Source organism: Sinohyriopsis cumingii, chromosome 4 (genome assembly GCF_028554795.1).
Source record: "Sinohyriopsis cumingii isolate HCF-2022 chromosome 4, ASM2855479v2, whole genome shotgun sequence".
NCBI lineage: Eukaryota > Metazoa > Mollusca > Bivalvia > Unionida > Unionidae > Sinohyriopsis > Sinohyriopsis cumingii.
In genome coordinates this window covers 41904207-41976295 of record NC_142964.1, presented here as the reverse complement: position 1 = coordinate 41976295, position 72089 = coordinate 41904207, and the positions used below count along the sequence as shown (strand labels likewise).

At 34.8% G+C, this 72089-nt stretch overlaps 1 long non-coding RNA gene across 1 annotated transcript; it reads right to left on the bottom strand.

Moving 5' to 3' along the window:
- Window positions 1-26916: 26916 nt before the first annotated feature.
- LOC149801050 (uncharacterized) lies at window positions 26917-59540 on the bottom strand. Its single transcript, XR_016420438.1, has 3 exons — window positions 59267-59540; window positions 53369-53566; window positions 26917-27048 (listed from the first exon to the last, which is right to left on the bottom strand). It is a non-coding gene; the product is annotated as an uncharacterized LOC149801050 (long non-coding RNA).
- Window positions 59541-72089: the final 12549 nt, after the last annotated feature.

Sequence of the window (72089 nt, the reverse complement as noted above, 5' to 3'; positions counted from 1 at the left end):
TCACAACAACGCCTGTATCTACGACAACCAGACCTAGGACTACGACATTCAAACATTATCAGAGATGCAAGGAGGGAGAAACTCGTCCACACCCTCAAGACTGCACATCGTATTATGTTTGCTCCTACAACGTGTGGAATCCCAAAGTATGTCCCAAAAATAATGTGTACAGCAAGACTATTGAAAAATGCGTAGCGTTGTACTCACCATATGACTACTGTTCGAAAACAACATATAAGATGATAACCACAACATCAGTATATACGATTACCAGACAAAGGACTACGACACGACAATATTATCCGAGATGCAAAGAGGGAGAAACTCGTCCGCACCCCCAAGACTGCAAATCGTACTATGTTTGTTCCTACAACGTGTGGATTCCCAAAGTATGCCCCCAAAATAATGTTTACAGCAAGACTGTTGGAAAATGCGTGCTGTACTATCCGCCATACGACCACTGTTCGAAAACAACATATAAGAGGATGACCACAACAACGCCAGTATATACGACAACCAGGCCTAGGACTATAACACACAAATATTATCCAAAATGCATGGAGGGAGAAACTCGCCCGCACCCCGAAGACTGCAAATCGTACTATATTTGTTCCTACAACGTGTGGAGTCCCACACTTTGTCCTAAAAATAATGTGTACAGCAAGACTATTGGAAAATGCGTGCTGTCATATTTACCACACGACCACTGTTCGAAAACAACATACAAGAGGATGACCACAACAACGACAGAACACCCTGAATACATTGAACAAACAACTCCGACAGAAAGCTGTACGTCGGGAGAAACCTATCCTGTTCTGAACAACTGTTACAGATACTACTATTGTAGTAATGGGATATTGCAGCAGAGAAGTTGTCTCTTCGATTTTGTATATAGCAGGAGTATAAAACGTTGTGTGTCACAACATAGCAAATCTGCCGATTGCAAAGCATAGTGGACCCACAAGATGAAGGACAGTATACTGGGAAACACGGATTGTGGAAATGTTGAAGAATTCTCGATAAAACGGTTTAAACAAGTTGCTATTCTTTTTCCGGGCTATTTATACTGCTGTTAATAAAACCTGACTCTTGAAAAAACAAGTAAACTGATTCAGCTTGCAATTTCCAGACCGTGAATAAAATAGCACCACCGTAGTAGGAACAGCAATAGAAAAAGGAAAAAGGAGAAAAATGTATATTTGTTTGCAAAATGTTTCTTGCTGAATTAGCAAGGCCGGAACTGTGTATAAAATATTAAATATTAAGTTATGCATCATATATAATGATGCTAGCATATTTTAATAGCAAACGAGTAATTCTTTACTTGCAAATTTTAAGTTACTTGAATATTGATGTTGTGATCATATTGGTCTTTCAAACATCGTTGCTGATGCCTCTTTGTACATGTCAAATTCATATGCCATAATTTTGCTAAATAGCTGTACAAAACCGCATATCTAGATAGAAGAAACAGATCGGATTCCTGGAATTTAATTTCGGCCAGTAGAACTTTGGTTTTTTCATAAAATTCATTAATTCGTGTTGTTTGGATGCCTTACTCTTTCCTGCGAAATTCTGCTATTGTTATTTCATAGGATATTGTGATCTCTTTAAACGGTAATGATTTATTTTAGTTTTATTTATAATTCCATCAATGTATTATCATTCACTTTGATTACGTGTTTTACGAATTCCTGACGTTTGAAATGTGGCCGACTGTTAGCAGTGTTTACGGAAGTAATGTAAGTATAATTGTATATTTATCGAATGCATCATTCATTGAAATATTTGTGTGAGTTCATTTAAATTAAATAAAATACTAAAACGTAACGTTTTCGTTATTTTTCTTTGTGGAACTTGTAGATTGTTACTAACACTTCGATTAACTTTTATTGACGTCGTATATTTCAGTAGTGCAACATTATTGCATCAAACATGTTGAAAATATTTATTGTTGTTCTAGTTGTTCTAGGGTTTAAGGCCATGTTTCAGCACAAGATAGGCTATACATGGCGGCCAGTATAACTGGTGGCGGAAGAACCCTGGAAAACCCAGGGAAGAACCACCGACACACGAGAAACTACTGGCAGGCTTTCCCACGTACCCACGCTAGCCGAGCCTTGGACTCGAACCCACGCAGACAGAGGTGAGATGACAGTGATCTGGAACGGTGAGCGCTTTAGACCACTCGGCCACTCGGGGCCCCAACCCAAAAAAATATTTATCAACAAATCTTAATACTTTGATCTTTATGAAATATTTAATGCAAGGTTCCGTACAATTCACAGATAGGTCACTTCTACCAGCTCAGGTCGCCTAAGTGGTTGGAGCGTCCGCTTTTGAATGCGGGCGGTCGTGGGTTCGAGCCCCAGCCGATTCATACCAAAGGCTTAAAAAAACGGTAGGCGCTCAGCATTAAAAGGTTAGTGTTTGGACTGGTCGGCCTCATGTCAAGATAATGTAACGGGTGGGACATATCCGCAGCATCATGCCCAAGTGATATACATCACTAGAAACTGCTACGTTGCAGACTTGATTCACTTGATATATAACGGAGAGCGATGTACACATACATACATACATACATACATACATACATACATATATACATACATACATGCATACATACACGCACTCACAAACACAGACGCAGACACACACAACTATATTTATAAAAGTAATTGAAAATTATTTAAAAGATTATTTCACAATATGGGCAAAATCTATCAGCTATAAAAATTATATTTCATTTTTCTTAAGATTGAAACACAAGCTATACTTTTCTAGACTTAAGTGGAAGTTCTATAGATACAAAATTCTTCATGAGATTACATATATTAAAACTATGTGTAACTATATCATGTTGAACCGATCTTTTGCCATTTTGTATAAAAAATCTTTGACGCCTGTTGAAACATCATGGTCAGTAAGAATATATTTCAAACATTTGCTATATTTATACCAAATTAAACCCATATTAATACCGTATTCTGTACATATATTACCCACGAAATACGATCATTGTTTTTAAGACTCTTCAGTATCAAATCCCAATTATACCAATTATAGGAACACCTGTTTAGATCCATGCGAATTAAACGTAGCCAAAACGTAATGCATCATCACGTTATCCAGCTGCATATACGTAGCATTGGTTGAGAATGAGACATTAAGGTACCATTTAGAAAACTTAATGAACATTTTACTTCTTATTAATCATAACCCAAACTTCTGAACTAATGCACAAACTCGGTATGACCATGATTTTAAAAAGTTTAAAATATTTCAGAACTGCCTAACCATCCAAAGTCACTTTGATAACTAAATGAACATTCAATTAATTACTGAGCCGGAAAAACTTAGCTTCGAGGTGAAAATTAACCCATATCTTCATACAAGGCAACGCCTTAAATGGAATGACCTCTCTCTCTCTCTCTCTAAATTTTGTAAAAATAATTAAATTGATCCTTTTTGTATCAGTTTTCATACCTGTATTTCACAGAGAGAAAAAAAAAACCCTGAAGTTAAAATGTTCCTTTGTTTCATTAACATTGCTTCTGTTGCAGTCAGCTCTCTACATCATGACATACAGATTACAAATTAAACTATATTTTCATTTGTAATAAATGCAATTGGGACAATGCTCCGTTTTATGTCGGGAGTCTTAGCATAATATTTCAAACTAGCAATGGTCAATTTACGTAAATACATAATAGTTTTCGTGACAATGGGAACCATGGTTCGGCTTTTCGTGACAATGAGAATGATGATTCGGCAACAGATGTGGTATTTAGCGTTTTAGAAAAACGGACTAAAAATATTAATTCTTTTGCGCTTCTTTGAAAAATACGTTTGCAAAACTGATTCTAAAACAAACTATGTTGCATACCATTGGATATTTTGTGGCAAGATAGATATATTTTGTGCCGCTCTTAGAAATAAGATCATATATAATGTTGTAAATAGCATGAGATATGTTGCACCGTCCTTAGAACTAAGATAGTATATAATGCTGTAAATATGCTAATATGTGTCGTGTAAATATTTTCTTTTAAAACAAATATATTATATAATGAATTTCGAAAATATTAATGCTATTATTTATGAAATTAAATAATCACATTGCTATGGTATAGAAGATTCTGATCCTGAGGAAATTATTTTTTAATTTGAATCATTTCAACAACCAAAATTTGAAAATAGATCTACACTGCCAGCAGAATACAGATTCATTAAGCTGATTCAACAATCTTCGTTACAAACTTGGCGACAGTCAAAGATACAGAAGTTGAACAATTCGTATCTCTCGCACGCGCAATTGCAAAAATTAGATCCGAATTATCTCTCGAACACAAAATAAATTAGATTATTAATACACGTGCAAGACAATTAAGGAGGATTATATCTGCATTAAACTATGTTTCTGACAAAAGTGAAAATGAAAGTGGTGTCACCAGTGACCGTAGTGTTTGTGAAAGTGAAACTAGTGATAACATCACTAAAGGTGATTGCGAAATTGAAAGTGTTAACACCAATTAAAAACACATTTAATATTTATTTATTCAGATTTTTGTTGTAAAATTATTATTTATCATGAAATTTTCTGTTTCTATTTGGAGTTTCATTATTTTGAGTATTGTTTGCCCCATCAAATTATAAAATCTGACTGATTTTTACAATTTTGAGTTTCATTTACCCCGAAAAACTGTAAAATTAGTCCATTAATTATTACCTAGAGTACCATTTAGCCCATCAAGTTATAAAATCTGACATTCACCATTTTGAGTACCATTCACACCATCAAATTCGATAATCAGTGAATAATAAGTTTATAACATTTATTCAGATTATAAGATGCTTTCAGATTATAATATTTATTTTGATCATAATATTTATCATGATTATAATATTTATTCTGACTACAATAATTGTTAAGATTAACATTTATTTAGATCATAATTTTTTTTATTCTGATAATAACATTTGTTATGTCATTTCCTTTATTGAGTAGGATTTTCACAATTTTGAGCAATATTATAAATCCTGATTGATTTTTACATTTTTGAGTAGCATTTACCCCAACAAATTATCAAATCTGACTAATTTATATATTTTTTTTAGCATCATTTACCTTAAATCTGGAAAACAAATTATGTTGTAATATATTTATTTGTTCCTCGACAAATTCAAGAGTGAAATTATTAGTATTATGTAGTTTTTGAATTTTTCTTTTCTCAATGTGTTTTATTATTTTGAGAGTAATTTGATGAAATTGTTTGATAATAAAATTAATTTGGGTAATATACCCGTCAATTTGATGATATTGTTTTATAATCTGATTTAATTTGGGTAGTATACCCGTCAAATCTGTGAAATTAACCATTAATCTGATATGATATTAAGAACGATATAATCATTTTATAATCCATGATAAAATCATTGAATATGAGATTGTTAATGAATTGGACTAATATTCTGATTTAATTTGGGTAATATTCTAATAATTTGGCGCAATTGTTTGATAATCTGAAAAAGTATGGGTAATATAGCCATCAAATTATAAAGTCTAACTAATTTGCGTCATTTTGATTATAACTTACCCCATCAAATTATATGATTTAACTCATTTTCGGTGGTTTGAGTATCATTTACCTGAAATCTCAAGTCAAGAAGGTGTCCGGTCTGGTCAGTAAGTTTGAAATTAATCCTTGAAAATAGCCGATTAAGACATCGCAGATAAACCGGATTAATGGGTTCTTGTACGATCAAATATCCAGGAGGTTCTTGAGGTGTAAATGTATATACAATATATCCCTGCTGGGCCTGACTGGATTGGTCAAGATCTCCTCGCTAGATGCCATCAGCTGCATCACATCCAAGATTGACTGCAATCGTTGATGTTATATTTACAATCCCTGTGAAATATGACGACCTCCACCGTATGGATCATTGTTATGTTTGCGAATACTGCCGGTGGATTTATTTTGCTCCATGCGGCAACGAATTTGGGTAGTTTTCAAAGACGATATCGCTGACTTTGTCAGGATCTCCATAAACTTTGAAGTATGGTAAATCAACCTTAGATACTGCCATTTTCTTTAAAAACTCGTGTTTGTTTTCTTTTAAAGCAATAACAGACTGTATAGGTTTATTATTGGAACATTTAAGATCACCTTCGATTTTATTCATATGCGGTATCTGCGAAATAATTTCTTCACGAAGTCTTGTGCAATTTATGTATACTCATATTATAAAAGAAATTAGTTTTATTAAAACTATCTTTAATCATATCGAAATTATATGTTTTGATCAAATTGAACATTCCAGATTTTATCCTTTATCTTTATATAAGCATTTACTCGAGCTCGAAAATGTATGTCAACATCTGATTGTCTAAACAAATATAAATGTTCCAGCGAGTAGTAGTAGATCTGATGCAACGTTGATAAATCCCGATGAGATATTTGCAAACCAAAATCCACATTTTGACCACGCCCCATAAATGTCATCAAATGATGATAAGCACATGCAACGTGATTATTTCCGACATCTAGTACCATTTCTACAGACGGTTCTTGGTGTCGATTTATCCTTAAAGAATTTTCACTAACCCCAGGTGGGTCAAACACCATATGATTTTGTATTTGAGAACCCCGTCGTTGGGTATCATGAAATGCTATAAATAAATGTCGTAGTGTCCATAAAAAGAGTGAGCTGTTGTTCTTTAGCGAGTGATGGTGACACTACTGGCATCCACATCGAAAGTTTTATTAGTGTCACATTCCATGAAGTGCCACGCTTGCAGCTGGATCAAGCCCTTCAGCGTATCAGATAGCCTCGTCGTCGGTGGTTTTTCGAACGAAAATAATTGTATGTTTTGCCCCGAAGATAACCGTTCTAACATTTCAGCAGAAACCAAAGATATGTGACAATGGTATTGCACAACTAAATCTTCCCTAAGCATTATTTTAATTTTTACGTGCTAAGAATCCCAGATTCCAATTTGCATTTACAAGGTATAAATCTTCAACGTCGATGTCGGCAGCTGCAGCGTGAATTTTGGTCTCCGAAAAGTATAAGGTCTGCCCCCAGCGCGATCAACGGTATCTTTTGCAAGCACCTTTGACGGACCGGAAGACCGTGAATAATCAACGCTGTATCGGGATAACCCCAATATCGTCGTAGCAACATCAACATCAATACGGGCAAGCCTAAATTTCACGAACCATCAATAATATATCGTGTACTATTAAATAATGCCGTAATTCCGTTATTCACAAACCCACCGTGCATATCACCATAAGGACTACCATCTGTTTTTAGAAGTCTACCCTGAACTTCAATAAATGCTTCAGCGGGTAAGAAATATCTGCTTGTATCCTGAACTTTAGTTCGATTCGTCCGCACTGATTTAGTTCTCGTGCTTCATAAGAATAATATTGATAATCGCGCATATATTCATCTCTGAGAACTGGCGCATCCATGTCAAACGCTGAATCAGATTAAACATTTTATTATAATTGTTATCGTCTACCACGAACACCACTTCCTGCCATCAGGCTAGCAGTTATATTTTTTTCTTTTTCTGATTGTAGTATACCAATTAACTCTGATAATTTTTGATTTGCAGCTTGATTTATTTTACTAACATTTGCAGGCATATTTTCGGTACTTGGTATTTTTACTGGCTGATGTTTTCTTCGTATTATTTGTGATAGTCTATCCTTGATTGAAGAGAATTCTTTACTAGCAGCTTCACCAACAGCCCAATTGCTTTCGCTGGTAATTGTTTTGCAATTGGTATTGCGATTGGGGCTATCCTTCTAAATAGACCGTAAACAGCATTACCGAGTCCATCACCGTAGATCGCTTTATAGGCTGGTAATCGTGAATATATCATCCAGACCATACAGGTCCACGTTGAGCATTATGTATAATCATCTTTTCTATTGTCACTGATTTAATGACATACCCTTGATCACTGTGATAATTTTTCAACGATTTCATCGCTGAGAGACTGATAAACATTAATGTTCATGATACCGCCTGTAAATAATCGTTGTCAAATATCAGCTGCTTCATTAGTGATTTCTGGGGAATTATTACTGGCTCGTTTTCCGCTAATGAAAATTTCTAGTTGATTAACATCGTCAAGAACATTATTGGGGCACGAAGATATAATACCGCTTCCAGGAGTAACAAGGCCATTTCCGATTGTTTCTTTATCTTCTTTTTTGCTTGGTGAAGAACGTAATTTCCTCCATCGTCTAATTTCTTCAAATTCATGGATTCCTTGTCTTTCTGATTTTGCGTTTTCAAGTTGCAACTTCGTTTCTTCTTCTTTCTGTCTCCTTTCCAGAATTGATCGTCTAATACGCTCATCTACTGTCTGGTTAAAAATGATAAAATTATTAACATATTCGTCAGATCTGATCTGCTGAGTATCAGTAGAGATGTGATATACATCCCTCATGCAAATCGGCAGATCTCATAGTTTTCCTATAATCGGGTTTTACATAATTATCTCATTAAAGATATCCATACGCGGGAATATCATTTACTTGGTTTGGGTCGTTGATAGCGGTAATACCTTTAGGCGTAAATTTATCAATAATTTTAGTTAGTTTTGACACCTGGCAGAGGTTGTGGTTGAGGAGGTTGTGGCTGAGGAAGTTGCTGTGGTGAGGTTTAGCTGCTTGAAGACGTCCAGTAATATATACAGGTAATGCCTCAAAAGCTTTTTGAGTCGCCTCAGTTGCTGTAACAATTTTTTTCCTGGTTAGACAATTGGTTTAAATAATTGTTCTTCACCTTTTGCGAATTCCACCTAAGACTCCTGACGCGCTTGTAACTTTTGTCTGACAGAATCACGGACTGGAATATATTGATTAATTGCCCTTAATAGCTCTCGAGCTATTCTAGCTGTGCGAGATTCCATAGCTGGCGTACAATTACTCATTATTATTTTATATTATTAATGATTTAATAGTGCACACACTACAGCAGTAGGGAGGGTGCCACCAAAAATGAGTGTCCGAAAGGTAAGCAAAACACACATATAAATTTGAAAACACAATCAGCAAAGATAGAGTAACAAAATGAGCTAACCCAATTAGAAAAAATCTCGGTCGGTTAAAGGTTGCGGTTTGGCGTTGTTGACCGTGTATTTTCATTTTCATCGGATGAAGCGTTTTGTTCTAAGAAGACTTGCACCAAAATTGGTCTGCTCACCCTAAATGATGTTCGATGATACTGATGTACACGCTCAAAATAAAAATAAAATACATGAAAAAATGAGTATTTCAATAGAAAATGGTCCCTGTCTTTAGAGAGGTATCCCGCTCAAGAAGAATTGTTAGTATCATTCCATTACCACATCCACGCTGTTGTACAATATGGTCATTGGCTTCATTTATTCCATTAACACATCCCCTATGTCGTACCGTCTGGTCATTGGCTTCTTTAATTCCATTAACACATACATTCTGTTGTACAATCTGGTCATTGTCTTCTTTTATTCCTTTAGAACATCCACTCTGTTGTACGATCTGGTCACTGGCTTCTTTACAGATGTAAGGGTGCTACAAATTTGTAGATGCTCTCGTACCACATTTTGACGTGGTCAGCATGACATGTAACATTTAAGTGTGATGTATGGGCTAGGCCCGCAATAAATTACTGCCATCGTAAGATGGGATATGTTCTGGTTGAGGGCATATATGGATTTTAATTAGGACATGCTTTCATAACGGTTAGAAATATAGAAGAGGAGATAACAACATAGGGTTAAATAGAGGAAAACGACAAAATAGAGACTGTCCAGAGACAGTTAGCTACATTTGGAAATAAGTGTCACAAAGTAAAAAAAAAATTCAAAAACAGGTATTAACGAAGGCGGACAAGAAAGAATTATTCTAACTTCGACGAGCGTATAAAACTTTGGCTGTTGGAGAACGTTAATCCTGACTGGCTAAGCTAAATGGGGGGGGGGGGGTCCCAGGCAAAATTCAAGGTTATAAGTAATTTCCATCGCGAAATAAGTCAGTCTAAGTTTCTTTAGGAAGCCAAGAAGTTGAGTCTGTGATCAGTAAATTACGTTTTTCGCATTAAATTTTCTAAGGGATGGGTGTCTGAAAGTCGGAGAGAAAAAATAGGTACATATGTGTACCACGCAATGGGAAAAGAGTGCAAACAGCCATGTTACGGATGATAATCAGGAAGAGTGCAGAGAGAGAGAGAGAGAGAGAGAGAGAGAGAGAGAGAGAGAGAGAGAGAGAGAGAGAGAGAGAAGGAAGCAGCCAGGTAGGTTATACGTGCATACTGAACAAAATAAGTTTGACTGATTTTGCGATGACATTCGTTTGATCAGTATTATCAGTATAACCCGGCTAATTGCATTTGTATACATTTTGTAATTATATTCTAAGAGAAAGTGGAACATTCAAATGTCATATTTAATTTAATATTTTATGCATTTTATCAAATTGTTCGCACACGTAGATTCGTGTTATTCTATTCGATATCTTTGCTCCGATCCCTGTTATTCCATCTATTAATTCCTTTTTTTATGTTCTTAAATACTCTATTTCGGCAATAACAACGTGATCGATCATCTTGCAGATAACGATAACCAAATGCGCCAACACAAGTGTGATAGCCTAACAACAGTAAAAGTGTGAATAAACCTTGATATATATCATCAGGTCGGAGACTACCAATTTTATGGGTATGCAGTGGAAAGGGAAGTTTGGCGTATTTTCAAAGAAAATTTGACATAACTGCCCTAATTTAGATGTTGTTGTTCTTTAAATTAGACTTAGATAATTCATTTATATCTTACAGCTTTCCCAAACTTCTCATGTTATTGAAATTATTCCCTGTGTTCAAGAGTAAATATATTATAGACGTAGAAAGTCCATTACACCATGAAGTTAATCCAGTAGTTTCCCACTGTCTGGATTTTTCGAAATGACCCTTGTTTCTTCTTCTCCAGACCTCTACTGCTGTTATGCTGGATAATCAGACACGTCATTCAGCACTTAAGGGAACTGCTGTTATGCTGGATAATCAGACACGTCATTCGGCACTTAAGGGAACTGCTGTTATGATGGATAATCAGACACGTCATTCGGCACTTAAGGGAACTGCTGTTATGCTGGATCATCAGACGCGTCATTTGGCACTTAAGGTGGCGCTCTACAGTTTCATATTTTGCATAGTGTTAGGATTTTAAAGAAAAAGAATTTCCCCGGCTTTCCTCACTGGTTATACTGGCTATTTAAAAAAGACCTTGTATATCTTAGGTATAATGCAAAGAACCTTTAATTCCCTTTTTTTTGGTGTATGATTGATGGGTGTACTATGGGTTATAGAGTATACAGCTTGGCCTTACTTCAAATGTGTACCTTTCAAAAAAGTGCTAGCTCTACTTGGTTATTTTCACTTCCTTAACTTCAGAGGTAAATTGTATAAAAAGGAGCCGATAACTTTTTTTTACATTTTATATATTTGGTAATTCATTCATTGCACTTTCAGAAGCTGGTATTGTCTAGTCTGGCAAAATTCATTTTCCCTATTTTAATATCTGCTATGTATAGTGTACTTTAGACTAATTCAGACTGATTTTTTAACACAAGGGAGCAGTCATTTTAGTTAGCAGTGTGCTTAAATCATGTAAAATTTCCAAAAGTACAATATCCAAAAGAAATATCATCCACATTACATTAATGTAGCATAGAGGTATGCAAACATTCTCTCCACTGTGCATGTTTTAAATGCGAACTACTTCACCTTACATACGTCACTCTCTCAAAAGTACATATTATCTGGTGAGCGCCACCATGAAGAAGATGTAGGTATTATTTTTTTATGATTTAATTATGTTTATATGGCTGAAACATTTAAGTCGCAAGCATCAAAACAATCCTTATGAATAATTCTCCTGCCTTTTTCCCCACAGGAACAGTATTTATGAGTGTCAGAGTCTCTAACAAGTCCAGCCTACCCCCCCCCCATGATAAAAGTGGGCTATTTTAAGGAAATACCTTCTAACGCTTATGATTAAAATTGTCCATCATCTTTCAAATATAATGCTTCTATGCAGTTCATCTTTCATATCTACAAGATTAACGTGTAATTGTACTAATTAATCGACAAGGTCTGTTGCCAGTGCATGATGTCAAATATAGGTTTCTTGCAGACTAATGATATACAACAACGAATCATTGCGTCCCTACTTAACGATACTTGGACTAAAATAGACGGACACACAGGTATATATATATATATATAGCGAGTGAGCGAGAGAAAATCAATGGATGCACAGAAATATGAGTGGATGACTAAGCACACGTACTGCCAAAGAGACCAGATAGACCGACAGACAGACAGACATATAGATAGATAGATAAATAAATAAATAAATATATATATATATATATATATATATATATATATATATATATATATATATATATATATATATATATATATATATATATATATATATATATATATATATATATAGATAGATAGATAGATAGATAGATAGATAGATAGATAGACAGACAGACAGTTAGACGGACAGATAGATAGATATGATCGATTTTTATTTAATCCATCCCGTGAAACAGAACCTTTCTTTTATTGAAACTTGGCCAAAAACATTTCAGAATAGCTACATGTAAGGGACGACAGTTAAAACAAATGGAAAATAAGTAAACAATACACTTGTGCAGTATTATCTGCTTTTTATCTCGTCGATATCCACGACTTCTACATCTTTAAGAGAATGTTTTTCATTCGTGTTGGCATGTTTTAAGGCTGCATGGTCATTGCTATACATACTTCTGTTTTCCTAAAATGGATTGGAAATCTTCTTTACAAGAACTTTGGCGCTGATTTCCAGGTTTTTACACTGGCTCTCAAGATACAACCATTATACTGCTCGGATATATTTTGCACACGGTGCTTGATTTCTCCCTCGATGGATACCTTTAAATTGTTAATGACTGAATTCGTCAACTTCGAATGTTTATCATTCACAATTTCCTGCCGTTTTGCTTGTGTAGATTAGAAGAGAACCTTGGATGAAAGATTCTCATGGCGCGCTTTCGCTTGACCTAGCCCGTCCATTTTTGGGACGTATTAAGCTTATTTTTTTGTAGGACACAGGTACTAATTGTATCGAAAAATGGTAACCAGTCTGGAAATGGTTGAAGATAAAATAGAGTATATATGGGTTTTGCTGGCCATGATTGGTGATAATGAAAGTTAGATATTAGGAAAAAGAATCTTTTGAGAGCTTATTCTATCTGTAACTGAAGCAAATTAGAGACATTGTTTTATTGATGGAATTTCAGTCCTTTAACAGTCTTGAGTTTGGAACACTCATTACTGACTCTTTGGTGCGGAATTGAAAGCAGAACATGCCGCGGCTCATATCCTTTTCTCTACACAGAAGTTGTCATCCAGGTTTCATCTATTCCGAATATAGGTTTGTAATAATAATAATAATAAACTATCTTTAACGAGGATAACACATTTGGTCATGACTGACCCATCTGCCATGTGGTCCTAAGTTTTTGAAATAAAATAATAAAAATAGAAGTTCATGCACATAACCATATATCGTCGTACACTCATTCGTACATAATTGACATGAATGACTATGTGTGACTATACTGGGAAACATACAAATATATATCAATTATGGATATGATTTTAAAGTTTTCTATTCAGAGCTTTTAATATATCATTCCTGCTGGTCTAGATAGAATTTCTTTAATGATAATTTAAAAGAAGCAAAGGATGTTGAATTACGTATCTTCATTGGTAAGGAATTCCATACAGTAGGTGCTGATACAGAAAATGAGCTTTTGTAATGATTGGTTTTCGACCAAGGAATCTGGAGATCGTTGTTTGTCGTCGATCGGAGATTACGCTCAGTATTTGATGATCTTAGTTCAGTTATGTTAGAGATATAATCTGGAGAAAGACAGTTTAAAGTTTGATCGTGAGCACTCAGAAATTTAAAGTTATTGAATTTTTAATATCATGGTGTTTGCATATGTTTTTTTATTTTGGAACTGAATTGGCATCGCGTGTCATGCAGACTCATTATATCCTTGTTCCAACTTAATGTTCTGCAATATAACGTTTGGTCTACTATGCCTACTGCGTACATTTGCGAGAGTACATGGAGATATATGCAATAGTGCATACATTATATATTCTCATTTTGAAAACCGAAGTTAATATGCATCTTCAAAAATTCGGCCGATTTAACAAATCATATACAGCACTACATTATCTCCTTGCTAAGTTTGTACAACTATTCCATTACATTTGTCTTCCTGTCTCGACTAACACGTCTTGGGGCTTCGGGTAGTCGACTGGTCTAAGACGTTCGCCTTTACAGATCACTGGCATCTCACTTCTGTCCGTGTGGTTTCGAGTCTCGGACTCGGCCACCGTGGGTAGGTGCGAAATCTTGCCAGTAGCATCCTGTGGGTCAGTGATATTTCAAGGGGTTTTTGCGGGTTCTGGCTTCTTCCACTACCAGATATACTGGCTGCCATGTATAACCTATTATGTGCTGAAAAAATTGCGTTTAATCAAAAACAAAAAGCAACACGTCTTAAGCGAAGAAAACCATGACCGGAATATATCGCTAAGGCCTTTATACCTAGATTTCCGCTGAGGACATGTATATTTTACATAGATTGCCAAGGCAAAAAGAAAAAAAACAACAGCTACAGAAGAACCAAATTACGTTGTCGGAAAATCAGGAAGCAGAGTTATGAGAGCCACGATGATAAAGAAGAAAACGACAACGAAGAACTGGAATCAGAAGACGAAGATAACAGAGGGTTTATCTTACGGGAACATTCAACTGTTGGGTTAATTGTAGAAGCAAAACAACAGCGAGGTGACATGGTCGTTTAATAGCGGAATTTATGGCAGAACAAAACTCCGTGTTGGAAATAATGAATTTTTATTGATGTTGAGGACGACATAGTTGACATAGTTGAGAGAGAGAGAGAGAGAGAGAGAGAGAGAGAGAAAGAGTAATCGATCAGAATTTCACTTTAATTAATGTACTAACTTATATAATCAAATCCTAAGCAATTATGTGTTCACATCATAGGGCGTGCCTGTATGTTAGAACCATTCTGAAGTTTGATTCGATTATATTGTCTTTTTAGCACGCAGAGATTTCATGCATTTGCGAAAAAGGATACCTAATGATTCTGCTTGGTATACATGTTTTGCATGTCTATAATCACCATCCACCCCTCTGTATGCATGTCTATAATCACCACCCACCCCTCTGTATGCATGTCTATAATCACCACCCACCCTTCTGTATGCATGTCTATAATCACCACCCACCCCTCTGTATGCATGTCTATAATCACCACACCACCCCTCTGTATGCATGTCTATAATCACCACCCACCCCTCTGTATGCATGTCTATAATCACCACACCACCCCTATGTATCTCTGTTCAGTGTCTATTGAGTCCATGCTTTTTGGTTGACATCAAAATACTAAAGACTGTGTTCAAGTAAAGAAAGAACGATAGTACATTTTTTTGGGGTACAATTATACACTAATTCACCCCTCTGTCTCCATTGTGTATAACTATAATGAGACGTTTTTGTTTGTTGTTCGATTTAGACTATAAAATGGCATAGAGTATATAGAGCCACATATAAATCGTAATTCTGTCATTTCACTGTCCCTATCTCCTTTCCTTTAGCGACTTTTCTTTTCTCCTTTCCTATTACAAATTAATTTTAGGTCACTCTTGTGAAACATGACTGTAGGGCAGCCCGTCTATATAGGCGAACTAGGTGGTTATAGTACAAGAAAAGATTGAAATATCACTTATAAACGTTTACGGCCAACTAGTTAATGATGACCATCGTTTTAGACATACTTTGAAAGACTATCTAGGGGAAATATTGCCGAAATACATATGATTATTGGGGATTTTAACCCAGTAATCGTTCCTACTGCGGATACGAGTGCGGGGGGGGGGGGGGGGGGGGGGGGGCATGATTTTAGTATAAAATCTCAGATATATTTAAAGTAAATTTACAAAAAAAATTTAGTCTCCAATAATGTTACACCTATATTAGTTAGTCTTTCTTACTTTTTACTCTCCGACAGGCTGATAACAGTATTTTCGAAAGCAGTATTACACCGTCTTTCTTTTCAAATCACTCAGCAAATATATTTGACTTATAAATTCTTGTACAGATAAAAGCGTCCGGAGATTTTAAATTGAATAATCGTCTTCTGTTGCGAAGGCAGTTATAAAATATAAACACGGAACCTGATCAAGATGTAAAAGGGATAGAGTAAAGGTGTTGTCAGGAACGAAACTATCAAATTTGCTCCTAGATAAAAACGAAAACTTTGATGAGAAAGGGAACAAAAATGGAGAGAGAAAGCGAAATTTTAAAAATTAGGGTATGAAATTAGGGTATGAAAATAACCCAAGTAACAGGGAAAATAAAATGACGTAAGATAAAATAATTGAGGAACTGGGAGAAAAATATATGACGACCAAATTATAGGGGTTATCCTTAGATCGAGATGTATATGTGGGCGAGACAAACCCGGTAAATACTTCGCTAGCAAAGAAACGAAATTTTGAAAGTAAAAGTCATATGATAATTGAAAATTGAAGGAAAAATATTTGATGAAAAAATTAATTTTGAGACAAAAAGGAGTACTTCGAATCAACACCGCAATAAACCAATATGTCCAACATTAATCTGCTAAAACAAACTCGCTGCGGACGAAATAGCGTCGTGCGAAGGTCTAATATCAACGAATACATTACAGCATTACAAAATATGCATACCAATAAAGGCCCTGACGGCATTGCGTGTGAATTTTTCAAAATATGTTGGCATTGCTTGAAAAATTATTTTATAGATGCCTTAACTTCAGTTTCCAAAAGTGGAAGAATTTACAGTTTACACAATCTCGGTGTAATATCTTTATTCGCAAAACATGAAAAGGATTTGACTGGCTGATCTAATTCGGTACCAGTCTGTTTACAAAATATACATTATACAGTTGCCAGTAAAGTGATTGCGATACGAATAAAGAACATTCTTCCCAACAAGTCAGACAGATTTTGCAAACATTAAAATATTCGGATTCTTTTGAATGTTATTAAACATGCAGAAAAGACAAATTCTCCTGCTTTCCTTTCTTATGCTGATTTTGAAAAAGCCGTTGACAGAGTGGATCATTCTTTCATGCAAACAAATCCTTAAATGTTTTCACTCTGGGACACAATCTCCTCATCCAGATTCGTCTTTTCACAGTAATGCTAAAAGCGGTGCATCAAAAGTATTTCCTTTATCGACAATTTTCCCTTGGAACGTTAGATAGGACAAGTTTGCCCACCATCCTTTTCTTTATTTATGTTATCAATCAAACTTGTGTATAATGCGATTAGAACACAGGCAGACATTAAAGGTTATAATCTTCATGAAAGAGAGGCCAAACAGACGATATTTACTGACGATGCTACAATAATACTTGATGACTCAGAATTAAAATTTAATACAGTATTAAATACTTTAATTAGATCAGAAACAAATTATGATATAAATTAAGCTTCACAAAAAATATATCGCATTAAGAAAAGACTCTTTACGAAGAGACAAGCATTTCAACTATTAATTTAGTGAACCTATTAACAAACGTCGGAGAGCGCCAAAACCAGAGGGACAACTTTCCAAACAAACATTGCTTGAATTAAATTTATTTCAAAGCTAAGAGAAACGAAAATTAAGAAGATAAAGGAAATAAAATCAAATAAGCTTATGTCTACAAAAACTAAAATAAACAGATATTTTATGGTTAGCTTACAATTATATATATATATATATATATATATATATATATATATATATATATATATATATATATATATATATATATATATATATATATATTGAGAGGTTACATTCACCTTAATACATGAATAAACTTCCTGCTGGTGAAACAACTTTTAATATTATGACCATCCTTTAATGTTCAAATTGTTATATTATACAAGCATGTAATATTATTTGAACATGCAATACCTAATCATTAGCATTACCTTTCTTCACATGGTTTTTATTTATTTAATAATTTATTCTTTTATTTGTTTTGTTTTTTGTTTGTTTTTTCTTATGTTTGTTTTTATTATATCCAAGAAAATTTCTTGATTACTTTCAGCGGCATATAAAACACATCAACTGAAGTTAATTGACGCACGTGCATCAGACTAGATATCTTAGACGAAAATTATATATCAGAGAGAGAGCGAAAGAGAGAGAGAGATGATTCTCACTATATTACAGGGACTCAAACAGCTTCATTCTCAATACATTTCGTTTCTCGTATTTCCATTCTTTCCACGGCATCGACTTGATGGACAATGGAGCAGTTGACAGCAATTGTCTTAGAAATTCCTCATTTCTTGTGGAAATTGCTGTTAAAACTGGAGAAATATGATTTCCGTATTGCCATGCCACAAGTGCAATGCACCAATTGTTTCTGGGATAGAATTACTAACCTAAATTTAATGAAAATGGCCACATTCCTATTTAAAGGCCAGCAGAGGCAATATTCGTGGACTTACAATACATTTGGCACTGTCGAATGTTGAAGCCGTTCACAATCACATTATTCATAAAATCGCATATAATGGGCAAAGATGTTAACATTTAGAGATTCGAAATTCAAACGAACTCGAAACACTGGACGGAACTGTCCACATCTGTCATGGCAAAACGGGTGATGTCTTGGACGTAGAGGTGACCTAGTCTGACCAATTAAGAAAAGTTGACTTTCAAGCGTCATGCATAATGCAGAATAAGATGTATCTTTAGAATACGGACATAAGTTTAATGGATGGTCAAGTTAAAACGAAATAGACTGTCGAACTATTCAGAGTAAATTAAAGGTATCATTGTTTCTCAAATCGATGCAAAGCATGACCAAGCAATTTAGAAATTACGTCATATCAACCGACCAAACCCAGATTAACTCCAATACGAAGCCAATGGGTCCATGGAATGTGCACGTGCATACTAATGCGAAATATCACCAAGGAGACGGGACAACTATCTTTACTGGCAGACATGCGAACATTTGATTAATCAAGCACATTGTACAACAGTCTCCGTATCATGTTTTGACTGAATCATAATAGAATCACGTGTTTTACAATTTTTGGAGCAAAATTAATGAAAACTGGTATATTGGTTACATGATGAGACGATATAGCTATTGTGACCGAATAGTATCACAATCATATTACATTTGCTAGACAAACATTAAACTAAAATTTGAGTGCATACAGTACAATACTCCAACTCGTACCCCGTACATTTCCAAAGAGTTTGGCGTGCTACAGGAAGTCGATACCTGGTGGAGATAATGTCACTTAGAACTATTACAATGTAGTTTTCAGGTCGACATTGAATACGTCACAACAACAATGACGTACAGCTGTAGCTGAACAATTGCTTTTTATGGCATAAATCCGATTTCTTGAAGCATTCAAAATGTTCCTGATGCTGCTGGTATCTAGCCTGATTATAACTACCGCAGGGTCTGAATGGATTCCAGGGATTCAAAAGCATAAATATGTATCGAATGTGTGAGGTGAAATTTAAAACGCTAACCAATCAGAACTTCTTCTAATTGTCATGAAGAACTTATGCATACATACATACATATATATATATATATATATATATATATATATATATATATATATATATATATATATATATATATATATATATATATATATATATATATATTTATATATACACATATAGACATATATATACATGTATATGTATGTGTGTTTGTTTGTTATATATGTATGTATGTATGTATGTATGTATGTGTGTGTGTGAACAGAACAGACAGGGAATTCTCTGAGGAAACGAGAATTTCAGGCTAGTGAACGCACAAAGGAAACAATAGCTCCATAGTTGTACGGCACACAATAGAAAAGATCATAGTCTACCATCAAAACTCTATTTCTAAGAGAAAGTGAATCATTCAAATGTGATGTTCGATTACATTTTGATTATGTAATTGATTATATTTTATAATTTACATAGGGGTGGGTGTTTCATGTTATTCTATTCCATATCTCTGCTGAGATCTTTGTTATTCCATCTTTTAATTTAATATTTTATTGTATTGTTCGCTCGATCCGGGCAACACAAACGTGTTTTTTTTTTCTTCTCCTTTAGAGCGATAATCAGAAAAGCCACATGTAGTAGGGGAGATAACACATCTCCATCACCTTCTGACAAGCAGATATGCAAATAAAATGCTCCATAAGAAAAGTAATACGTTAAAAAACCCCGGATCCTTGAGATAAAGGAAAGCAGAGACAGGGACAGGGAGGTGACTGTGCAGTTTCGGTGAAATTTTGCTTTTGTTTCACGAAAGTATATCGCCTACCCGTATGTTACTTGACACCATCCGGTTACGCGTGTTTAAAAAAAAAACACAACTCCATTGCCATGTTTTATAAAGTAACTGGAAAATACGCATAAATCTGTTGAGTTCAACAAATATCAACCATACTACCCGACATATATGTAGATTTTGCTGATACCTTTTCTTGCAGTTAAAATTAAATATCGTAAACATCCGAATAAAGCAATATCCAACATTTCTGTGCATGAAAAACATCCCTTCTTGTCCGCAATGATCAAGTGTCCGTCATACAGTAAGATTTTCAACAATAATGGGTGACCATTGTGTATTGTTCATTTCAAATAGTCCACCAGAAGAATGTACCATTTCTCCTATCTCCTGGTGTATATCCATTTTCGCATAAAATTTAATGGTCAGTTTATAATATTATTAATACACATTTAGTCTAATTCGGTACATCTGCACACATGAGTCACGTTGTGCAGCTCCTTGATGTTCGGAGTTTTAGTCCATTACATAGGATGTACAACTTTTAATGTCAAGCGAGGAATACCATCCTCAAAGATCACCGATATAACATGGTTCCCTGACTTTGAAAGATTGTGCCTAATACCTCATCACCTGCCACTCCTACAGCTACCTTAGAAATGACAGGTATGTGCCCTTATGATCAACATCTTGAGATATCCCTCGTCGTAAGCATATGGATGTTTTGGATGAGCGTCATAGGCAAACATTTCATCAACTGTGCTGATTTTTGTACCATATCTGTAAATTAGTAACTTTTCAGGCTATCGTCATTAAATGTAACTGAAAGTATCTAATTTGTTTCACATGAAGTATTTAAAACGAAGTAGGCATTTTTAGCTGCATTTAATGACACTGATATGAAAATTTACTGGGTTACAGATAGGATATAGTTCGTGATGCTGTGTGGAACTAACTATCAGTAGACTTTATTATACCAAATTATCGGCACAACATAACTTGCATCTTTCTACCTCTTTTCACTTCAAGTCATTACCAGGCAAACCCAGAATGTTATTGAATCAAAGAAAATATATAAAAGGCTGTTTATCATCTCGAAGTAGGGTTATGTTTGGCAATGGTATTTCTGCTGCTGGACAGTAATTGGCACATCATTGGATGCATATCTTTTGGATAATAGTTAAAACATGGCAAATGAAGTAAATTCTTGGAATGAACCAAAAGGTGAAACCTGAAAATTTCTTAAGAACACGCATTTAAAAATGGAATTGCATTTTCAGATAATTCTTCCAACGAAACAGTTAGTTTTTAAAAGATTGAACTCATGAAAAGAATTTTGCCTGTAATCAAAATATTTAGAGAAAGAAAAAGAAAAAAAAAAACATGGTGGGCTGTACTAAAATGGTCAAATATTTCGAAAGGACTAATTGCTGTTACAGCGATTATGACCCAAGGGAAACAACTCGTACATTACGATTCAAGTACTTAATTAAGTAAGAAAAATCCTATACAGAACATACAGGCACGTAGGTTGGTAGGTAATATTGGACGGATGAGTGCATCTGTGGAAACGCATGATTAAACGATTTTCATGTCATCATGCATGCATGTTTGACAGAGAAGGCAAGTGTTATGATGTATGCAAATCTTGAACACTTTGTTGAAATATCATGATCAACAAACGTATACTCCAGCATTTGGCTTAATCCGTATCAAACTAACCCCAAATGAATGCGGAGATTTTCAAAATGCGTTAACCACTGAATACGATTATTGTTATCAAGCCCATTTTAAACAATGTCAATAAAACGCGACCATAATTTAATACATGACGTATAGAGTATGTGAATGTAGGACAGAAAGTTGCAGGACAAAAGTCACAATTTGTACCTTCATGACCATGAGAAACAAATAGGAGAAAATGTTACAAGACATTAAGTCACACTTTGAATGTTGAAGTTTTATATTTAACACAACTGAATTAATTGCAACTAATTCATTGATATATTATACAAAAACAACCAAAGTATCAGCCGTATGATTCAAAACAAAATATGTTTATTGTATTTAATAACAGTTTGAAACAAAAACACTATAAGATTATTCATGTTACTAAATAAATAAATGCATTGGTGTTACTCACTTGTAATGCTGAACGTTCAATAATTATTTAATTTAAATGATTAATAAAGTCTTTAAAGATGTTTAATTTTTTACGTGCTCTTTTAAATGGTAATTAGACATTGAAACCAAAATTTTACTTGTGCGTAAAATATACCTCAGTGATATCAATGTTATATGTTTATTTTACAACGTTCTCTTAAGAATTCATTCGCGAAATAATATCCCTTTTCTTTAAAGCCATCAGTGTATTGGAATCTTTATTTGTAATAACTATAGAATGTGACTTTATGTTTTGAGAAATTTTGTCCTACATGTCGTCCATTACAGTGATAATTAAATGTGTGACTTTTAATCCTGTCACTTTTTGTCTTATGTGTATTTATGACTTTTTGACTGAGACATTTTTCTTGTGACGTTCTGTCCGTTACCACAATAGGTAACACACACAGGGTCTCTGACACATTCTCTGTCTGCACGTGCGTTATTAGTTGAGATGAGACATTAAGGGAAAGTTTGCAAAACTTATGTTGAACAATTTACTTCTGAATAGTCACACCCTAGAACTGTGAACCAATGCACACATTTAGCATGAGCATGTTGTCAAAAGTTTACAAATACATTATACAATAAGATGCAAGTGTTAAAAACATTTTGCCTGTTCCCTCGGCCCATATTTATCTAATGAAAGACGTTGAATTAAATGGCGTCTATAAGGCAGATAATACAAAAATTATTCTTTCTGTATCATTCATTCTGCAAATAATTAATGTTGTTTTTTTCTGGGTTAATTTTCATACCTGTTTTTGAGACGATCAAATAATTAATGAACTTTATTTATATAATAGAATTACCTTTGCAGCTAGTTCGCAACATCACTGGCATAAAAATTTACAATTATACCATCTATATGTTCATTTATAAAGGTACTAAAGATATGTACCCGTTAAAAATCCCGAGTCTTAGCACATGAATCAATACTAGCATGCACTAATTAAGGTGTTTACATGCATTTACCCTTTATGCATTTTGCCGATAATAAACACTAACATTTGGCATGAGAGATGGTATTTACATGCTCTAAAACAATAGACAAGGAAATATTTAACATGGTAGTGTTTCTTTGACAGATACATTTTTTTAACTGATTGTCCAATAAATATTTTGCATGTCATTGGATATTTTTGGGCCAAATGTTGTGTGTGATTAGTCAAAATTATTATTATTATTATTATTATTATTATTATTAAACCAAGTATTTAGTCTGGTAGTCAGTACTGCTTGAACAAACTGAACACAATAAATCTATTAACGAAATGCATCCGTGATTGTTTTGTCCGGTATTTGGCATTTCTAACCTAAGTGACACATTTAAATTAATCCCATTCTTCAGCAAATATATCAGATCACAACAAGAGGAACATGGTTATGAACGAGATTAGGAAGTCGAAATGTAATTAGTACAACACTCTGATGGAAAGAATCCGGTATTCACATATAAACCCAAAAAAGACTGGTGGAAACTAATTAGAGAAATTCAAGGAAGTCAAACACGAAATCATGCGAATATATTTGATCGTGAATGATAAGGTTATAAGTGAACACGAAGAAAAGGCAAAAGTTTTCAATGACTTTTTGAGTGAGAAAACACCAAACAAACGGAAAACTTATCACAAATTCGCAAGTTAGCTGTACGAGATTTAACATATATCCCACTTGAATAGATAAAAATAACTGAGGATGTTGTTTATACTGTCTTAGTAGGTATACATCCGTTGAAAACATGTGGCTTTGACTTACTACACCCTACATTGCTGCCAAAAATTGCACAGTCACTTAAATATCCATTTTGCCGTTTATTTCATATCTCCTTGCAAATTTCAGTTTTTCCACATTACTGGAAACTAGTAAACGTAGTGCCAATGTATAAGAAAGGTTCTAACACCGTCGAGTCAAACTATCTTCCTATATCTTTATTATGTACTTTATCTAAAGTTTTGGAGAAGTGTTTGTATAAAAACTTTAACAATTCTATTACTCAACACAAAATATTCTCACATAATCAATTAGCTATTTCACAGGGTGATTCGACAACACGTCAGCTAAGAGACAATTACTATACAATTTGTTCTGCGCTAGACCAAGGAAAGAAGGTTAGGACCGTTTTCTTCCATATTAGCAACGCTTTTTGCAAAGTTTGGCACAAATGCTTTCTCTCAAAATTAAAGTTTTGATATTCATGGAAATCTGTTATTATGGCTTGAAAGCAATGTACTGTCAAGAAAACAACGAGTTATTGTACATTCCTAATCCTCAGATGTTCGATGCATTAATGATGGAGTCCCCCAGGGGTCTATTTTGGGACCACTATTATTTGTTAATCATTATCAATGATATTATTGAAAATATAGAATCATCAATCAGATTATTTGCTGACGATACAGCATTATATATAATAGCAGATAACCAGATCACAGATGGCGAAATTGTAAACATTGATATTGAAAAGATACATGACTGGTCGAGACGTTGGTTAGTTCCATTTAATCCATACAAGAAAGAATCAATGTTAATAACACGAAAAAAGAACTAAAACCATCATCTTATATTATGCATGGCCGAAACAAACCTACAAGAGGTTTATCAGCTCAAATATCTTGGCATTGTATTATCCAGTGATGCCACTTGGCACGCATACATTAAATACATGTACGGTAAAGATTGGGAGAAATTAAACTAGATCCATTATTCTTTGAAAACAATGTACAATTCTGATATTATTCTACTTCTTGACTACGTTGACAGCATTTAGGACAATTGTACAATGCATAATAGAGACCTCCATGGAAACAAAATGTTGAGGCGATGAAAATTATAACAGGTGCAACCAAAAGTGCATCTCCTTTATAAGTGTATTATGAAATTAGCTGGGAAAGCCTAAACTCTCGCTGTTATAAATATAAACTGCTTCAGTTATTTTCAATCTGCAACGGACTAGCTCTCGCATGTCTTCAAGACTTGATTCGACCGTAATTTACGGAACAGAAGACCTAATCCATTCGATCCTCGAACGATCTTCGATACCCCATGTGCATAACTATTCTGTTCCACAATTCATATACCAACTACGATTAAGACCATGGAACATTTTACCCACTGAAGTGAGAAAAAAACCTTCAATACATACTTTTAAAGCATACCTGAATCGCGATAAAGAAATTACTCCATGTTACTACTACATTGGTGATAGAATGTCACATATCTTGCATGCTAGGCTAAGAACAAATTACAGTATTTTAGATTATGATTTAAATACAAATCGTGTATCTAATAATATATATTGCTCTTGCAGTGAAATTGAAAATGCAAAACAATCTTTTTTATAGTTTGTTCCACATATTCAATTCTCATGTATCAAATAATATACACGCTCCCTTTCGCTCTTACGACTCAAACAGTAGTATTTGGCAACCGTATGCAAACTGCAGACAACACATACATATTTCTAGCTGAGCAAAATTATATTAGGATAACCAAGAGATTTAATTAACTGACTGAACTAACTACTATTTGAATTGCATTTAATTAGTTTATATTCATTGTTATGCTGTATGTGAAAGTGTATGCTTATTTGCTGTAAAACCATTGGGACCGTCGTCGATATTTTCTTTCTTGTTGGTTAGACAGTGCTAATAAACTTGTGCTTTCTACTGAATCCCCAAATCATGTGTTTGTAATTGCATTTGACGAAGTTTTCAAATAAATATTGTTTAAACTAAACATTGAGCTGAACAGAATTAGTATGAAGGTTGGAATGTGTGCGCAAGTCTCTTTGAACTATGTTCAACGAGTCAGGTTCGCTAGAGTTTCTCCGAAGAAATATGTTTGGTACGATGTACAATTTCGTCATTAGTAACTGTTTCGTTCACATTGTCAGAACTATTTTGATTCATTTAAATCTATTTAAACATTTTGAATTCCCTTCGAAATTTTTAGATAGTAAATTGATAATAATAATAATAATAATAATAATAACAATAATAATATAACCACGAATGTAACTTTCAATCTCGCCCTCATTCTTACTATCGTAAAGTATGACTTCCTATTTACACTTATTTCAATAATTTATCTTCCTGAGGATTTTATTTAATTCTTCATTTTTACGTTCTTTGAATTTTATCTTTGGCACCAACGTAGCCATTGTGATATTGAGGTGATGAAATAGCTACTGCATACGGCCGCATCCTATAACACTCATGCATGGATTCACACATAATATTAGTGGAGTAAATAAGAATTGAATAAAACAACTCTGTTTGCAAGGTTATGGTTTAATGAACATATTTAATATCAAACATCAGTTTCAAATCTTCAGTGGCACCGTGAATGGTTCTAATACCCAAGCATCAGTTTCCGACCTTCGTTGGCACCATAGGAGTACCATCATCTGAAATGGAAAGCAGTGAAACATCAAATGGTGATGATAAAATGCTGATCAATGACAAAAATGATGATAGTGAGATAAATTAGAACAAAAGCAGCAGCATCAACCCAAGAACCTTTGAAAAATATATAGCTAGATATATGCAGTGAAGAATTACTTCTTCTCTCCTCCTTTCACGGCCAACATGTGTGTGTGTGTGTGTGTGTGTGTGTGTGTGTGGTGTTGGATTTTTTACGTAGCTTTAACACTTTTTCAGTCATATTGCTATCGTCATAATTTCATTGTAGCAGTTTATAGTGATGTCTAGCACTGGGGCATCATACCGCAGACATGTAGCATCATGTCCAACCCAGTCACATTATCTTGAAACCAGGCTGTCTAGTCATAACACTAATCTTTAATGCTGAGCGCCTAGCGAGGCAGCTGTTAGTACATTTTTAGAAGTCTTTGGTATGACTCGGACGAGGTTCGAACCCTCAACCTTCCGCATACCAGTCACGGCCAACATAGCATCACATATTCTCCAAAAAGAGGCGTCCTATCACTATTTTGATGAATTTCGAGCCTATTTATCTATTTCATGACATCTCTAGCGTACACACACCCTAATTCTGCTTGGATTATCCTTGAGTACAAAGAACTGAACACACCTCCCCTGCTATGTAACCTCTACTGGCCACCCGTTCAAATCAAACACAAAATATGTTCATTATGCTACATTTCATGGACTGGCATCAGTCCAATATACCAATTTGACTTCACCCCATGCGTATAATCCATTTACAAAATTACGCTCCCCTTCGACGCTTGTATTTTCATAGTTTCTACTGTTAAAACGAAATCATACGGCAAACGTTCTTTAGGGTAGCTACGTGAAATAAACTGCCTATTGATCTTAGATCAAGAACACTGTGATCTTATTAAAGTGTGTTATTTAAAATGCGTCTATATCGACTACAAGAACAGACTTCAGACTTAATAATGTTTACTTTCTTAATTATTGTCGGCATGGTTTTCTTTTGTAATTTCATGGTGTTTGTTTATGTGATTTTGTCATTGTATATGTTTTAATTTGTTATATAATATTGTAAAGCTCTTAGAACTTCTAAACATTAGGCGCTTCACTAAGTCAATATTATTATTATTATTATTATCATTATTATTATTATCATCATTTTTATTAGTAGTAATATTATTAGTATTATTATTATTATTAGTAGTAGTAGTATCATTATCATTATTATTATTATTATTATTATTATTATTAAATGAGTTTGCGGTTTAAGGCAATTTCAAGTTCACAGGTACAATATTAGAAAAGCAGGATCAAATTGATCAGTGTCTGGATTCATTGACGTGTATCAGAATGACAACATTTTGATAAAATCAACCCAGACGTTTCGGAGTTAAAGATAGCTACTAATTACATTGCTAACTACATAGACATAAACTGATAGACACACATACCTCGCACTTCTGGCATATACATAAATTGATAGACACACATACCCCACACTTATGGCATACACATAAACTGATAGACACACATACCCCACACTTATGGCATACACATAAACTGATAGACACACATACCCCGCACTTCTGGCATATACATAAATTGATAGACACAGCAGCAGGGAAGTTGTATAGACCCCCTGGCTCAGATAAATTTAACCCTCCCACCAAACATTTCTCCGTAGAAGCCTCAGAAAGCAGAAATAACGCCTCCTGCGCAAATTAATCCGCAAAATTTCAACCCAAAGTGCATTTTCAGGCATAAAAAAAAACAGCATTTTTTTTGGGGGGGTATTGTAAAATTTGTTTGTGATTGTAAATTCGGACTGCGGATATTAATTTTATTTCACAATAAAACAATATAGTTGAAAATAAGATGAGTCGAAAAGTTAGCACAGTTGGAGAGCCTCAATCTGCTAGATTAGCGCGAGATCAATTAGCGGCATTAAAGAAGCTAATTCCGACAAAACGATTATTTAAGAAAAATGTTCGTGGTTACGAAGATATGCAACATGGAATTTCAGAAACTTCGGCAAAATGGTTGAAGCCAGTGACCGGAACAATTGAACAGGTTGTATATGGCGACGAAAAAGATCCAGATGCTAGAAAACGTGGAATCTTTCCTATGTTGAAAGGTATTGAGGATCAATCACGAACATTACCCGAGCGATTAGCAATAGCAGCAGCGGCGCAACAACTTGCAATTGCTGATGGAGGAAAACCTGGAGGTGGAAAACCGGGAGGAAGAAAAATCTCAATGATAAAAGGGAAGTTTAATATCGATAATTTAAGAGAAAATTTCACCGATGAGGGATGGGAAATAATATCGCAGCCCCTCTCGACATTGTATAATATAGATGAGATTGGCCAATTTGCGGAGGAATATTTTAGTAGTCGAACTGAATTTTTGACTGCAGTGGGAAAAAAAAGATATGCAACTCGCGATAATTGGTATGATATGGTATATAAAATTTACACACAAACAACATCAATAAGTAAGACAGCGGATCCGCGTTACAGAAGGTTTTTAGAAACGGCAAGAGATACACAAAGATATAATAAGCAAGAGGCGGAAGAAAGAAAACAACTGGAGAAAGAAAGAAAACAACAGGAAAAAGAAGAAAGAAAACAACTGGAAAAAGAAAGAAAACAACAGGAGAAGAAGGAAAAAACTAAAAAACGAGGGAGAAAAGAAACATCACAGGAAGATATTCAACCACAGGAGCCAATATTTCAACCAGAGGAATTAGGAGCTAGACCAAAAGAAAGAACTCCACCTCAGAAAAAGGAAAGAAAACCAAAAAAGAAAAAAGATCAGAGTGATGAACCGATAATTGTACCCGAATATAAATCATCACCGGCTAGTAGTGTGTTTAAAATTGATCCTAGTGTAACAGCGGATAATTATTTGAATACAAGCAGGTTGTATTTACTTGGCAACTATGATTCAGTAGTTCAAATGGCTGCGGATGATTCTACGGAAAATAAAAGATTCTTTTTGCGAAAAGAAATTGATGTTGATAAAGTTAACACACTTGATTGGTATGCGATGATGTATTTTGGTAGTTTAGGAAAACTAGTAAGATATTCTGATGAAGATTTTGGGAAATTTTCATTGGATGTTGGTAATTACAGAATAAAGTTATCAGAGGGAAAAGCAAGAGCATCAACTTTAATAACACCTAAAAAAGATAGTCCTGAAAAGTTTAGTCCTAAAAAATTTTATAATCCCACAGAGGAAATTATTTCTAAATTAACATACCCCCCGCATGTAAAATCACTTGAAGAAGTTTCTATTTTACAACCATATGCTCCTCTTGAAAAGGCTGCTATAAGCCCATATCTTACTATAAAGGATAAATATCCTAAACAAGATAGTCCTATAGGGGATTTGCCACCGAAGTCATCGTCGTCAGGGTTATCGTCGTCAGGGACATCTTCATCGCCGTCAGACGAAATATTTTACTCAACGCCATTGGAATCTCCAGAAACAAAAAAAACAGGAAGCGGATATTCAGTTTGTCCCGATAGTGTTGTCAACGATGTATCTCGCCTTGAAGTATTAATCGGAGGAAAGCGAGCAGGAAATAACTCCCGTGAGATAGTCAACGAAGCCTCAGATATTTGTCAGCGATTATTCCGCGGTGGTGTCATTGATTCTCACATTTATAAAGAGTTTGTCGATGAACTCATCGATTAAATCAACACAATTGAAATAACATGATTATTCATAAACATCAACGCAGACCTAATCAGGTCCGCATAGTAAACTCTCGATTGCCAGTATACAAATATATTCACGGTAATGGATTTGGCGATATCATTGGAAGTCTTGTCACGCGAGTAATACCTAAAATTGGACCAATGGTAAAACAACTAGGATTAAAAGCAATAGGAAAGATAGGTGAGACTGCTGTTTCTGGTATCGGTAATTTGGCCAGTAAAGGCTTCAACGCTATCAAAGATAAAATATTAAGTTTAGTACGTAAAAAGCAACCCGTCAAATTACCCATTACCAGCGAAATGCCACCCGAAGTCAGTAAGGCCATAAATGATGCGGCAAATAAAAAAATAAATGATCTAGCACAGGAAGCTGCTATAACAAATCTAGCACAGGAAGTTGCTAAGACAAATCTAGCGCAGGATGTTGCTAGGACAAATCTAGCAAATACAAGTTTTGTTTCAGGCGATGGTCTTCGTTTTAGACGATATTATTAATAATAAATGTTCTCACAAGTGTCAAATGAAGTATTTGACATGGATGAACCAGTAGGTAGGGATACATCAGTGCGAGATTTCCAGTATTTCTCGTACGACACAGTTACACCAAATACTGATAATCGCCTGGAAATTCAAGTTCACGATACAACAAGATATTTTCTTCCATCTGAGGCATATATCGAAGTTACCGGTGAAATTACTAGAGATGACGGCGTTACTCTCTATGGAGCAGATTTTAGAGTCGGATTTGTTAATAACGGTATTATGGCATTATTCAAGAGCGCCACTTACATGATTGATGGAAAAGAAATTGAGTCAATTACCAATGATGTTGACTTAGCAACAACGATAATAGGTCTAGCGAGATACTCGGATGATTTTACCAGATCAGCTGGTCCGGGTATGATGTTTGCCAAAGATAATTCTGATCGTCCCGATAGTAGACCGCTTGATATTAGACAACCCAACGATCGCGCCGCTCCTAATCCAGGCCTCGCAGCTATTCAGGATCTTCCTGTTGGCACTAATTCTGATTATAATCTTGGATTTGCCACGAGAAAATCCATGTTGTGGGATATACGTAGAAAATTCTCTTGTGCTATTCCGTTATCTCATATATTTGGATTTTGCAGGCATTTTAGAAAAGTTATTTACGGAGCAAAGCATACCGTAACATTTATTAGAAAAGCAGATAGTAATGATGCTATTTGGCGAGAAGGTGATATCAATTACCAAACGAACGTGGTAGGTGCAAATGATCACACGAATCATGGAGGTAGGGTAAAATTACTAAAATTTACCTTGTGGATGCCAGCGATAACTCCATCATTAATCGTGGAAGAAAAATTATTATCATTTATGAATCAAGGTGGTAAATCTATCATGTCATGGCTAACAACAACAACAGATTCCACAACTACTGATATTGATGGTGATTTTACTTGGCGCATTGCATCGCAGCAAGGTACCTCTGCGCCACGTCATATTTTTGTCGCTTTTTTGCATACACGAAGATATCATCAATTATATAGCCACATGATATTCGATAATATCAGCGCAACAAACGTGTCACTGAGAGTAAATGGCCAACAGGAGCCATCCGAGGAAATATCCATCAATTTTGAAAATTATTCGACAGCTCGCGCATATCATCGATTGTTAAGTTTCATGGGTCGCGATCAAAATATCGATACTGGATTGCAAATATCACAACTAGATTTTAATAAACTTTATCCTATTTATTACTTTTCCTTGGAACATCTCGATTTGATAAAGCAATCCGTCGTCGATATTCATTTCAAAGCTAGAATTCGAACAGGAAATAATTTATATAAGGTATTCGCAGTAATTCTCAGTGATAGAACAATGTTCCTGGAAGGCATCAGCGGTAGAATGAGAGTTATCGATGCACCCGTAGAGAACATGTAATAAATTCTAAATTTAGATTAAGTGATTATTAATATGCCATACGATCACGTCAGCGTAACTCTGACCCCCGGTCAGGTGAAAAAACTTCATGCAGCAACAACAGCGCGACGAGGTTTAAGTTTAACCTTAAAAAGTAATCAACTTCACGGTGGACCTAACAAACTATCGTTAACTAAAAATCAACACGGACATTTCACCAGAGCCAGATCAGCAAATACTGGTATTCGCTTGAATCTCTCAATAGGAGCAATCAGAGATATGATCAAAGTAGGTGGTATTTTTCCATTGGCTGCGCTTATACCCGCGTTAATAGCAGGCGCAAAGGCAGTAGGATTAGGTGCACTTGGTGGGATAGGTTCCGCAATAGCAGGAAAAGTTGTTGGAAGAGGATATCGCAAAAAAAAGGGAGGATTTCTCTTCCCCTCTCTTCTCGCAAAATTGTTGCAGCCGCAACAAGGATCCGGCCTTTACCTAAGACGACCCCCGTACGGATCCGGTCTAAGTCGAGCCTACCAGCCTCAAATTTAGATTTAATAAGTGAAGCAAAAAAAAAGAAAATAAAATTTTTCAGAGGCGTATTTATGCGAGATCAACTACCAGATAAACCAAATCTCACCGAGACAGGAATAATAAATCTCGATAAAAATTCTGGTCCTGGCACTCACTGGGTTGCTTACGCGATTAATCCTCGCGAAATCATTTACTTCGACTCATATGGATTAGCACCGCCAAATGAATTTATCAAATACGTGTCAAAACTAAAACTTCCGGTTTGGTATTCAACACTTCCAACACAAACATTAGATGATCAACCAATATGCGGTCCAGAGTCAATTAACGTCCTTGATGCAATTTCAAAATCATCTCGTCCTTATCGCAAAATTTTATTTGAATATACCGTAGATAAATATCATGGTTGACATTTACGGTAGGTCTCTCTTTAGGAAAGAAAAAAAAGACGCAGTCGACATCGATACATCAAAGTTTGCAACTAAGAGCGATATTAACAATCTTTTATCACTGTCAGAAGTTGATCCTGGTGAAGTTGCTGTATTTCAAAATACAGAAGGGCGATTACAAACTAGCAACGTCAAAATAACTGATATAATCAAGCGAGACGAATACCGCGATCACATTAGTCAGTTTACTCGCCAATCGGAGATGGTATTAAAATCTATTGCTGATATCGCCGATATTATAGCAAAGTTACCCCTGAAGGCCGATAAAGCATTACACGACGATCTTCAGGATAGAATGACAAAAAGACTTAATAGGCTAAATAACGACCTTAAAAAACTTGACGATGCTTTAGATAAATTTAGCAAAAAATTTGACGAGGACATAAAAACATCCAGCGATTCTTCCTCCGCATCAAATAAGAAAGCCGATCAAGCAACACATGACGATCTTAGCGAGAAAATAAAAAAAATCAACGAGGAAATTACTAATATTCTTGCCGAAATTAACGAAGTAAATATCTCGATGAGTCAGAAAATCGATAAAACATCAATCGACGATCTCAACAAAAAAATAAAAAAAATCAACGAGGAAATTACTAATATTCTTGCCGAAATTAACGAAGTAAATATCTCGATGGGTCAGAAACCATCGATCGACGATCTCAACAAAAAAATCAACGAGGAAATTATTAAACTCGGCAATGTTGTTGTTCCTGAATTTACCAGGGGGATTAACGCGATGCAAGTACAAATAAAATCCATCAACGATGAAATTAACGTGGTACGTGAATTAGCGCGTCAAAAAGTCGATACATCAACGTACGACGAAAAAATTCGAGATTTAAACACAAAACTTCTCGCTACAATAGCAAAGATTGACCAATCCGTCGATAAAACTGGTCACGCCACTGACGTAAAGCAATTAGGTAGAGAAATTATCGAAACAACCACAAAAATTAACAATATCAACACAAAAATATCGTCAATGAACCTTGGAAGATTATCGCGAATTTCGATACCAGAGGAAGTAGAAACAAAAAATCTTACCTGCAGTGTGCCACTTGTGGTAGAGGTACGAAAAGAGGCATGGTGGACACCCGTGAATAACACATTTAAATTTAAACCGCCAATTAGTGGATATTATCGAATATTTATTCAATCTCCGATAGGTTTTAAAGTAAAAGCCGCAGGTGGTAAAATTTTTGGTGAAAATTTTAATTATATTATGTACACAGGTTATAATAATATATTTGTGTTAGAACCACCAGATAGAACCAATATGGGACCGTTTGGTTATAGTATAGTTTTCGAATTTTTGTCGGGATTGGAAACAGTTGGTGTTCCAGATAAAATTGATGAGACGGTAACTATCAAAGTAGGAAATTACCAGGAATTAATCAAATAAATAACTAATAATGACCGCATCTGATTACCGTTACAATCAGGCGCGATCATGGCAGGATTCGTTGCGAAAACAACTTGACGATTATCAAACAAAAATAAATAAATACCAGCGCAAATTAGTTATCATTGATGTTGCAGTGTACGCGGTATCTGCTGTGGTCGCTGGTGCAGGAATAATTCTATCCGCGGTAACAATGATAGCGCCAATTGTAGCAACAATAATAATCTCGTCAACAACAACAATTGCCGGTGTTTTAAATATCATCGCAAAAAAGATATCCTCGTGCACAAGTGAAAAGTTATCTTCGTACAAAAGTAAACTAACTAAAGTTAGTGACGCGTACTCGAAGTTATCATTGTTACTTTCTGAAAGTCTCAACGATGGTATTATATCCGATCTAGAATTTTCTTCAATGATTAGTATTTACTCGGAGATTGAACAAATGAATATTAATAATGTCCGAGTTAGCCCAGATCGTGACAAACACAACACCGCCAACAACAACGTTAATATCGCTAAGTTCAACGAAACCCGAGTTTAGTATTAATTTCTCAACACCAATTAACGTTAGCGAAATTGCATTAACACAGTTGCGTGTCTACAACAGCTGGCCAAATGTTAGATCAAAATCATTCGGTAATTTGATGTCAAATAATTCACTAGTTTTTGCAAATAAGAATAAACCCGATGGAACGCCGGATTGGATCGTTGTTGGTATACCAACGGGCAGTTATGAAATTGATCAGCTGAATAATGAGTTTACCACTAGAATATCAAATATAACCGGCGATGCTAATCCGGGAATAAAGATATCTTCACATGATCCAACATTGTCATCGATCATCGAAGTAAAATCGCCGTATATTGTTGATATTTACCAATCGTCGATTAGAACCGTATTAGGTTGGCCCGAGGTTGCACCTCTAGCAGAACCAAAGAAATCGGATGTTATTATTCCAGGTTGGTATGAGGAGGCAATTCCAGAAATACTGGAACCAAAAAAGGAAGATTTTACAACCGACGAAGGATGGTATGGAGATATCAAACACAAACCTCTGATCCACAACGCCATCAATCTCATGAATAACCACAAAATTAACCTAGTAATATTCGCTTTCACTTTTATTAACGAAAGAATTCTCTCGTGGTTACCTCTTCCTAAAATCCCCCCAGATGTGAAAATCTTCGACGCTACCCACATTAACAGGATAATAGCCCCCATAGACGGTATCTTGGTAAGAAGAACTCTAGACGAGTTTATTCAAGAACACGAATTACAATTAAATTTATTGCGAGGATCATTTCATGAATGCATCCTAAATAAATCTGGTTCATGTAGCGAAATTATAAAGCACGTGAAAATTTTAAATCAACTTGCGAATGATATTGAATATTATCATGATATGTTTATTCGGGCGATAGTCGACGATATATCAATTGCCGACTATGTTCTTCCTATTAGCAAATTCGAGTTGATCAAGAACTCGGGTGAGAAACAAAAATTCATGAGAGTATTTGAATTAACCGAGGAAACACTGCCAAATTTCAAATTTCCCAATTCTGATTTTGATGCGATGAGAAAATCCGTCACTGATACCATTGATGATTTATTTCCAAAATTACATGCTTCATGGACCAAAAAAATATATTCAGAATTGATTCTTAAACACAACAATGATCCTTCCAAACTCGGACGACATATATCGCCGGGTATCGTTAATATAACGGAAGTTATCGCGATTTATCTTCACGCGGATGTTGTCGAGGGTAGCTATAATGTTGATTCGTCAATGTCGAATCAAGCGAATCAGGGTTTTATATTGTATTCATTTTCACCTAGCGCATCTCCCGGTTATTTGATAATAAAAGAACCAATGAATCCGTTTTACCTGCGATGTCATAATCGATTATTGACAAGAATAAATTTCAAACTAACGGATCAGAAAGGAAATTTACTTGATATACGAGGAGAAACTGTAAGTATCAATCTTTTGGTGAAATCATAGATTTTTAAATCGCAAGTGAGATTTTCCAAATCTGTCTCCGTGGGAAAAAATGGGCGAAAAAAATAAATAAAATCCAGGGAAAATTTCAAAATTAATCTTTTTTTTTTGTTTTGCGGAGATATTCAATTATTCTTCGTCACTCTCCGAATCAAATATTATTGGTACATAGGAGAATTTGATCCACGAATCAGCATCATAAGAAAATGTTGCGTTGTATTTTCCTTCTGCCACTCGTTTTACTGAATGCGAGTCAATAACGAAATATTTTGCTGCTGCAGACATCGATGTAAACGCGATTTCCTCACCTGTTGCTTGATTCACTGATTTAACAGTCCTCGAATAATTAGGAAATCCACGGTTATTACCAAATCTTGAATTTTCACTCTGGGTTACCGCGCGCAGATTGGAAAGTTTATTGTTAAGTTTATTACCGTCAATGTGGTCGATAACAAGTCCGATCTCTATTGGTCCTTTGTAGCATTCGAACACAAATCTATGATTCGAATAACATTCTGTTCTTTCATTTCTTTTATGGACTGTAAATTTGAGATATCCCGAATTACAAATACTACCAACACGTTTCTTTGTTTTGATGTTTCTGACATTACCATCCTCAGATGCTTCGTAACCTTCGATGATGGGATGCGATTTATACTCGCATGTGATTTTCATTGTGGGAATCGCTGATTTCATTTCCATATATGATATTCTCTTTGTTTAAATCGAAATTTGCTTTGAAACGATTAATATAATCTTCTTCACATTTTATTACCGAGGAGGATCTTTTTTCATAATATCTCCGTAACTCACGATATTTTTTCCCTCCACAGGAGAAACATAATCTTGTCTTTCCTCGAATGCCAACTTGACAAACTAAACATCGCTGTGGTCCTTTGTTACCTCGTCGAATTTCGTATATATGAGCGCCACAATATTCACCTCTGCAGGATTTGTTACATGATTTTGTTGATCCGACTATTATCCACGCGCATTGCTTCATTATTATAATTAAATATTTGTCTAAAATATAATAATGGATTTATTTGATCTTGATGAGGCAGAATATATCATTCCTGAAGTAGATCGTGCAAAGAAGGAATTCTTCGACGATGGCGCGATTCATACTTGGTCAACTTGGAAAACTAATTTCATTGATGCTACGATGAATCTAGAGCGAGCGAAGAAGATAATTGAGCACATAAAAAATTCACACAAAGAGGAGCGATTTATTTTCGGAATAAAATTTATTGCACAAATGCCGGACGATATTTGGATCATTCGCGACAAACGAGATCCAGTACGCGGCGGTAAGAAAAATGTTGTTCTTGATAAAAATTCGAAACCGGGATTGTTATTGGGAATTGACGGTCCTTATTATGCTAGGGCGTATCCTTCCAGCGCTGTTGTCTATGGAATTTATCGTCTGAATAATAATCCTGATATGAAAAATCTACCTGCGATGAAAGAATCTCCGATGATAAATTGTGTAGCTGAGCGAGTTATCGAGCACATGAAAAATGCTCGTCGCGGATCTGGCTTGACCCAATTGAGATTGAATAAAATTAACACGTGGGCAAATACAGTTACTAATGGCGCATCAATTGACGATGTTGCTGCGTTGAGTAGGAAACTTAAATTTCCTATTACGGTTAAAACGCTATCGGGTGAAATATTATATTCGTCGCCGTATAAATCTCGAGGAACTCCAATCGAAATTGTTGATCATAATTCACATGCGTGGACCCAGTCGGTAATGATATTTCCACGAGATCGTGTTGTTAAGTTTTATCCCGTGGAATCTGGGAAAGATAGTTCCGATGCAATGTTTAGATATATCAAACTATTAGCCAAGTCCGATCCAATATCGATTTGGTTATTTTCTAGCGAAGAAAGATACGATCAATTTATCTTACCACGCGGAGATATTTACCGAGATGAAATATTACATGAATCGATGAAAAATATCGCGGAGAAGTATTCGTCAAATCCAGATCAGTTACTGACAAATTGCTTTACTGTTCCGTCTGTTGCTGCTCACGCTGCTAGAGAGAGAAATTCGTGGAAACCTACAAGAAATGAATTTCTCAATGATATTCAACTTAGCTGTATCGAATACGGCCATGGAGGATTATGGAATACCAAATACTATTTCGAAGATATGATTTCCGTTGATATGAGCGCATGCTATCCTGGAAGTTTCCTTGGGTATGGCGATTGTGCGGATTACTTTGCTAAATTCGGTCATCCCACCAACGAGATGACTAGAGTTGCAATTAACGGACCGTTACCCGATTTTGTAATGACAGGATTCGCTCATGTTACTTCATTCGAACTTGCTGAAAATTTGCATAAAATTTGTTATATTTGGTTTGGTCGGCATTTATCTCAACGCAGATGGGTTCCTACGGTATTGTTGAGATTTATGTTGGATTCGTCGATGTTAATATCATTGACGGTAAGTGAAGCAATTATATCGTATAGAAAGCAGACCGAGGTGTGGTTGCCGACAGATTGTGAGAACGCGAAAGATATTGGAAGAAAAATAATTGGTAAATTTACTCAAGGAGGATCAGTTGATCATAAACATCGCCACGCTAGGTTATTTATCAATGATGCGGAGATGGATTTTATTATTGCTGATACAGTGTCTCGTGGAATATTTTGCAACAGAGAAAATATTATTATTGATGGAGAAAAATTGGGTACAGTGATCACTTATCTCGATGGAGAATCCGCGCAGTATACTCATTTAAGATCATCGATGCTCGCTTATGTGAGTATCAATTTGCTGTCAATGATAAATAAATTTTCTGATATCGCGGTAAGGGTTGCAACGGATTCATTTTATATCAATAAGAAATTTCAATGTAGATTGGAAAATTTAATCACCGATGGTTCCTGGGGAACTTGGAGAATAAAAAACGAGGATATTCTAGATTATTGTGAGGACGCGGATGTAGAAGATTGCGATAAATTTCATAAAGATAAATGCGATGAAGTATCAACAGCAGTATCAGTGTTTGATCCAATTTCACGAAACAAATTCGTTTACCTAAATGGTCCTGGCGGCAGTGGTAAAACAACACGAGCGATAAATTTATTTTCAAAATCTGATATGATCGTGTTGACTCCAACTCATAGATTAGCGCGAGAAATAAAACAGCGTGGCGTTAATTCTTGTACTTATCACAGTTATTTCAAATATAGTGGTGGATTGTGGGATCCGGCTCGAATGGGAAACAAGTACGTTAATAAGATTATAATATTTGATGAAATTTGCACAGTAAATTTAGTTATACTAAAATCATTCCTAAGTTGGTTGGAAGAAAAAAATACTGCAGTAATAATGTGCGGCGATCATGGGCAACCTGATCCTATTGATGGTGAATCTCCTCACAGGTGGCTTAGAAACTTTGTAGATTATTATGAAGAGATTGATGCTGATTATAGATCTAATGATAATTTATTGACTGAGTTTAAAAAAATGATTCGGCTGCAACCTAATAAGTTTCAATGCGATGTGATGAGAAAAATAATTGATGAGACTCCGATGGATAATTTTCTAACTTTGTGGCGTCCAGATCATCTGATTATTGCTAGCAGAAAAATTGTTCGCGATGTTATTCAGGAAATATTATTCAAACTTCATTGTGATAAATTTCCAACGTTGCCGGTACCATTATGCTATAGGCCCGCTGATACTAGAAAACAAAATATTAATGTTACTTTGCCGTACGGAGAAGAAAAAATATTAGTTTTGAACGATATTATTTTCGTTGATATTAATCTTGTCAATGATGCAATAAACGCAGAAAGATCACCGTGGAAACTTGGATATGCAGCAACGATTCACTCGTCACAAGGATTAACAGTAGATGGTCAAGTTTGGATCGTCGATGATAGAATTTCCTGGTCAAATTTAGTTTATCTAGCAGTTTCTCGAGTAAGAAAATTATCTCAGTTAGGTAGGATTAAATTTCACATTAACGAAGATGGCGGTAATTGAGTATCCTTTGGAATTACTTGTAGTTCCTCTTTGGTAAATCCGCGTTGTGGTGCTAGTGAATCTAGAAAATAAATCGCTGGCCTTCCTGATGATCTTGTTACGGCCGATATTTTATGTGTCGTAACACTCCAGTTTGGATCAGTTGCTCTTTTTCTGCCACCCTCGGCTTCTCCCTCCTTATATAAATATCTGACCGTGACGCTACCTAACACAGGTGGAATAGTAGAATCTCGCTTTAGTGGTATTTTTGTCTTTGTAATTGCAGTTGCGGGCTTCATTGATATTGTTCGTGTTACTTCGTTATTTAGTGCGTTAATCACGTGAGGTAATCTTGTTACCCAATCGTGAGATCGTTTATCTTGGATAAATTCTCTCGCGTACTGATATCCGAATAATCGTTCTGCAAGAGTTTTATTGAATCTCTCAACGATAGCTTGATTGTGATGAACACCTACAATACCGCGACGGATTTTAACATTATTCTTTTTCATCAGTGAAGTAACCGCGCCAAGAAATTCTCGACCTGGATCAACCTGGAGAAGCTTCGGCCATGTTAATGGAGATCGTGAATAAATTTCGCTAAACGCCTTAGCAATATCTGTTGCTGTTTTATTCGATAACGGTTCCGCTTCCTTGTATCTGCTAGCAATATCAACAACCGTCAGAACATATTTGTATGTAACTCCGTCAACGGTATCGTAAGGAAGAAACATAAGATCAGCCTGATGGACTTCATTAGGGACGCTGACAGAGAAACTCGCATATGATATTTTCTTAGGCGGAGGAAGATAAATTTGCCAGACTGCTTGCCTCGATAGCCACGATTCAGCGACAGATTGCTTTACTTTTGCTGCCTTAGCAAGTTTGGCTATTGCTGATTTTCCTCGCCAAAATCCTCGCGGAGAATAATATATTTGCTCCATTATAAATTACCAGCACCTAGTACTAATTTACCTTTCATTGCTCCTTTTATCAACCAAGTTGCCAATTTCTCTTTGAAATTTTTATCAGGAATAGCATCTATTGCGTGAATTAATTTAATATCAGCGAGATGTCTTTGTTGTAAATCTCCGCTGCGATATGCAAGATCGTGATAGTAGCATGCGTTATCGATAGCGTTTACTGGATCCTCGCCAGGATTTGGTTGATTATTATCGTTAAGTCTTATATCTAGCCTTGTACCAGGTCCGCAGTAATTATATCCTGGTAAATGTTTCTCTCCGGGATATTTCGCCCAGGGAGCTCCAGGCAGATTTGTTAAGGAGGTTGCGATGTCTCCTCCGGTTCTACTTTTTTTTTTACAAATCTAAACTTAATTGTCTTACAAACTTCACATTCTCCCTTAATTGCATTCCTGTTGTTGCGTGTAACGACTTCGATTGGATTTATCGTAACAGTTCGAGTGCGACACTTAACACAATATGAATCCATAATATTCTAATAACATGAATGTAATTGATTTTTCAGCCACGAAAAAACGCGAGCAAGTAAAGCACACCGAGGCATTACCAAATTCGATTAGAATGATAATTATTGGACCATCTGGTTCTGGAAAAACTCAGTTATTGCTAAATTTGATAATGAGATGGCTAAAATGGGACAAATTATATTTGGTTGCACCGTCTGTTGATGATCAGAGATGTTATAAAGTACTAAAAGAATTTAGCGATAATACTGAGGATGGCACAATAGAATTTATAACGGACATCAATGAGGCTCCATCAGTGGAAAGTTTAGACGGTGATGCTAATAATCTTGTTGTTTTTGATGATGTGATGCTGGACAAACAAACTAACCCAGCTAGGATATTCTCGCGTGGCCGACACAAGAACACCGATGTGATTTACGTGACGCAGCGATATACGCAAATTCCGAAGGTAATTAGAGATAATTGTAATATTTTATCAGTTTTCAATGGCGTTGATACTCACACGCTGAGGAATATTCATCAAACTTGGTGCAACGGCGACATGGATATAAATAAGTTTAAAAATTTCTTCAGTCACGCTCAAGCAACACCACATGGTTTTGTCACGATTAATCTTCATGATCCGCGTAGTAGGTATCGAGTTGGTCTTGATCAAATTTACTCATAAAATTGCAGTCGGAATTTACAATCACAAACAAATTTTACAATACCCCCCCCAAAAAAATGCTGTTTTTTTTTATGCCTGAAAATGCACTTTGGGTTGAAATTTTGCGGATTAATTTGCGCAGGAGGCGTTATTTCTGCTTTCTGAGGCTTCTACGGAGAAATGTTTGGTGGGAGGGTTAAATTTATCTGAGCCAGGGGGTCTATACAACTTCCCTGCTGCTTAGACACACATACCGCACACTTATGGCATATACATAAACGGATAGACACACAAACCCCACACTTCTGGCATATACATAAATTGCTGGACACACATACCCTCACACTTCTGGCATAGACACAAACTGATAGACAGACATACACTCAAACGTCTGGCATATACATAAACTGATAGACACACAAACCCCACACTTCTTGCATATGCATAAACTGATAGACATATATACGCCCACATCTGGAAAGCAGCAAACTCTCTCTCTCTCTCTCAAAACCTTCATGAAGTTTCATAACGTTTCATGCGAATTTCCGGCAAAAAATATAGTACAAAGTTGCATAAGTACAAAATAATCAAACTAAATTATAATACGTTGAGAAAGAAACAAAGACAAAGAGACGAATTCTAAAAATATATTTTTTTCAAGATATATCTCCATTAATAAGCAAGAAGAAAAAGGGAAACGTTATGTCGCATCTACGCCAAACACTTATCTAGTTTACAAAGTTTCTATAAAAGCAAATTAGTGTGGAAGACGTTACGGCGAATTTAGTTCCAATCTTGACCATTTTTTTCTTTAGGAAACCATCCACACCAACCACATACCAAACAATTTCAACAAAAAGCCTCAATTATGTGGGCGGAGAAGCAAGAACGGACTTAATTTCATAACCAAGCCATTCTTTCATTACTGCAACAGCAACACAATATATTTCCCACCTCCCACCTCCAGAGGAAGAAAGTAAAAACGTAATGTCCATTTTCACCAGACACGTGTAGCTGACAAAGTTTCAATAATATTGACCAAGCAGTGTCGGGGAAATTGGACCTTCTCTTTCATCCGATTTTTGCACAGTTTGATTAATATGGAACCCATTACGTTGGTTCCGAATGTAATAGCAGTAGTAGCTGTGGTTACAGGAGTGTACAAACTTTAAAGTATGGTCCATTCATTCATGACTTCTACAAATAATCCCAGACAAAAAGTTAGTTTAAAATGATAATGTGTGATGTCGTTCATCTCAATGTGTTGATATTATTATTATTATTATTATTATTATTATTATTATTATTATTATTATTATTGTTATATTATTTTTATTATTCAAATTTTATTATAAAATAGTGTCATTTTATTTTATACATTCAGTTTATGAAAACTAATATCAAATAAAAATGTTTGTCGGTTCTATTTCGCATTAGCCCGAGGGTGTGGTGCCAACTTGCTGATCAAATTGGCTACCGCGATTGTTATGACAAGAATGCCTTCAGCAATCTGTTATAATCCCTCATTATCCAAACCAGTGAAAAGCTCTAAATTTATAGGTTTTATTTTAGCACAAAATTTCTTTCATTGGCCTGAATAAAAGGTCAATTGTATCTGTGTCAAAACTGAGTAACGTTCAAGAATTCCCAGAACGATGTCTTTGTGTGACAAAGTACTGAAGTACAAACATAAATGTAAATAAGACTAACATATTGGTATTGGTTAATTGATTTAAACAATTAAAATACATACCTACCTAATTACCTACCTAATTACATACCTGCCTGTCTACATACATACATACATACATACATACATGCATGCATGCATGACTGACTGACTGACTGACTGACTGACTTTATTTCCTCTTTAAAAAGAGATTACATCAGAATAAACAAATTCATGATAATACAAGATCATAAAATAAAACAGAAAATTGACAAAAATACAATAGTAATACTGTGTCAGCTACCGTATTGACAAAACGAAGTATCTCAATGCCTGCAATTATGCAAATCTGCAGTCATGCATAGATACATACATACATACATACATACATACATACATACATACATACATGCATACATACATACAGACATACATGCATACATACATACATACATACATACATACATACATACATACATACATACATACATACATACATACATACATACATACATACATACATATATTCAACACACACGAAACAGAAAAATAACAAATTGAACTTCTCATTTAAAAGAAAGTAATTTCCTGTACTAGATACATATTAGTTCATCTTAGTATTGAGTATTACAGGTATTGGTAGTAGCACTTTCTACTTTCTACTTCACTAGAACTATTTAATTTTTTCAGTCAAAAATCATTCACTGACATTAAGGGTAATGTTAAACCGCAACCCCAAAAACGCAGTTCTAGCAAGTGATACCGTTAATTTAGTGGTTAAGATAATTAAGAACATACCTGGATAACTTGTTCCCTTTTTCAGAAATAAGCATAATTTTATATTACAAATTCATTAAAATATGTTGCTTAATGATATTACGTTCTGAAATCTGTTTGAGTCTTCTGTCATGTTGCTATTGAACTCCAACCCAAGCAATGTTTTTCAATTAGGTACTGATAAAGCCCCCCCCCCCCCAGACAGAAGCCCCCTGGCATGGGTAGGACAAATTCTTCCTTGTCTAAAAGCCACGCAGGGGGAGGAAAAAAGACAATAACCACCACCCTCATTTACATTTCATGAAATAAATAATTGTATGACGGTTGTCATTGTTTAAGTTATTTACTATGATTCCCATTAATTTCAACATGAAATCTCTGTGAATGTTGATTAAAATAAGCAAATATTTAGAAAAATGTTTGATTAATATAATTGCTAAAGTACAATCTTAGGTTACATAATCGTTAACTACATTCTTGATATTTTTCATTCTATAATCCTACGCTTAGGCATGTTTAAACAGTAAATTGTTTGCAATTGCAGCTATTCAAGCTGAAGTGGGTAATTGTCCTTGTTTTGAGAAAAAGGTGTAATGAACCAGAACAGCAAAGTAAACTGCAACTAATGTGAAAGTGACAAAATGTATTATGTGGGGAGTACCTTTGTTCAATAACATCTGCCAATTGCAAGCTAGCATTATGCAATATACTTTCATTCTTTAAACATTACGCCTATGTTTGTTGAAACCATCTGGTTTTGTATTAATGACATGCACTTCAAAAGCTGATAATTTGTGGAATTCAGTGGATTGAATTGGGTATTACAATAATTATTTGAATCTATATAGTAATCATGTTGGATTAAACGAAAAAATATATAAAATACTTTTATTAAATTATTGCGTTGTCATTGATACAAGATGTACATTACATTACACACTATAAAAATTTACTAGAGAGTGCAATTGAGACCATTGTAAAACAGTAAATATAGTCACAACAGATAGATAAATAGTATCCGAAATAGATACATAAACAGTTCTCTGAAATTGATCAACGATAATGCATAATACTGTAAATATCAAAGATAAAGGGACTTTAAGTTCTCCAACTGAATGCCTTTTGTCCTATGTGGCATTTGTCCTGAAATCCTTTGTTTGCAGTGTTCACTGTGCCAATCCATGAATAAAATGTTTTAAAGAAAATAAAAATTCACTTCATGTTCGCCCCTTCCCCCCCCCCCATTTGAAACGTTACATGTAAAATGTACATTTGTAAATGGTGCTGTCCCAAAAATACTTTAATTTCGGTACTTTATTTAATGCAGTAATGCAGACGTTAATAGCATTGACAAAGGACTGTCAGAAAAATCCATGCCTTTAAAACATAATTAATTAAAATAAAATCAACAAACTTTTTCAGGAAATATTTCACTCGTGAAGTGGAGATATTTTATATCTGTTTCAATGATTCCACTTTACTCATGAAATAATTCCAGACATATATATATATATATATATATATATATATATATATATATATATATATATATATATATATTCTCTCTCTCTCTCTCTCTCATTATGTGATATAAAAATGTTGGACTATTTCACATGTCCGACAAATGTCGTATATATATAGTTAATGAGTTTTCGTTCAACTTTACATTGAGTACCTGACCCATTGAAAATACTAACTTTATTTTCATCGTTTCATAGCAAAAGTGTTGTCATTGACAATTTCACAAATATGAAACCGATACAAATTTATATTTCATTTGTTAAAGTCGGTTAAATTTTAAGATTTTTCGAATTATGTATTTATTTGGCAAGCTTTATAACAAGGAAAAAATAAATGCACAAAATACTAAAATGTTGGAATTTCTCTTCTGTGAGCACATTCACGTTATAGCCTAGTACGCTACTAATATTCATTCATTCATTCATTCATTCATTCATTCATTCATTCATTCATACATACAATTGTTGAATAAATTATCTTCTTGTATTAAAAATGTGTAAGCAAATATAAAATTGATCGATATTTTCTTATCTCGTTCGTGTAATATTATTAATACAAAAATAGTGTATGCTATACATAGATACATGCATCCATCCATACATACATACATACGTACATGCATTTATGCATACAACATACATACATACATACATACATACATACATACATACACACGTACATGCTTTCATGCATGCATACATACATACATACATACATACATACATACATACATACATACATACATGTTCAAAATAGTAAATATAACTTTTATTGTGCTTGATTAATACTTTGGGATTTTTTATATTATTATTATTGTTGTTGTTGTTGTTATTATTATTATTATTATTATTATTATTATTATTATTATGTACTAAGACTACTACTACTACTACTGTTACTACTAGTTACTACAGGTTGACATTTACCTGACATAATCTCATTTATCATACTACCTTTGGAATTTCCATTATGTTAATTGGCTATTGTAGTTTGTCTCAAAATCTGCTCATGCCGGATGTCCAATAAGATGGTGTGAGTTTTATTTCATTTCATTTACTACATTAGGAATTTCCTTAGGGTAATTGCCTAGATTAATCTTTCAAAGAAATCTACTCATGCCGGATGTCGAACAATGGGGTTAGAGTACTGGGACGTATGATATGTAAAAAATGGCGAAACTATTTTTCCATCGATAAGCAGGCATACTATTGGTCAGTTTTGGTGTCTAATTAGTTTTGTTACTTATCACTTGAAAGGGTGACCAGAAATAATATAAAAAGGGGCTTACAGTTTAGTAATGTGTGTTCTAGTGACTGATTATTCAGAATAACAGCTGTTCTCATTGTTAGTAAACTGTTTCAACTTGCAATTTCCAGACCGTGATTAAAAAAGCACCACCATAGTAGGAACTGCAAAGGAAAAAAAGAGAAAGAAGAAAAACCACTACAAATGGATTGGCAATCACTATACATTCAGTCAATAATTGGTGTCCCTCGAACATCAGTTGGTATTGTAATTGGTAAGGGAGGAGGAATGATCAAGAAGATTCAAGCTGAAACTGGGGCCAAAGTACAGTTCCAGCAAGATGATGGTCAGTCCCCTGAGAGAGTCTGCACCATAACAGGACCCAAAGACAGAGTACAGCAAGCAACCAGCATGATCAATGAACTCCTTCAACGGGCAAGTTTCTCTGGAGGACGAGGCGGATTTTTCTCTGGTGCATCAGGGGGAGAAATGGGAAGAGAAAATGACGGAAATTACCAGAGCCAAACCACATCTGTACCTGCTGACAAGTGTGGCTTAGTTATTGGAAAAGGCGGTGAATCGATCAAGCATATCATCCAGCAAAGTGGAGCCCACGTTGAACTCTCCAGAGAGCCAGGTCCAAACCCGAATGAAAAGATTTTCAACATCCGTGGCACCCCTTCTCAAATTCAAGAAGCGATAGTTCTCATCAATGAGAAAGTAGGTGTACCAATGGGATCTGCTAACCAAGGCTGGACGAATCAGCATGGAGACCATGGATACGGAGGGAGCCAGCATGCTGCTCAAGGATGGGGAGGTGGATATGGTCAATAGAAGCACAGAAGCCTGGATCCTGTCAGCCCTGATCATCTTTCTGGTCTTTTTAAATATGGTGACAGCAAAAAGGAATCATATGGACTATGTCGTTGGCAATATTTTATTGAATTATGATAAAAGTGATTCTTTTGTGTGCAATGTCTATTTGGTTGCAAAATGTTTCAGAAATTTTAACTCTATAATATTCTTGCTGAATTAGCAAGGCCTGAACTGTGTATAAAAAATTAAATATTAAGTTATGCATCATATAAAATAATGCTAGCATATTTTAATAGCAAACGTGTAATTCTTTCCTTGCAAATTTTAAGTTACTTGAATATTGATGGTGTGATTATATTGGTCTTTCAAGCATCGTTGCTGATGCCTCTTTTTACGTGTCAAATTCATATGCCACAATTTTGTTAAATAGCTGTACAAAACCGCATATCTAGATAGAAGAAACAGACCGGATTCCTGGAATTTAATTTCGGCCAGTAGAACTTTGTTTTTTTTCTTCATAAAATTCATTAATTCATGTTGTTTTGATGCCTTACTCTTTCCTGCGAAATTCTGCTATTGTTATTTCATAGGATATTGTGATCTCTTTAAACTGTAATGATTCATTTTAGTTTTATTTATAATTCCATCAATGTATTATCATTCACTTTGATTACGTGTTTTACGAATTCGTGATGCTTGAAATGTGACCGACTGTTAGCAATGTTTACGGCAGCAATGTAAGTATAATTGTATATTTATCGAATGCATCATTCATTGAAATATTTGTGAGTTCATTTAAATTAAATAAAATACTAAAACGTAAATTTTTAGATATTTTTCTTTGTACAACTTAGTGGATTATTACTAACACTTCGATTACCTTTATTGACGTCGTATATTTTAGTAGTGCAACATTATTTCATTAAACATTTTGAAAATATTTATTAACAAATATTAATACTTTGATCTTTATGAAATATGTAATGCAAGGTTCCGTACAATGCTCATGTAGGTCATTTCTACCAGCTCCGGTGGCCTAAGTGGTTAGAGCGTCCGCTTTGGATGCGGGCGGTTGTGGCTTCGAGCTCCAGCCGAGTCATGCCAAAGATTTATAAAAACGGTAGGCGCTCAGCATTAAGAGGTTAGTGTTTGGACTGGTCGGCTTCATGTCAGGATAATGTGACTGGGTGGAACATGATGCTTCATAGCCGCAGCATCATGCCCCAGTGATATACATCACTATAAACTGCTACGTTGCAGACAGCGTTCACTTGATATACAACCGATACCGTTGTATACATACATACATATATACGTACACGCACTCGCGTACAGACACACACAAATATATTTATAAAAATTATTTAAAATTATTTAAAAGATTATTTCACAATATGAGCAAATTCTATCAGATATATAAATTATATTTCAATTTTTTTAAGATTGAAACACTAGCTATACTTTACTACGTTTCAGTGGAAGTTTTATAGATACAAAATTCTTCATGAGATTACATGGATTAAAAATATGTGTAACTAGATCATGCTGAACTATTGCTTTGCCAATTTGTATAAAAACATCTTTAACGCCTGTTGAAACATCATGATCAGTAAGAATATATTTCAAACATTTGCTATATTTATACCAAATTAAACCCATATTAATACCGTATTATGTACATATATTACCCATTGTTTTTAGAACTCTTCAGTATCAAATCCCAATTGTACCAATTATAGGAACACCTGTTTAGATCCATGCGAATTAAACGTAGTCAAACTGTAATGCATCATCACGTTATCCAGCTCCATATAGGTAGCATTGGTTGAGAATGAGACATTAAGGTACCATTTAGAAAACTTAATGAACATTTTACTTCTTATTAATCATAACCCAAACTTCTGAACTAATGCACAAACTCGGTATAACCATGATTTTAAAAAGTTTAAAATATTTCAGAACTGCCTGACCATCCAAAGTCACTTTGATAACTAAATATACATTCAATTAGTTACTGAGCCGGAAAAACTTAGCTTGGAGGTGAAAATTAACCCATATCTTCATACAAGGCAACGCTTTAAATGGAATGACCTCTCTCTCTCTCTAAATTTTTTAAAAATAATTAAATTGATCCTTTTTGTGTCAGTTTTCATACTTGTATTTCACAGAGAGAAAAGAAAGAATTTAAAATGTACCTTTGTTTCTTAACACACACACACACACACACACACACACACACACACACACACATATATATATATATATATATATATATATATATATATATATATATATATATATATATATATATATATATATATATATATATATATATATATATATATATATACGGCAATAGTGTGTATGTATGTATGTGTGATACGGGAATAGTATGTATGTATTTATGTATATATGTATGTATATTTCTTAACATTGCTTCTGTTGCAGTCAGCTCTCAACATCATGACATACAAAATTACAAATAAAACTATATTTTCATTATAATAAATGCAATTGTGAAAATGCCCCGTTTTATGTTGGGAGCCTTAGCATAATATTTCAAACTAGCAATGGTTAATTTACATAAATACATAATAGTTTTCGTGACAATAAGATCCATGGTTTGGCTTTCCGTGACAATGGGAACCATGGTTCGTCAAGAGAGGTGGTATTTAACGTTTTAAAAAAATGGACAAAAATTTTTTTTGCGCTTCTTTGAAAAATACGTTTGCAAAACTAATTCTGAAACAAACTATGTTGCATACCATTCGGTATTTTTTGACAAATTATTACTGGTGACACGTCAAGAATGTTATTATCATCAGACAATGTACTTATTATATATGATATAGAGTACTTTTAAAACAAATTGTACACAGTAAAGCTATTCATCTGTATTGTTGGGATCTTGACCTTAGTATTTCGTAATGATGGACAATTTAATAATACAACTTCCCCTAGCATTCCTCATGAAATATAACAAAATCAAACATTTGCACGAACATAATATGCGGGAAGGGTGAACTATCCATGCAAGTCTGTTTAAACATGTCGAGTACTAACATATTTTTGTCATTTTCGCCAGATTTTGATCGAAGAATTATGTTTAGTACTATGTACAATTTCCTGACTAGTAACTGGTTTGTTGAACATTTTACAAATATTTTGATTGATTGTAAGGTTTTGTAAGCACCTACGGACTAGAAGGATAACATAATCCATGCCTGTATTTCACAGAGAGAAAAGAAAGAATTTAAAATGTACCTTTGTTTCTTAACATATATATATATATATATATATATATATATATATATATATATATATATATATATATATATATATATATATATATATATATATATATATATAGGGGCCCCGAGTGGCCGAGTGGTCTAAAGCGCTCTTCGTTACGGATCACTGCCATCTCACCTCTGTCTGCGGCGGTTCGAGTCTAGGATTCAGCCAATGTGGGTATGTGAGAAAGCTTGCCAGTAGCTTCTCGTGGGTCGGTGGTTCTTTCCGGTGTTTTCCCGGGTTCTTCCTCCACCATTAATACTGGCCGCCATGTATAGTCTATCGTGTGCTGAAAAATGGCGTTAAACCCCACAACAACAACAACAACAAAAAAAATATATATATATATATATATATATATATATATATATATATATATATATATATATATATATATATATATATATATACGGAAATATTATGTATGTATGTATGTGTGTGTTTGTGTGTGTGTTGTTTGAATTTTTAACATAGCTTTAACAATTTTTCAGCCATATCGCTATCATCATAACTGCAATGTGGCAATTTATAGTGATGTTTAGCACTGGGACACCAAGCCGCAGACATGTAGCATTATGTCCCACTCAGTAACATTATACTGATACCAGGCCAGCTAGTCCTGACACTAACCTCTTTAGACTGAGCGCCTAGCGAGGCAGCTGTGAAGCACTGTTTTTTATGTCTATGGTGTGACTCGGCCGGGGTTCAAAGCCGAGGCGGACTCTCATTCCACTAGGCCACCTGAACGGTCAGGGGAATAATAATAATAATAATAATAATAATAATAATAATTATTATTATTATTATTATTATTAAATATATAAATAAATAAATAAATAAATAAATAAATAAATAAATAAATATAGCTATCTGTAATATTACTGACCCGGGAAAGTCGAAGCAATCGGTAGAACATTTTGGAGCACACATGCCCCAGTCATCGCACTCATCAGAACAGTTCCAGTAGCACCGCTTTCCGTTTCGGTCTGGCAGGCGCAATGTGTCCAAAGCTCGACCGTCTGCTTCTCTGAGCAGACTCAGAAACAGTAGCAACGCCATTACCAGCATCAGGCGATATATCAACCTGAAACGGACAACCATTGACTTAATAAAATTAAACGATATCGAGAAGATGAAATTGCAGTCACGTGCACAAGGAAATGAAGATGGAACGAGGGTCGCAAATGGGTAAGAAAAGACACCAATAGAAAACGAAACTGTATTAAACATCAAGCAAACAGTACATTACGCAAACAGTAAACTCAGTCTGTCTGAGTGGATGTTCCAAAAGCATGCCTTCGAATGAACGTAAACTAAAGTTTTATTTCGTTTGTAAAACCCAATGTTATGTATTGTATCTGTATTCTCTCTCTCTCTCTCTCTCTCTCTCGTCATTATACTCAACATCTAATTGTTTTCTTTATAAGGAATTATCTTTACCTACACTGGAGAACTTGTTACCCAACTTCATTTTCTCATTACTATGGCAGTAAAGCGTGTTTGAACCGAGGATGATGAATTAGGCGCATGGTGCATCAAAATTTTTGCTTTGGATCGTGATACAAATATAAATTGGGTACGTACCCTTGATCTGTGCATATAACGCAGACAGCAATAAAAAGATAACGACATTATTGTAACTAGTTGATTCTTGTGCCATTAAATTTGTATTTTACACAGATATATGGACCCTCTTAAGGTCTGAATATGAAACCAAGTAATATTTTGTTCGAAACGAAGCAGACCATGACATACACTGCAGCTGACTTTCTGCTTCAAACCAATCATAATCAATTTTGATGCCAAGATTGCTGTCGAGTCATGTTCCATCCTGTCCCTCCCAATTCACTTGCATCACTCGAAGCATTTACTTAATACTAACGCAAACGTCTGAGACCGGTTACCCTCAGCAACATTTTGTGTACAAAAGAAAGTTTCTTTAAACTATCTCAAGCATATCGGTAGAAGTGATGCCCCCTTTGTACTCTCTAAACATAGATAGGGCGAAACATATCAAAATGTCTTCTTACTGTATACACATCTACAAAAGTTACTAAAAGCTATGCTCTTGATTTATACCGTAACTCCACCTTTCGCCCTTTCAAACATGTTTTGAAATGACAGGTGTCCAAATAATTATCAGGTCATAGGTTAGACTAGTTTTATGCAGGTGCTATCAAGTTATCAAGGAACTGATAACTATGACAAGTATATCTCTCTCTCTCTCTCTTTCTCTCTCTCTCTCTCTTCAAAAATTGTGGTTCAATTTAAACCATGACATTTGTAAACTCTGATTTGAACAACGAAGGGGGGGGGGGGGGGAGGGGGGGCTCAAACAGCAACAGGTCAATCGTGTTGAAAGTTCCGATAAGTATACTTTTAATCTGGACGGTTTAGAGTACTGACTATAAATAATAAGTCCGTACAGATTTCAGATACTGAACGCAGTTGCTCAGTTTCTGTCTGAGCAAAGCAGAAAGAAAACCTGAACACAGATCCATCAAATAAACCTGGACACATATCAAAGAAATACGTCATCAATATGTAAATTCAACGCTCGATGATAAGGTACTTCATTCACACAACTATAGCCAAGCTGATCCCATTTTCACTGACACTAATTCAAAATCTGAGTATACTGGTCATTCCCAACCTTCCAGAATTGCAGTAATACATGCTCTCGGGAATCATTTCTCGGACAGAAACCGACTGGTGTTGATGTTGAAAAAAAAATCTCGAACTTTGCAAGTCACAAGGAACGTAAAGAGTTAACATTGATATGTAACAGCACTGATTTATTTTTGCTCCTGCTACGGCACAAGTCCTGTATTTAGTTTAAATGTGGACTGCCACGGGCAGTTCCAAACGACTGGGTTAAATGCAGACAATTAGCAAGATCTCTTACTATCCATTTCGAATCTAGTAAAATGCAGTGATAAAATGTTTAAAAAGTCGTTTTATTCACCGAATTACAATATTATAGACGCGAACGAACTCTAAGCAATTTGAAAGAAGTGAACAATATTGCAAACCTAGTCCTTCCGAAACGATCTCATACTTGAAGTGTACGTAAATATAAAACGATTTCCTAACTAGAATTTTAAGAACGAAATTCAAAAATACCCTTATACCCGTCAAGGCCTGAAACTAGAAAAGAATCAAATTAACATGTTCTGCAGCCACGTCTGCTCTGTCGAACAATGACATGCCTTTAGCAAGCAAGCTAACCAAATTGAACGCTGGTGTAGGTTGTTTACTTGACCAGAGCTGTAGACTCCTTACACAAACGAATCAGAAAAGAGATCACAAAAGGCCCCGGAAATACAAATTGGGATAAGTAAAATATGGAAGACACAGAACCTTTGCAACAAATAAGCCAAGTAAACGGTTATGAAATTTAGACGTCAGAAGCGAAGCGAAGTAATAAACCCGAATGCACGCGAAACGAGTTGAGAAAGACGGTATAAATGTAATGATATTATTTTATATGTAAGCCAGATTTATTTTGAATAATCAAGTTACATGACAGTAAATAACTAGGTTATTTTCACTGCTAAACAGTACTGCTAATTAGGAAGCCCAATTTTTATCGAGTACCATTTATATAAAAGGAAAACTAATAAGTGACGTTCAGCATACACCAATGCTATGGATAGTTTTCCTTTGGAAGTAATTAATCATGGCGAATGATTATAGCTGCTAACTGAAGAGGTCGTGTTTTCTGCCCTGTGAGTGAGTCAGAAAGTGTCCCATAAAAGTGAATACGTAGCCATCGGTCGAAATTACCAACGTGATGACATTTATTTACTCATTAAGATGTGACCATGTGCATTACAAAAGGACCATAAGAGGATATGAAATACCCTTGCTAGTTGTAACATGACAAAAGGACCATAAGGAGGTAGGAAGTACCCTTGCAAGTCGTAACATGGCAAAATGACCATGAGGCGGTAGGAAGTACCTTTGCCGTTCATACTGAGTACTATTGGCAAACATACATTAGCATAAAGAAGGAGATTAGCAAACTAGAGAACAGTGTGGCATCTAAATTTCAATTTACAACAAACCTGTCCAATATCAGCGTCCATTCTGTCGCTGCTGAGTTTGGTGTCAAAACTCCACGTACCAAAACCCACGTAGCAGTTTACAATAGCACCCAGCTGAGACTAATTCTGATAAAAGCATCCCTCCTCGTGGACACACAAACCCTGTATCGGCAACCTCCTTATCATTGACAACAATCAGTTGCACATGAGCAACAAGATATTAGCCTCTTTCTCAACATCAGTCGCACAAAATGTTCCAACAATTAAAATCGAAGATAGCACCTCAATAGGCTACTTGTGAGAGCTACTATAATGTCCCTATTTTGATGCAAGGTCTGTTACATGAACCAGTATTACGCCAACAAAACGTATAATCTATATCGGTATAGGCATGAATATTGTTTGCATATTTTCCAAACTCATATACTTCTTTGTGAATACATGTCGTAAGAACAATGATCGACTAAATATTGACATACGATACGTGTTGTGTCAGTTAAATCTTGTAATAATGATGAAGGGAAAATTTTCACAACATCAAGTTAAGGTGTATTAATACTGCTTCATCCTTACGCAAAACAATGCACATCCAGAATTACTAGTGCATGATCTAGCAGTACTGCACAACGTGAGTAAAATTTCGACCCATGATTATCAAAAAGTAATATAGGAACAGATCTGCGATATTAAGCAATTACTGCATTTTGTTGTTGTCCAAGGTAAATTTGATAACTATCATACATTGTAACTCGATGGCAGACAAGGTATATCATGTGGTTTTCAGCACGAATCATATGCAACGTGCAGAAATAGGAAAACACAAATTGAGGAAGAAGAATACATTTGTACTGAAACTTTGTTCAGAAGCAGCTGAATATAGTTTGGCAACGTATTAAAACAGAAAGCCAAAATATGAAGATCAGGCATTCAAATATATGTATGTGGACAAATTTATTCCCATCCGTGCTTGACATCTGGTGCTTTTTGCCGATTACTTCACTTATTTTGTACACCTAACAGATAACAATTCGTTTGAATATAATTCTATGATATTGTAAACAAATAATTTTGATCACATGCAATATTCAAGGATATGTTTATACAAACAAGAATTAAAATATACTGACATAATTCAACGGCACATGGTCACTGATATTCACCACCTCGCAAACAACAACAAAAGAAAACATTAAGCCGATTAGCAGCATGTTTTTACTTACATGAGATAATCTCTTAAAACTCAGAAAATAATAGTTCTGTATACGTTGTTTTCCTTCATACCAATTGAACATTTGATAATGTTTGGCCTGCTGCAACACTCGTCCGTCTCGATTATCGTTAAAATCGGACAGATAATTGTGGACTAAAGTGCTGGAATGTACAAAGTGTAGTTATTGTTAACAAATACCCGTCTAAATGTGGCGTCTTTCCATCTCCTTTGTTTGGTGTTCATCGATAACCAGTCCAACACACGCTTATAATTATCCTGTTAACGATGATGCCGCCCGACACTAACAAATTACATTACATTTTTTCGGATTCTACTGATGTTATGATTTAACTATTTTTTGAAAAACAAAGAGTGTTATTGAAAATGGTGCTAAGACAATCATAACTACAAAGTCATAAACTCTTGTTAGAAAGAGGATAAATTCAGGCCATGGTTTTACGTTAAAGTTAGCATGAAACAAAAATAAAAAATTAAAAGGTTAAAGCATGGGTTTTCACTAAATGTGTAACAGTTATCAACGAAACTGACTCAGCTATTGACTTGGAGATATTACAAGATAGGTCAGCGTTCCGCTGTTAATTGCACCCTTGACACTTGTATTAAAAGCACGGTAAGTTTGTGTTTCTCGTTGCTAATGTTGGAGTTGGCATCCCAAATTAAATTTTAATAACATCTGCCTGCCTATACAAGAAAATTATAATCCCAAAACTGCTGTACTTGCATGGTAGCGACTGTATCAAATGTGCTTAAAACAACGTTCAACCTCACATATTACTCGATACATAGAACATATTTTATAGAAATATTCCTCTTGTTATGCATATTTAGTTTATATTGTAATTTATATTTTTGTCACGACTGACGGTTTTCTTACCTGATTTGTGTCATGCTTCTAAAAGAGAGAGAGAGAGAGAGAGAGAGAGAGAGAGAGAAATAGTTGTCTTAAAATATAATATAATTCTATAATTATTTATTTAAATTATTCAATAGAGTTACAAAAAGCACGTTGACTTTATGGACAAAACAGTACTTTGGGATTATTGAGGACTCATTCAAAGATAGTCTGGAATCATTGTGATACATAAAGACATACAAGACTATTTGAATTCATTCAGAACATTCTATACCTTCGGACTTGTGTTGGAGCATCTAGGATAAATCACGATATTGAAAGTTCCTTTTAAATTATCATTTTGTAGCTTAGAGAAATAAATTATTTGATGATTGTACTTAAAATGTAGGTTTCATTTTCTGTTAAATAGTATAAGACCATAGAGTCGTAACATTGTGCATATTGCAGGTACGTTTATGTTGCTTGGCGTTTAGATGCTTCACCCCTCGCGCTTCATATTCCTTTTTCATCTTATAGATTTTTTAAGAAACTGCAAAGTTCAAGTCCGAATTAAGCTTTTGTTCTCTTTTGTAATAAATAAATAAATAAATAAATAAATAAATAAATAAATAAACAACTAAGTAAGTAAATAACTAAGTAAGTACATGTTCTTACCTTCTGCTGCAAAATGTTGATAACATTGTCGTTAGACTTGTACTTCACACAAATGTCTCGCCAAAGACGAAACCATGCCTTTTATTTCGGAGATAAACTGACCCTAATTATAGTAAAGTGGATTTCCTGCTTCGTGCTGATGATGATCAATTTTGCCTGTTCAGAAGATTTTGTGTGATGTACCTCTGAGTTCCTCTCATACTAATCACCTACAATTCTGGCAAAATTTACATACGATTCACACACATTTCTGGCAACATTTGCATACGATTCACACACATTTCTGGCAACATTTGCATACGATTCACACACATTTCTTCAACCGGTTACTCATAGAAAACTATTCATTACTAGAGCGAGATACACGTTGGTCGAAAACCCTTCGAAAGTCCTACACAATATCAGTTGAAGTGCTGTCCCTTCTGTACTCTTTAGTTCTGAGGGGGTGAAATACATCCAAATGTCACATCTATTTACTTTTATATGCTTGATACATATCTACAGCAAATATAACATGCTACAAGCTTGTTGTATATATCAACGTTCTCTCCTGGGAAACAGGAAATGCGATGAGCGATGTCACATTAAATCTATCATAAATGGATAAAATGGTTTAATTTAAGGGTTATTATGGAAATGATAATTGCTGCAATTGTCTCCTCAAAGACCTTTATATTGTAGCTCCACCATAGCATGTTTTGTTGTTGTTGTTGTTGTTTAGAGTGTAACGGCATATTTCAGCGCGTGATAGGATATACATGACAGACGGTATAAATGGTGGAAGAAGAACTCGGAAAAATCTCGGAAAGAACCACCGACTCAAGAAAAGCTACAGGCAAGCTTTCTCACATACTCACATTGGCTGAGCCCGAGACTCGATAAGACATGGCTGACAAAAACCGGTAAAGGAGAGCGCCTCCTCATCCACCATGATATTTGTAACTGACAGATACGGTGGTAGGTGGTGTGTGTGTGTGTGTGGATAATAATTTCGTCACTGGATTCGTGTGTTGTTTACCTAAATTTTCAGGAGCGATACACATCTATATATAATATATAATTATATGCTCGTGCATCAGTCTGTACTTTTACAAAATATACGTGTACATGTACATTTCCAGACGATATTAAATTTATATCAGTGAATCAGTGGGGATATAGGACGAATATGTATTTTTTTAAATCTCCCCATCTGCTAATCAATGTACATAAATGGGACATAATTTACAACTACAAACCACTTTTAATTATAGCGATGGCGGTCCAAAGTGTGCTCAGCTTCTTATGAAATTGCTATAGGAAAGATTCATTTGGCATGAATTTGAAATTGATAATAATATTCGAACAATTATTTTATTTCAATGACAAGTTATGTATATTTGTTTCGCTAAGGGAGAAACTCTGAAACGTTTTTGTATCTAATCTGGTGTTGTTGTTGTAGGGTTTGACGTCATTTTTCAGCACGAGATAGGCTATGCATGGCGGCCAGTGTAACTGGTGGAGGAGGAAGCTTGGAAAACACCGGGAAGAACCAGCGACACAAGAGAAGCTACTAGCAAGCTTTCTCACGTACCCATGTTAGCCGAGCCTGAGACTCCAATCCACGCAGAGGTAAGATGGAAGCGATCTGGAATGACGAGCGATTTAGATAACTCGGCCACTCAAAGACCCTCTCTGATGTATGTATGTATGTATGTATGTATGTATGTATGTATGTATGTATGTATGTATGTGTGTGTGTGTGTGTGTGTGTGTGTATGTGTGTGTGTGTGTGTGTATGTATGTATGTATGTATGTATGTATGTATGTATGTATGTGTGTGTGTGTGTGTGTGCGCGCGCGCGTGCACGTGCGTATGTGCGTGCATGCATGTATGTGTTTGTGATTGTGTGCATGCATGCATGCATTGTATCTATGTATGGGTGGATGGATGGATGGATGCACAACTGACTGACTGACTGACCGACTGACTTTATTTCCTCTTCAAAAAAGATTTCATTCAGTTAACTTTCCATTAGTACAAAAAAGAGATAGGTACATAGCTTGACATTAATGGATTGACAGTACTCTAAACATGTAAAATATAAATCTATAATAGTAAAGAAAACGAAATATCTAAACACATGAGTGAGAGAACTCATTGCAAACGAAATATATAAGCACCAGAGATTAAGTGAGGAAAAAAGGAATTGGAACGATTTAGTTGGATTACCACAGTGGCTCTCATTTAGAACACTTGTAAATAATTGATATGGTAGAAATGAAATCCATTTCCCTAATTTACCGATCAAGCGTTAAATCAGATATCGTTTTCAAGTTCATTTGTTCTTCTGTACATTGTGTCTATTCCATCAGCCACCACACACATGATTGCCTGCCATGACTGATAATCCATAGAATGAAAGATGTTCACCCTTTTGCCCAAAAGGATATGAAGTAATGAGTCATTGTCCTGACATAAAAGCCAGTGTGAGTCTAGAATGTGTATTGCATCTGTTAGTTTTTTCAAACATAGTATTATGTTCATCGATTAGGGCTTGGCAGTATAGTAACATATGCTTGGCTCTGTCTGTAATCAATCTTTTGCAGAGTTTACAGTCACATTCATTCTCTGTTGAAATTGAACACAGAGTTAAATAGGAAATGTTAGCGAAAGTCCAAGTTTTATTAGGAAAACATTTACCAAGCTTTCCGACAGTAAGTGGTTGAAGAGTAGTATGTACGCTTGCATAACGTTGATAACTTGCGAACAATTGAAATTATGTCTATCTAAAAGCTTCCTCTAGAGAAAAAGCTAATTGTATATTCTAATTGATCTACAATGACTAATATTCCCTATGGATGTGTTGAATATTTTCCAGTATTGATCATGTTAAATTTGAATTAAATGGGAACAAGTGTAAAACGTCAATTCTCGGTACAAGGAGCACAGCGAAGGCCTTAATGCATCCGAAGATTAAACATTTAGCAGATAAACTTGGTTGTTAACAAAGCCCCTATTCGTCTATTGACCAGACTAGGCATGAACTTATGTATAAATCCCATTTTCAAACTTCCTGCGAATCCACTATTTTTAAAACTGCTGAGATAAGTAAAGGCACCATATGTTCGTAAAACATACAAACATACATGTTATTTACCAATATTTGAACATGACATTGGCGTGCATTGACATTTGGTTCTTTTTAGGTTGCTGTGCTGCAGCAATATGTATATGATGTTGAGGCGCTTGATTTCAGAAATGATTTATCTAAATCGGTTTAGGAATGAAGGTATTTGAATCAAATAGCACTAAAATCTTCACTGCGGAAACTTATTTTACATTGATAGTAGCATAAATTCAGGTTAGTGTGACATTAAGAGATATTCCCCGCCCAGATTCTGATATCAACATTTTCACAGCAAACTTCATAGATAACAATAATAACAATAATAATAATAGGATTGTTACGGCTGTTGAAATGTTATTAACATTCTCTTCTGGGAACGAATACCTCTAGGCATTACGTATTGATCAAAGTGATTGAAGGAAGAGTGAATTCTTTTTATCGAACATGTTTTAATTTTTTCTTTCATAACTAGAGATGGTGCACCTAAATTACAAGCCTATTCTGACCGATTCAAGTCCTTTACTCGTTGAAAAAAATTATTGTTTTTGCTATGTATAGTATAACTGTACAATAATTGATTTTCAGTGGAGAGTCGACTCAGTCCCGCATAATAATGTCATCAGAGGTTTTCTGTTGTATGGCGTTTAAAGCCTAGGAGCTCCATTAGACTAAACCTAGATTGTAACCGGATCACTCCCCACCCCACACACACCTTCAGCAATAATTGTTTTATTCAACAAGATAACAATACATAAGTTGCAGACAAAAAATCCCTAAACTTTAATCTTTACTTTCATATCCCATCCTTGTTAAATTTATTAACTTTCATTGAATTATATCAAATGCTTCACCGTATATTTCCTTCTCAAATAGATGTGTAAACGAGAAAACATTCCGTTATAATGGCTGAGATGAGTATGGGGGTACTTCTGCACACAAAAAGTAGGAAATAAGTGATTATACATAAAAACTAGCGTCATTGTGAAACCCATATTTAGAGATACTTGAAAATAATAATATCACTATAGGAACATGTATTATTTTTTCTTTTCAAGCAAAGTCTGCAACCGGTATATCATACAACCCACTTTATGATATTTCCCGCATTTAAAAAGGTGCAATATTGACGAAATCGTCAGAATATTGAATCTGTGGGGAAAAAAATAATAAACAATCGACATTCCGATATTTTCTTGTCTTAAACTAAAGATATTGCTAATCTGTATGGTCGAGAGCGGTATTGTTACAACTTTTTGAAATTTTCAAAAAAGATGGAAAGAAGTACACATCTTTGGCGGCATATCTGCTTACTGTATTTCACACAATAATTGTTTGCTTACTGTCTTTCACAGAAAAATTATTTGCTTACTGTACTTCACACAATAATTATCTGCTTACACTATTTCTCACAATAATTATCTGCTTACTGCACTTCACACATTAATTAGCTGCTTACTGTATTTCACACAATAATTATCTGCTTACTGTATTTCACACAATAATTATTTACTTGCTATGTTCAACATAATAATTATTTGCTTACTGTACTTCACACAGTAATTATCTGATTACTGTATTTCGCATAATAAATATCTGCTTGCCGTACTTCACACAATAATTATCTGCTTACTGTATTTCACACACTAATTATCTGCTTATTGTATTCACACAATAATTATCTGCTTACTGTATTAAACACAATAATTATCTGCTTACTGTATTACACACACTATGTATCTGCTTACTGTATTACAGACAACAATTATGTGCTTACTGTATTTCAAACAATAATTATCTGCTTACTGTATTTCACACAATAATTATTTGCTTACTGTATTCAACATGATAATTATTTGCTTACTGTACTTCACACAGTAATTATCTACTTACTGTATTTCACACAATAATTTTCTACTTACTGTATTACACACAATAATTATCTGCTTAGTGTATTACACAAAATAATTATCTGCTTACTGCATTACACAGAATAATTATCTGCTTACTGTACTTAATTATTGTGCGAAATGTAGTGTTGAGTGCAGTAATTTACTTCTGATGGATATATTGTCTAGTATGGAATTGAATAGAAACTTTGAATGAACATTAGTGTTTTATATTTTCTCCATAAATCCGCCAAAACCGTTCGTCTTTCTACATAAAAGACGTGAGTATTACAACAGCCACAAGATTATATCAACAAAGTATATTCAATAATTAGCATAAACGTAACTAATATGGTGATAGTTTTTAGATTGGTGGTAGAATGTATTCTTCTATAACTAACTACCAAATGGACGTCAGCAAATTAGATCATATCATGTGTTTAATTACACACACGGCTGCAGGTAAAAAAATCCTCGTGAATAAGAACTTAGTTCAAACATCGACGTAAATAATGACCCGAATAACCTGAATGACAATCTTCAACTATGCATAAACGTTTTTAGTTCAATTATAAAAAATGTTTAGGGACTACATCAGTGCATGTAAATAATGTTAGCTCTGTGACTACGATTAATGGATGGATGTACCTCAGCAAATACGTAATACATGGAAGTTACTACACTAGTTAAACTTACAATAAACAACAAATAAAATGGAAAGATCCACTGATGGATTCAAAGTATTGGTCTGGCATGCACACATATACCACAGAAACACCCAACAATATGCCCATGTTATCCGGACATTTGACCTGGAGCAGTTACTCATCTAGTGCTGATAACAAAACTCTGCCATGCTCATAAACCTTCCTACTTAAACACTACCATACTTTATAGTTAGTGCCAATAATTTTAATTGAGTTGCAAAAAATGTTATATTTGTGGTATTGAAAAATCAAAACACAAATAAATTCAAAATGTATTGCACAAAACAAATAATGAAGGAAAGCTACATTGTGATTAAACTAGACTTTGAAAGAATGTCTGAAAGACTTCAACGCTGTTTAAAGTTTCTTGATATTCTTATCTCACAATACATTCTCAAAAATGATACTTTGTAAAAGCTATCATGGGTAGACAAGTGTAAAAACACTATTTCATATATTACCTAGTCAATAGGAATTGTGATAATAGTGAAATTGTTAACACATATTACACTAATTTCTTTTTCTTTTTCAGCAAACATACACTGTAGCATCGGTAAACTGTTGCCTAAATTGAATATACATATATATCATAAATGGAATAAACCATAATTTTGGTTTTATTACTTTGAAAAGTTAGTTTGGGTTAAAAAATATTTGGGATTTAATTAATACGGTGATATGATGGATTGATGTGTTAATTAATCTCCTTCCGGTATATTTTCCTGCTTGTGAGGAGTTAACTGTTTATCATGCGTAAACATTTGTATAATTTTATTTTGATATTAAACAGCATAGTCTCTCAAAGAAACATTTAAGCAATAAAACACATACACGTGTCACAAATTAATAAACAAGTACTCACATTTCATCAGTTTAGCAGGAATTTTAGAACAGAATTATGTTATTCTGCCAAGATTTTTCAAACGTATTACATTACTGTTGGGGTTGAGCAACTTAATTATTGGCTAAATTCGATGCATAAAGAGCACATGCATTATCAGGATTTTCAAGTACTGAGCCAACCAAACTTGTTTAATAACTTTTTTTTTACATGATCTGTTTTTTTTTGAACTGCTTAGAAAGTTTATTCGCTTTAATTTCCCTCTTTTCATAAATATATGCATCGTATGCACTAATTTCACAGCTGCTTCAACTGAGTGGTAGACCGTTATTAATTTTGCTGCTATTTTATTATTCAATCTCTGTGGTATTTATGTAATTACTGACATTGTTAAGGCAACACTACTGCATAATATGAAATATTACACAATTCCAGAAAATTTTAGGGAATATTAATCCTTGTAAAAACACAAATGTATGACCTAAAACTGTCTAACATAAGGGTAGACATAGAAAATCAAAGTCAAGCTTTTATATTTTGAAAAGTAATTTTGAGTTTTAAATAGTTTTTATTTTGGGGTACGTGACTTTTTGGCACCATCGTTTTACCGCCGGCTGTTTTGGAGCGGTCTATTTTGCGCCAGACAGTTTGGCAGCAATCGTTTCGGCGTCGGCAGTTTTGGCGCGAGATAGAAGTACATGTTACGTTTATACGTTACGTATTAGATGTAGGAGCGGGCCAGCTCAGTACTGCATTAAAGAGTATATTGCCTTGATATGTTACCGTATAAATATTGCTTCTAGAATGCATTGGAAGTGGGAAAGGTCTTGACCAGAATCAAAGAGCAATACAGACAGTCTAAATCCTTTCATTTATCTTCAATAATTCTATTCAAAGAACCACCGTAATTTGATTTTTAGTCAACAGTCGAATATGAATTGGATTGATCAAGTGGAGGGACTCTGAGCAGATGGATAATTTAGCCTGGCCCCGGTCTTTTTCTCTCCGATATATGTAAATTGTGGCAGATAGAGGACATTCGTAATACATGTACTCTATGCTTTACTTCCCATCAAAGAAAAATAAACATATCGACGAACGTTTGAAATGTGTCATTGATTTCGACCAGGTTTCAATCAACGCATTAAGGTCGACGTTTCGGTCTTCCGACATTAATGGATGTTTCTTCCACTTCGCCAGGAACCTGCGCAAAATCTCGCATAGGAGGCCTGTTGCGTCGATACAACATTGCTCCTGATTTCGATATTTCCGCCAGAGCTGGCTGTTGTGATTGAAACACCGACAAAGAAATTTACAGAAGGTCTTAGGCCTTATCGTCAGCTGGTTGGATGACTTATATTTTGGTCTCCCTAATTGCCTTCTAAGTCGACGGTTTGCAGGTTTCCCTACATAAATCTGGTCTGTCCACGAGAGGACCCTGCATGGAAAAATTACGCTGAATGAAGCTGCCAATCAAAGATTGCAAGGAGAATTTCGGACGGATCAACCTAATATTTAGAAATATATTGATGGAATCAAAGTCATTCAAAAGACGCGACGGGGTGTATGAGCAATTCATCCAGGGAGACCAACATACGATCAAACGCAGGAAATATATTGATACTGACTCAAGAATCGAAGTATTGCAGAGAAGTTATTGAGTACTTAAAAATTGTTGTTATCAAATAACGTGGCAATTTTATGAAGAACGCATTAAATATATTTTGTTGTTACTTTATTACTACGTGGACTATCACATAATTGTCTGATGGACGGATTATGCAGAATGTTAGTGTTTGGTAATGGATTTGTTTATTTTAAAAAACTTTATCATAATATACACAAAGGCGTGTTATCAAATGTTGACGCGCAATCGTTTTAAGAAAGAGTTTAAGCGAATTTGTTTCTCTCTCGTATGTTTTGTTTTTGCTGCGTTGTTTCGGACTATGTTAATTTCGGAATAGAGAGCTTACGTTTCACGTTTAGGACATCCTCAGCAAGGCATAGCATAGTAACCTAATGGCAAAATGGCTGCAACACAAAAGTCCTGCATCCTCTTTATTATGCTGAAAACTCACAGGTTTCAGACACAACACGACATGCAGAACACACGTTACAAGCATTCCGTGACCTTATATCATTCCTATTCCTATCTTTCATGCTGATATGCAGGATGATAATTCTACTATTCTGCAATTGCTTCCAGTGACCATGTCTATTGAAAGAAAATAAATCTGATGAAAAAAATGTTAACATACTAAAATAAGTTTGGATATTACTAATTTCATAAAGGTAAATATATATATATATATATATATATATATATATATATATATATATATATATATATATATATATATATATATATATATATATATATATATATATATATATATATATATATATATGTCACATGAGAGCGGCAATGATAAACCTTGAAAAATATTATTTATTGGATAATAACCTGTTTATTTAATCTCACATATAGCTAATTATTTTACAAGCTACAGAGAAATATTAAAAACCACATTTAATTAATTACCATTCAAATTAATATAAGTTGCTGATTGACGGAGAGCAATTACAGGAAATAAAGAGTTTCTTTCAGAAGACATCTATGTTCTAAAGGGTGTACAAAGTGTGATACCAACATTAACAGTGCGTAGCTTAAATGTGCTTCTTAAAATCGAGCCACATGTCACATGTTTTCTTCCTCCTCTTTCATGAAACAATAATAATTTTACAAAAATTTAAAATTATGATCCATGGGAACAAACATAAAGTAATATTTAATTGGACTATTGTAACCCTCATCCCAAAATACATCGCCATCTAACTCAGCAATGACACACACACAGATATATATACATATATATATATATATATATATATATATATATATATATATATATATATATATATATATATATATATATATCTGTCTGTGTGTGAAGGTGTATGTATGGAGCCGTGGTCTGTTATAGAAGATCTCTGGAATTATGGATGTATATTTCTTTAGCCATGGAAAATTGATCTCTCTGATATGCGGCCACTAGTTAAGTCATTGTCATCCCACTGTTGCCGCAGATCACCAATGTTAATTGCGTAACAGACGAATCAATAGTACCGCTGTATTCAGGGTTTATCATAGAATACACTGAAGAAACAACACTAAGCTTCAATTTATGTGGGTAAAATTTGTTTCGCTGTAGTGTGGTATTTCATTCAGAACTGATGAAAGAATGGTTTTTCAGAAGAAGACTCTTATGTTTGCAGTTAATGTAATATGGTGCCTGGAAATGATGGTTACAGCACGTGAGTACTGATTTTATAGCTTCGCATTCATACATACCTCTTCACACACACACACACACACACACACACACATACATATATATATATATATATATATATATATATATATATATATATATATATATATATATATATATATATACATTCAAACATACATACATATATACATATCTGTATGTATCAATGTACCCACCTTCTCTATTATTCTAAATTACGAAATTACCATATGATTTTAGTATGTTATATCCTTAACTTTTTCTCTTTTTATATGTTGTTGTTGTTGTTGTTGTAGGGTTTAACACCACTTTTCAGCACAAGATAGGCTATACATGGCGGCCAGTATTAATGGTGGAGGAAGAACCCGGAAAACCACCGGAAAGAACCACCGACCCACCAGATGCTACTGGCAAGCTTTCTCACAAAACCACATTAGCCGAATCCGAGACTAGAACCGATGCAGACAGAGGTGAGATGGCAGTGATTCGTAACGGTGGGCGCTTTAGACCACTCGGCCACTCGGGGCCCCCTCTTTTTATATAACTTGTACATACATTTAACATATTCAAAAACAACAAAGCAAACACATATGAAATCCTTGAAACAATATGGTAGCTCCTGTTAATGAACTACTAACATGACAGAGATATTGTTCACCTTTGATAAAACAAAATCTCCTTCCTTTTCAAGGAATAGCTTGTTCATTTTCCATTTAGGGAGATCGTGTCTTTCTGAACTGAAGCAAATTAACTGCATATCGTTAAGGCATGGATCAGCACTGGAATATATATCTTGGTAAGCTACTATACTTTAACAGCACTGGAATATAGATCTTGGTAAGCTACTATACTCCAACTGCACTGGAATATAGATCTTGGTAAGCTACTATACGTTAACAGCACTGGAATATAGATCTTGGTAAGCTATTATACTCCAACAGCACTGGAATAAAGATCTTGGTAAGCTATTATACTTTAACAGCACTGGACTATAGATCTTGTAAGCTACTATACTCCAACAGCACTGGAATATCGATCTTGGTAAGCTACGATACTTTAACAGCACTGGAATATATATCTTGGTAAGCTACTATACTGTAACAGCACTGGAATATATATCTTGGTAAGCTACTATACTGTAACAGCACTGGAATATATATTTAAGTAAATTACTATACTCTAACAGCACTGGAAGATAAATCTTGGTAAGCTACAATACTCTAACAGCACCGAAATATCGATCTTGGTAAGCTACTATATTTTAACAGCACTGGAATATAGATGATGGTAAGTTACTATACTCCAACAACACTGGAAAATAGATCTTGGTAAGCCACTCTACTCTAACACGACTGGAATATAGATCCTGGTAAACTACTATACTCCAACAACACTTGAATATAGATTTTGATAACCTACTATACTTTACCGGCACTAGAATATAGATCTTGGTAAAATACTATATTTTAACAGCACTGGAATACAGATCTTGGCAAGCTACTATACTACAGCAGCACTGGAATATACATCTTGGTAAGCTACTATACTCCAACAGCTCTGGAATATAGATCTTTGTAAGCTACTATACTAAAACAGCACTGGAATATAGATCTTGGAAAGCTACTATACTCGAACAGCACTGGTATATAAATCCTGGTAAGCTACTATACTGTAACAGCACTGGAATATAGATCTTGGTAAGCTACTATATTTTAACAGCACTGGAATACAGATCTTGGTAAGCTACTATACTCCAACAGCACTGGAATATAGATCTTGGTAACCTGCTATGCTTCAACAGCCCTGGAATATATATCTTGGTAAATTACTATGCTCCAACAGCACTGGAATATATATCTTGATAAGCTACTATACTGTAACAGCACTGGAATATAGATCTTGGTAAGCTACTATACTCCAACAGCACTGGAATATAGATCTTGGTAAGGTACTATACTCCAACAGCACTGGAATATAGATCTTGGTAAGCTACTATACTCTAACAGCACTGGACGATAGATCTTGGTAAGCTACTATACCCCAATAGCACTGGAATATAGATATTGGTAAGCTTCTATACTCCAACAGCACTGGAATATAGATATTGGCAAACTAGTATGCTCTAACAGCACTGGAATATAGATCTTGGTAAGGTACTATACTCCAAGAGCACTGGAATATAGATCTTGGTAAGCTACTATACTCTACCAGCACTGGACGATAGATCTTGGTAAGCTACTATACCCCAATAGCACTGGAATATAGATATTGGTAAGCTTCTATACTCCAACAGCACTGGAATATAGATATTGGCAAACTAGTATGCTCTAACAGGACTGGAATATAGATCTTGGTAAGCTACTATACTTTAACAACACTGAATATAGATCTTGGTAAGCTACTATACTTTAACAGCACTGTAAGATAGATGTTTGTAACCTACTACATTTTAACAGCACTGGAATACAGATCTTGGTAAGGTATTATACTCCAACAGAGCTGGAATATAGATCTTGGTAAGCTACTATACCCCAACAGCACTGGAATACAGATCGTGGAAACCAACTATACTCCAACAGCACTGGAATATAGGTCTTGGTAAGCTACTATACCTTAACAGCACTGGAATATAGATCTTGATAAGCTACTATACTTTAGCAGTACTAGAATATAGATCTTGGTAACCTACTATATTTTAACAGCACTGGAATACAGATCTTGGTACGCTACTATACTACAACAGCACTGGAATATAGATCTTGGTAAGCTACTGTACTCCAACAGCACTGGAATATCGATCTTGGGAAGCTACTATACTCAAACAGCACTGGAATATAGATCTTGGTAAGCTACTATAATCCATAAGCACTGGAATATAGATCTTGGTAATCTACTATACTCTAACAGCTCTAGAGTATAGATCTTGGTAAGGTACTATACTCCAACGGCACTGGAATATAGATCTTGG